Source organism: Alligator mississippiensis, chromosome 5, assembly GCF_030867095.1.
Source record: "Alligator mississippiensis isolate rAllMis1 chromosome 5, rAllMis1, whole genome shotgun sequence".
NCBI lineage: Eukaryota > Metazoa > Chordata > Crocodylia > Alligatoridae > Alligator > Alligator mississippiensis.
The window spans coordinates 9,346,209-9,416,046 of NC_081828.1; the positions used below are offsets into that span (position 1 = coordinate 9,346,209).

General features: G+C 45.0%; 3 protein-coding genes across 6 annotated transcripts in view; 2 read left to right on the plus strand and 1 right to left on the minus strand.

The window, feature by feature from the left end:
* Positions 1-6,140: 6,140 nt before the first annotated feature.
* Positions 6,141-9,410, minus strand: LOC102570096 (cytochrome c oxidase assembly factor 7). 2 transcript variants are annotated; one of them, XM_019479313.2, is made up of 3 exons: positions 9,247-9,410; positions 9,021-9,158; positions 6,141-7,352 (listed from the first exon to the last, which is right to left on the minus strand). In XM_019479313.2, the coding sequence occupies exons 1-3, from the start codon at positions 9,365-9,367 to the stop codon at positions 6,907-6,909; spliced, it is 705 nt and encodes a 234-aa protein (XP_019334858.1). In that variant the 5' UTR covers positions 9,368-9,410; the 3' UTR covers positions 6,141-6,906. The 2 variants fall into 2 exon arrangements, with proteins under 2 accessions (XP_019334858.1, XP_006267806.1); XM_006267744.4 differs by having other exon boundaries at positions 9,262-9,409.
* Positions 9,411-18,294: 8,884 nt separating this feature from the next.
* Positions 18,295-46,142, plus strand: LOC102571258 (protein zyg-11 homolog B). 2 transcript variants are annotated; one of them, XR_002087623.2, is made up of 15 exons: positions 18,295-18,418; positions 25,599-25,764; positions 28,715-29,469; positions 32,301-32,441; positions 32,887-33,063; positions 34,441-34,505; positions 35,402-35,501; positions 35,593-35,643; positions 37,391-37,552; positions 37,671-37,718; positions 38,685-38,882; positions 38,985-39,037; positions 40,276-40,373; positions 40,643-40,735; positions 44,730-44,818. XR_002087623.2 is itself a non-coding variant. In XM_006267745.4 (14 exons), the coding sequence occupies exons 1-14, from the start codon at positions 18,416-18,418 to the stop codon at positions 44,918-44,920; spliced, it is 2,208 nt and encodes a 735-aa protein (XP_006267807.2). In that variant the 5' UTR covers positions 18,295-18,415; the 3' UTR covers positions 44,921-46,142. The 2 variants fall into 2 exon arrangements, 1 of the variants encoding a protein (XP_006267807.2); XM_006267745.4 differs by lacking the exon at positions 40,643-40,735 and having other exon boundaries at positions 44,730-46,142.
* A 4,471-nt stretch (positions 46,143-50,613) lies between these two features.
* LOC106736842 (protein zyg-11 homolog B) overlaps positions 50,614-69,838 on the plus strand; it is a 19,536-nt gene continuing 311 nt past the window's right edge. The window contains exons 1-14 of one of the 2 annotated variants that reach the window (XM_006267749.4): positions 50,614-50,764; positions 51,737-51,902; positions 55,628-56,382; positions 59,364-59,504; positions 60,649-60,825; positions 62,867-62,931; positions 63,835-63,934; positions 64,030-64,083; positions 64,254-64,415; positions 64,496-64,543; positions 65,128-65,325; positions 65,418-65,479; positions 66,377-66,474; positions 68,761-69,838. The exon at positions 68,761-69,838 is cut by the window's right edge and continues 311 nt beyond it. In XM_006267749.4, the coding sequence (XP_006267811.2) occupies positions 50,690-50,764; positions 51,737-51,902; positions 55,628-56,382; positions 59,364-59,504; positions 60,649-60,825; positions 62,867-62,931; positions 63,835-63,934; positions 64,030-64,083; positions 64,254-64,415; positions 64,496-64,543; positions 65,128-65,325; positions 65,418-65,479; positions 66,377-66,474; positions 68,761-68,951 (2,292 nt within the window). In that variant the 5' untranslated portion in view covers positions 50,614-50,689 and the 3' untranslated portion in view covers positions 68,952-69,838. Of the gene's footprint in view, positions 50,765-51,736; positions 51,903-53,499; positions 53,688-55,627; positions 56,383-59,363; positions 59,505-60,648; positions 60,826-62,866; positions 62,932-63,834; positions 63,935-64,029; positions 64,084-64,253; positions 64,416-64,495; positions 64,544-65,127; positions 65,326-65,417; positions 65,480-66,376; positions 66,475-68,760 lie in introns of those variants that run through there. The other variant, XM_019479204.2, reaches the window with a different exon arrangement.

Genomic DNA, 69,838 nt, shown 5'->3' on the forward strand with positions numbered 1-69,838 from the left:
CCCATGCCCGTATTACCTGATTTTTTTTCTCTTGTAGTAGCCAAGAGTTTATGGCCTTTCATAACCTGATGTGCAGTGGCCTGTTTAATACTTGTGGTTGTATTTTGATTAAACAGTTATTGAGCATTCCTTTTTTATTTCAGTTCAAGTGCTTTGGAACCCTTTGGTATGAAAATCACTATATAAGTATAGAGTTTTCTTTTAATTTACTTTTTATTTTTACAGAAAGTCTTGGCAGTTGCTAAACAGAACATCTGGATATGTTTTCTGCACTATCCATCAGTTTTTCCCATGGATTAAATGTGATTATAATTTTCATATATATATATGGAAATATATATTTATTATATCTATATAACTTATTGTTAAATTGTTCGCAAATCCCCATCACCATTCCAGAATGCCCCTGATTTTCTAATGCCACATCTTACAAATTTCTTACTAGTATTAGCAAAATGCTTGCTTGCATAAGGAGAATAAAAGGTCATATTTTGAAGTGTTGTACACTTGGTAATTCTAATTAGCATTTTAATGGAAGGGGATAACAGCAGATCAGACATATAGGATATGCTCTGAATATTGGTGTAATTACTGGATGCTGTTGTTTCAAGAGCTGATACTGAAAAATTGAAGTACTGGAGGACTGACGATAAAGGATAAGAACTAAATTCTAATTCAGAGTTAGATCTTTATATCTTTAAAGTTTTTGATGAATCTATATTCTATTGACTTGGGGACACTATTAATGCGGTGCTAGAAGTTTTAAGACAAGTACAAGTATATTTACTGTATTTACTCAATTAGAAGACAAGGCTTCCCCCCCATTTAACATAGGGAAAGAAGCCCCTTGCCTTACAATCAAGTATGAGGCAGCAGGGGCCAGGCAGGGTTGGAGCTGGAGCTGGAGCTAAAGCCAGAGCCACGGCTGCTACCCACTGCCTCCCTACCTCTTCACTCCCCGTAAATACTTCTTCATCTATTTAAATGCTTCTGACAATTCATGGCTTCAGCTTTCCCTAAAACGTTCTCTGTCTCTGTTCTTCCAAGGCTATTAAACTTCATCATAAAAGTACTCAACATTGTGTACAGTTCTGGTCTCTGCATCTCAAAAAGGTACACAGAAGGGCAACCAAAATTATCAGGGATATGGAGTAGCTGCCAAACCAGGAAAGAGTAAAAGACTGGGAAAGGAGAAGGCTGAAAGGGGACTTGATAAAGGTCTATAAAATCATGACGAGCATGGACAAAATGAACAGGGAATTGTTATTTTTCAGGTCCCAGAATACTAGAACCAAGGGGCACCCTCTGAAATTAGCAGGAGACAGGTTTAAAACTAACAAGAGAAAGTACTTTTTTATGCAACATGTAGTTAACTTGTGGAATTCGTTGCCACAGGAAGTGATGGAGGCAGAGAGCACAGTCAGTTTTAAAAAAGGGACTAGACAAATTTATGGATGATAGATCTATCAATAGCTGTTGAACAGAACAGTTGGAGATGTTTCCTCTGGCATCTCTAAATCAATAATGGTGGATGCCAGAGAGGGTAATGAACAGGGTGATAGATCACTCTAGTTCTATCCAGTTCAGTGCTAAAGCATCCACTTCTTCCAGTCAGAGACCAGGTACTGGGCTAGATGGACCATTAGTCCAATCCAGTATGGCACTTTTTATGTTCTTATGTTCTAACCTAACATGTGGGAATGGCACATAAACCCACACATGCTTACATAGGACTTCATTCTTTGTTGCCTTTCTCATCATAGTCATTAAATGTGTGCCAAGGAGTAAAACACAGCAACCAGTACCCATGAGCAGCAAGCTCAGCTCTGGGAATGTTACAACCTCACTGAACAGATGAAATGGTCATGTAAATTGGAGGGCAGTGGAGAATCAAGCCTACCACTGTAGCCCAGAAAGAGATGTGTATTTCTGTCCACCCACGCTGATGACTTCTAATTCCTCATCATGCCAGTGGCTGTGTCATAAAGCGTGCGGATCCTTGACAAAGTCGGAAGATCATTGCACAAATGCCGGTGTCCTCACTGACACTACCACCACCAGTAGAGAAGTATTGATTATTCAACATCAGCTGTGGTGGACAGGGCACTGTGTGCACATGCCTGATATACATTTACCAAAATGACTTCTGTGCTCCCAACTCAAGGACAAATAACATGCAGGGACTGGAGGAAATGCTTCAAGGACGCCCTCAAAACAAGCATAAAGTATGGCACTGACATCACAAATTGGGAAAAACTAACCTGGGACAGGTCTACATGGTGAAGCCTTGTGAGAGAAGGTACATCTTACTTTGAGGAAAACCATCTTGCCCTGGAGGCAGAAAAATGACAGAAACAGAAGGAAAGGAAACCAGACTGAGAAATCCATGGTCTGCCCCTCCCTTTAATCATCACCTGTGGCATCTGCCAGTCTGTGGCACTAAGATCACCTCTTAGCCATCAAGGTAGATTCATCTACTACCCTTTACTTGGCCCATGGGAGTGATCATCCTCGACCATGAGGGATTGCCACCACTACCACCAAAAATCTGGGGAACCAGGACAGCTTCCTGCCCTCTGCCCCATGCAGATTGGGGCATGGAGCTGGGAGGCAGCTGCCCAGGAGATGGGACAGTTCCCCTGGCCCCTGCTGCCTGGGAGCAATTTGCTCCCGGTCAGTGTCTACACATGTGGGACTGCACAGTATCTAATGTGTAGTTAATCTAGAACCTGTACCTACAGGTACTAGCAAACGGCACGTTAAACTAATTTACCGCACAGTAATTGCTGTGCATGTGTCAATGGTAGCGCTTTACTGAGCATTAGATTAGCTTAATGTGCAGTAAAGCGTCTTGTGTAGACACACCCATTGGGACTTAGGCTCCTAATTAGCTAAAGAGAAAATGAGTTACTTACCAAGTGTTTTTGGACATATTCCTTTATTTATCCTCCAATCCACTAAATGGAGGGACAAATAGTGGCAAAGCAGAGCAGAACAGTTAGCATGTCTCCCCCTGGATCTAGAGCTGGGAGTTCAAGTCCTTCCTGCTCTGGACTCGTACTTAGGATTGCTCACAGCTGACCCAGATAGGTAAATGGGTACCTGGGCTGGGCTGGGCTGGGCTGGGGAGTCAAAGGTGGTTAGCTGTGATACTAGCCACATTGCTCCTTTGTGTGCTGTTAGCTATAGAGCTTGCTGTGACTTAGTCACCCTAGCCCAAAAGGCTTAGGATGACTCTCAAGTTTCCAAAACTTTCCAATTCTGCCTTATTACTGTGTACACTGCTCTATGTGTGCTGGTATGTCTGTCACACTAACTGTACAAAACCGTAGTGATTGTGGAAGCAGTAATTTTCCTCCCAGAAAAGCTAAATTACATGCCTTTGTAACATAAGTGTAGTAAAAGTACTGAAGAGCATGAAAGAGCATGCTGATGGCTGTAAATCATGTGCGTAGTATGGCTCTTTCACCGATCATGTTAGCAAATAGGATTCTTGATAATCAAAACAATGCTGACAGTCACTTCTTATGGTCTTATTAACCATACCACCCGTCCTGCGCTGAAACGAGGCAGACCGATGTGTTTCAGTGTTATCTCTGAATGCTCCATACAAGTCTGTCAGCCACAGATGTTTGGTTATGTTGCCTGTGAGCCTTAGGCACAGCTTCTGTAATCAGTTATCCTACTGGGACAAAGTGTATACCAGCAAGGCAGCTCTGATATTTGGTTGATGAGTCAAAGATCTGAGCAACCTGGTTTCCATGACCAGGGCCCGTCTGCTCAAAGAAATGAAGAGGATGATTTAAGGTTTAAGATTCTGTGTTGATGGGCCTAATTCTTCCCTGCCTTTGACCTTTTTTAAAGGGCTAAATGCTCCAGTCTGGCACCAAAAGTAGCATTTTACACCTACTTTGCCCTGGTATAAATGAACACACAAGATGAAAACCAAAATCTGGCCATTAATCTGTTGTTTTGCTTACCCTGAAATAACGCTTACTTTTATTTTCTTTATTTGGCTAAAGAAGTATTAGCTACAGTAAGACAAAAATCACTTGCTGCCATTGCTATATCACCAGTTCCTGTAAATAGTGGGGTTTCTGTACTCTAGTGTAAATCAGAATGTTTTACCCACACTGCCATCTATTGCCAGAGTGTACATTTTATCTTATTCCTTACTAATAAATGCCTCCTCAGTTTGTATTGCTTTATTAAATACTAGCCAATTGCCCATCAAGAATGACAGATTTCAAAGGAGTGTTTGCATGACCGACCCCGAAGGGTGAGCAGGGGGTGGCCATTTAAACACTCCCACCGCTGCCACCACTGCCTCTGGGCGCAGGGGCTTCCTCACACCTCCAGGCCTCTCCTCCGCTCCCCTCCCTGCCGGCTGTCGGTGTTGTAATAAAAGTTGTGGGGTGTATGCACACGTTGGGCACCCTGCCCCACTGAGTCACAGCCAGAGCCTGCCTTGGCTTCTGCTGGTATCTGCTCATGCAGGCAGGCTCGACTGAAGAAGAAAACAACAAAAGATCAGGCTCCTCACCATTTTTTTTTCTACAATAGAACCTGCCTGCACAAGCTGTCACCAGGTCACAACCCCTGAGTTGCATGGGGCCTTGGTGCTTCCATCCACGGTAGCAGTGCTCCTGGGACCACCTGGGTCGGGTGCTAGCAGGTGGATACTGCCCGGGGGGCGCCACCACTGTGGAGGGAAGCACCGGGGTCCCCCACAGCTCAGGGACCACTCAGCCCACTGGCAGCTTGTCCCCCCACCCCACCACAGGAGAGGCAGATAAGCTCTAGCACCCCATGCACCATCCCCGTCGCCTTCCCACTGCCTGGGAATGGTTGGCTTGCCCCTGGGGCAGAGCAGCAAGGCGGCGGGGGGGGCGGCGGAAGAAGGTGGAGGGGAGAGGGTGTTAGAAGCCTGCCAAGCACAAGCTTCCCCGAGCACATCAGCTTCCAGCGCCCCATGCACCGTCAAGCTTTGTTGGGTAGCAAACTAAAACACCTCGGATGGATTTTACCTTGCTACATTACAAAGTCATTTCAAGTAGAATATGCCGCCAAGTGTGTAAATACCAACTCCATTAAAGCAGAATACGCCAAGTGTGTAAATAGCAACGCTGTTAAAGTGGTGCAAAAGGGCAATTAAGTTGCTTTAAAGGCCAATTTTGTTGCATGTATAAAGGCCCCAAATTGGCAGAGATTAAGCAGCTTGCCATCCATTTGGCAGTTCAGCTCTGTTCCAACTGGAAGCTTGGTGGTGGTCAGATGTAGCATCACAGTAAGGAATATCTATAAGAGTGCTGAAGTGATGACATGGCCTCACTCAAATCCCATCTTAATCTCAAAGCGATCTGCGATGAGGCAGAATGGGCAGCTTTATCTACACTCAGATTTTGCTGGCAGAATTTAGGGGTGTGTTCATACTCAGCACACGCCTGCTTCCTGCCAGCAGTTACTTCTCCTCTGCCAAGTGGAAGAAGGCTCCCAGTGGAAGCAAGCTCTCTAAGCTTTCTGCTGGCCACTGTGGTCCCTTCTGGAGCTGATTTCTTTCTGGGGTGCACATCACACTCTGACACCATGACTGCAAAGTGAAACCATGTAGAACCACCGCAGTACTGTAGTGTGCAAGCACTTGGGCAGCTGAGGTGTGGTACCTGGGGTTTGCTGACAAAGAGCAGGGTAAGTACAGACAAAGCTAGGACTAGGAAACAGGGCAAGAGTGACAGGAAGCCTTTCAGCCCATTCTCTTTGGGTTGGGCCTAGATGACAGGTTTGAAAGTAGCCCCTAAAAGAAAAACAAGTTAACTGCAACTCCATCATATAAAATTATTCCAGCTTGATGCTGCTTGCTTTCAAGTGAAAAAATGTACTGTGTGGTTTTAAGAGCACAAGCACTCCTTAGTGGTAAGATATAGGAATATTTCACCCTAGTTCACTGACTTATTTTGTATAGGACAAGCCTATCAGTCACAGCTTGATGGTCTCACTCAGCACTCTCCCAGATGAAGATTGAAATTTTGTCTGAGAAGGAATTTCTTGCTTGGATCACACCCGTGCATGGGACACTAAAAATAAACATAACTCTCATTCTGTAACACAATACTTTGTCATTCGTAATCAATTAGAAACCATTTACACAAAGGGCATTTAATGACATTCAGACCAACGTGAGATTTAGCTGACTCAGGAAGCCAAGATTATTCTGTATATGGATTCCTAAATGTTAAGTCTTCACTCATCACCGTGCTAACTTGTTTTTATCCCTTTTGTTACAATTCTAAACAGCGACATTTCTTTTCTTATTGTATTATTCACTTTAGCAATAAATCATCTATCTGGGTCATTCAGCAGGTCTTAATACAGCTACGGAAATGAAATTCAAAAGACAGCAAATGCTACCTTCAGTTAAAGGCAGATACACTTCCGAATCAATGGAAGGAGTATGGCATAAGAAACCAAAACCCAAGTACCTAGTTTTGGCCAAAAGGAACATCCAAGAGTGCAAACATCTTACATTTCAAAGGAAGCATTAGTCAGAAAGCATGACTGATATTTTAGGCCATTTGCATGCCCATTTTAAATAATTTTGCACAAACAAAATATGGTGCATTCAAAATCTAATTTGGTCTAGCACAACTCTGCATGCGGAAGATTTCAGCTGGAAACGAGCACACAGAAGTGGACCTTTGACATTTGCTGAATCTTGTGTAAACCTGGCCCTAAATATTTGTCCTCTGAAGTTGTGCATGTATCTGTTGAAGCCACAGAACATGTACCTGCCAGTGCAAACAGGTACTTGTCTCTTGTGAGGGAATGAGTTATGTTTACATATTATTCACTGACAAAGTTTATGCTCCATTTAGAAATGCTGTCCTGAAAGATATGGTTTAATTTGATTTACTCCCCAAATACTAATGTTGAAGCTTCCTTCTGTTCTTTATGTAGGTCTTTTGCCCTCTTTTTCAGAGCCTCTGCCTTGTCATCATTTTTATCAACCCCATCCCCCAGCTTGTACATCCGACTGGCATTGGCACATGCCCACACATGTCCCAAGTCACATGCTTTCAGGGAGTATTTCAGAGCTAAGTTCATATCCTTTGGTAGCCCAGGGGCTCCTTGGAGGTAAATTGCACTAAGGTTGAAGCAGCTAGGGGCAAAGCTGCCATTACAGGCTTTATCATAGTAGTCTCTGGCAACGTCTAGGTCAGGTTTATCGTCATTTATTCGTCCGTCATGTGCCAGCAGTCCAACATTGTGACACGCATTTATGGATTTCTTCCCATCTTTCCCACAAGACTTCAGAAAGCAGTTGTAGGCAGCTTTCAAATCTATGGAGAGACCACCTGCAGCCCCCATCCCAAAAGAATAAAACAGAAGTCAAGTGTCAGCACATACTGGAATTGAGAGACAGAGAAAAAAATGTATAAAGCAGATGTCTCTATTTTTTGAAGACTAATCTTTCATCATAGGTTATGATCAAGATTTATGGTTCCAAAGAGACCAAGGTCTATTCTGCACTAAAGCTGGACCAGCAAATCCTGCTATCATAGACATAGCTTATAACATTACCTAAATAAATATGCCAGATAAAAAAAAAGTTCTCAACAGTATATACAAGTTAGTCTCCAATAGGGATGTATGGTATAGAGGTGTTATAAAGTATACCATTCCTTACCAACATCAGAAGTTTTGGAGATTCAATTGGTAGAAGCATTCACAGACCTATGGACAAGGTTTCCTGCCTTTAAACTACTAAGGTTTGCAGTTTCTTCTTTCCTTCTTTTTTTTAAAAAGCAGGAGAAACAGTAGGAGGAGATCTGCTTGGAAAAAGCCTGAGACTTTGGCTATACATGCTCATGGCAGTGTTACTGAATGCACAACATTGAAGCAGAGATTAAGTTTAACAAAATTTACTCGTTCAATACAGACACACACACATAGAGATAGACAGACAGATGGACAGATAGGAGTAAATTTTGTTAAACTTATATGTATATGTGTGTGCGTGTATACGTGCACACACATAGTAACCAAAAGATTTGGACAGATAGATAGATGTGTGTATATATCTATCTATCCAAAGACAAGGCAGTTTAGATAACTGGTTTCAGAACACTTTATGTATTTCATACAAGGAGAAAGTGACCACCTTTACTGACAGTCAAAGATATTAGTTTGTTGAAGAGCAGGTGTGTCCATCTCTTCCAGATCTTTCCTACTTCATAGACAATTGATATTTGACTAATAATTCCCATTATTATTTTAGGTTTGAACCTGTTCTACTTAAGTTGAAGGGAACAAAAGAAGTTTCTCAATACCTAAACAAATCCGTTTCAGGCACATCACCGAATACACAATGAGAACTACGCAATTTCTTTGATTGGCTTTTAGCTAACTATTCTTTCAGGGAAAGCAATTCACCAGCAATTGATCTGCAAGGAAAAGCTCCATCTCTTTACTACGAACTGCTAAGTAATTAAACGGTTTCTGATGCAGTGACAACTAGAGATTATTCACTTTCCATCCTATTGGTTGTGGAGACTTGCCACAGGTGATCAGAAGTGCGGTAGTGAAGCCCTCTAAAAGTCCTTATGCAATATGGAGGAGGCACCAGTGTTACCTTTTTAAAAAGGTAAATCCTACAAAAAGCGATGTAGTACCAATGTATAACCATTTAGCGCTGCACTGCTTACAGAGTTTTGCTAGTTTCTGATCCACGAACGACTACATTTTTCACCTTTCTTCATCCTCCAAAAGACGCTGTCCTCGGCTACCTGCAAAGGCCTGGGCTGGACTAATCTGTACACGTACTGTGCAAAGCTGTCCTGCTTAACGGGGTCTGCAACGCCACGAGCAGAACAAGGCTCACGTGTTCCCGACATGAACTGCCAGGACTGACCTGATGCAGGAAAAGGGCATTGGGGGCTGTTGCACAGGTGTACTGGCCCAGGGCCTTGCAGGCAGCAAACCCGTGGGGAAGGGGAGTGGTGATGGGGCAGGGCCCGGCTCACCCTTGCCGGTGATGTGGTAGGTGCCCAGCTTGTAGCAGCTGTCGCTGTGGCCCCGCTCGCAGTTGTCCCGCAGCACCGCGGCGGCGCCCGGGAAGTCCTTGCGGATGCTCTCCAGGTACTCGGCCAGGCGGTGGCAGCCTGCGGGGGGCAAGGTCACCGTCACGGTCACGGCCACAGTCACAGACCCCCCCCCGCTCCCGCCCACCCGCTCCGCACCGCACCGCACCGCACCGCACCGCACCGTCCGGGTCTTTCTCGCGGTGGCACTGGTAGCTGTACTCCGTGCCCAGGTCCTCCAGGTACTGCTTCACCTCCGCCTCGTCCGTCAGGTCCGGCCGCCCCGCCATTCCCGCGCGCGCCGGCCCGCCCGCCAGGCCGCCGAGCCGAGCGCCGAGGAGTCGATGCGGCGCCGGCCCGCCCGCCAGGCCGCCGAGCCGAGCGCCGAGGAGTCGATGCGGACTATCACCGCCCCCCACGTGCAGCAGCAGCAGCCCGGGCAATGGCGCGCGGAGCGGCCGCACTGCCCTGCAGCCGTGCGAGCAATGACGTCGGCCGCCGTCCTCAGCCCATTGACCAATAGCTAAAACGCAAAGGCAGCATAACAAATACCTATATCTACAACTTCAGTCAAGTTGATGCAGTTGAATTAAACTCTTGGTCCCGAAATGATACCTTGCATTGAACAACCACCAAAAATACATAAATAATAATAAAATAGATCCTTTTCTGCAAGCTTTCTAGGAAAAGTATAGCTGGTCCAAAGCTCCCGTGGGTAGGAAATAAACCTGGTTGTTTTCGAGGCAGGTGGCCTGTGCAGCAGATACAAAACCCAAGCATCTATCTTCAAGGAGTCTTCACCCATATTTGGGGTTTTTTAAGGAAAATGTTTCATGCTCCAAGACAAATCGGTTGCACATCCAAGAGTCATATGTGGCCCTGCTACCAGCGAGCATCCTCCACCCCGGTTTGAGGCTTCAAATGTTTCCAAATCATGTGCCAGGCGTCCCCGCATGCAAGCCCAAGCCCGGAGCCTCAGGGTTCGGATGCCCCGGGGTTTCACTCACCCTCAGCCGCTGCCAGCACTTTCTTATGAGCCTGCCTCAAAATAAAGAAATGCTTCCTTTGACCCTGTTCTTGCTTGTTCACTGGCATCTTACAGCCAGCAGCATAAAATAAATAAGAAGCCTTACTTACTCACATATTTTTTTCAGTGTACAATAGTTTTTCGGTAAATATAGTTTTGACCTTCCAATATAATACTTTCATATGTAAGACCTGGCAACGCTGCTGCCCAGCCTCAAGCCAGGGTCAGTGGCACCTCTTTGGTGCCTGTGGTTGCAAAAGTGCTGGAAAGCTCTGCCAGGTTGCCCCGGGGTCCCCCAACACTGCCAGGGGGGCAGGTGTATGATCCTCAGCCACACCTGGCCCCAGCGGGCTGCATACACCCAGCCCTGCCGGCAGGGCAAGGGGCAGCCTGGATGCAGTTACGGCCTGGGGTGGCTCCTCCTGCTCCTGCTCAGGGCAGCTTCCTCCCAGGGCTGTGGGAGCAAAGCCCTTGCCAGCAAATGCCCCAGCCCAGCCCATCACAAGTCAGGCCTGTTTGCTGTGCCTTAGCAGACAGAGAGCCCAAGTCCACCAGACACCATAAGCCTCCATGAGGGGGACGCTGCAGGCTCCACATCTTGTGTCTTGGTGCAGAAGAGGGAGGGAGTGGCACCGGTTAATACGGGGGCCAGAAGAGAGCACTGCCCAGCACCCATGGCCCCTGGAACAAGTCGAGGGAGCCTGCGGATGCCAGCTTGTGAAACTGCCCAGAGACGTGAGCGCAGGAGTGGCAGGAAAATGGCCACCTCCATAAGTCAGGCCTATGTGATGTGTCAAAAGATCATGGGCTTAGCCCAGGGGTGGGCAAAATACAGCCGTGGGCCGGGTGCAGCCTGCCAACTGTTTGGATCGAGCCCGCAGGCAGGTGCCCACCAATTGATTGGATCCAGCTGTTGGCTGCCCCCTGCGGCACTCTGCATGGGGCCGAGCCCTGTGAGCCTGCCAGCCCCAGGCCTGGGCCAGTGCACACAGGTTCCCGGCAGGGCTGCTCCTCTTGTGGCTGCAGCCACCCGGGTACTGCTCGACTGCCTCCAGCTCCAGCCGCTCCTCCTCCTCCTCCTGTCCCTGCTGCGCTGCTTCATACAGGGGTGGAAGCTACAGATGGGCAGCTGCTGCCCCAGGGCACAGGACTCCAGTTCCAGTTCCTGGCTCCCTTCCACCCACTTGGCCCACCGGGTGCAATGAGCCGCCACTTGTGGGCAGCCAAGTGGGTAGAGTCGGAGCTGCATGGGCTGGGACAGGAGCTGCCTGGCTACAGCTTCCCCCCCATCACACTGGGAGCAGCACAACAGAGGCAGGAGGAGCCACTGGAGGCAGAGGGAGCCAAGCAGTACCTGGGTGGCTGCAGCTGCACTGGCAGCAGCACCGCTGGGAAGCAGTGTGTGCTGGCTGGGGCCAGAGCCAGCAGGTGCAGGTGGGAGCGTGGCACAGGCTGCCCCAGGCAGGGCTTGGCTCCGTAAAGAGCGCTGCAGGGGCAGCCACCGATGGGATACAAGAGGGGCCGACCATACCTGCATCGCCCAGGTGAGTTCTGCTGCATGCCCCCCCTGCCCCCCCACCCCTGGCTGGCTCCCAGGACCTAGTGCCCCTGCATACACACATGCACACTCACCCCCTGACATTATTCCACCCCCTCTACATACCCACACCCCCCCACATACCCCCCCCACACACAATATACAAGAGTAAGACTTTATTTTGAGCTAATCACCTCTATATACAATACCCCCAAAAACCATCAATCAGGACAAAAAATTTTTTTTTAAATAAAATTAAAATATTATAGTGGATGTTTGAGTTTTAGTATATGATTTGTATTTTTATCTATAATTTGTTCAAATTCTGAAAGATTTTGTGTGTGCAGCCCTTGACAGACAGCTCACCAAAACTCATTAAATGGCCCTCCAGACGAAATAATTGCCCACCCTGGCTTAGGCCCATCATGGAATATTATAAGCCTTTTTTAATCAGGTAGGCTACTAATGACATATTAACAAATTCCAGGGGCTAGTGATGACATATTAATAAATTCTCTTCCAAATAAAGAGAAAATAGGAAGGGGAATGAAGTCACAGGTTAATAACAAGGGATCCAGAAGCGGGTACTGAGCAAAGCACGCCGGCCAGCACCCACCGCCTCCTGAATGAATCAAGGGAGCCTGTGGACGCGGACCAGCGAAGCTGCCTGGAGATGTGACTGAAAGATTAACAGGAAAACAGTCCCATCCATGAGTCAGGAGTCCAGTCTTAGCCCCTGCCCTGAGCTGAGAGTGGTTCAAAAATCACAAGATATAACAAACGATCAATAGACAGAGGAGCGGGGTGGTTTACTTTGCATTCATATGGGTTTTGGGTTCATATTTGCAAGGACTACAGGGTTCTTTAACACAAAGGATGAGGTGTTACAATTATTTCTATGCTGCCAGGGGCCAGAGTGCTAAGAAAAAGAGGGGAAAAATGCATTGTGTAATAAGATTGTGAGTTGTCATCACTGTGTTTTGTCCTTCTGCACCGGCAGCTAAACAGTTTTAATAGCATTCAGGACAAGGGCAGCGGGTGTGCGTAGCAATCAGCAGCAGCAACTGGTCCTTTTCCTTGAGTAGTTAACTCTTACAAACAGGTTTTGAACAACTAGCTCCTAAATCTGAGCCAGGAAGGGCTGTCTCCTTGGAAATACACAGAGCTTGCTACCAAATTAAAAATGAGCAATGATTGGAAAGGGTCTGCAGATACATTCCAGCACTTAATGAATTATGGCTTACTGATGGGGCAAAGGCGCAAAGAACAAACCAACTTCTAATAGTTTCTCAAGGTAACTGTGTTGCTAAAATATCAACTCTAAAATTTGCTACATTTCAAGGAGGGATTGAATTTAAACCACAGATGCAGAATATGGCACATCTTCCCCAACATTCCAGCGTGTCCTGAATTTTCTGACAATCTACAAGGAACATGTTAATTAATCTGACTGTTAATCCTTTAGGAAGTTTGACAATAATATAATAATGAGGAATTTTAAAACTTTCTGTATAATTAAAATTTACTACAATTAAATTCTGTGCAGAAGCTGCTTATGAAGATATGAGGTTATATATTAACAATTATCTAATTGTAATGACTATAATAAATAGGGCTGGTTGCACCACCTAGTGTTGCTTGCCAAAAGTCCCAGGGTTTCAGGGGCTTAGGTCGTAGCCATGTTGATCTAAGGACATAGGCAGACACAGTTCTTTGGGTAAATCCAATAAGACCAACTAAAATAGTTGGAAAAGTTCTTCTTTGCAAACTTTTGGGTACAAACTTTTGGGTCTGCTTCCTCAGCTTAACGAAGGTCTTTTGTACCCAGAAGCTTACAAAGAAGAATTTTTCCAACTATTTTAGTTGGTCTAATAAAAGATACCAGATTTACCCAAAGAACCTTGTCTACCAAAATTTCCAGGGTGAGATTTCTTAAATGCTTATTGCTTTGCAAACTTTAACCATTTGGTGTAAAATGTTCCTTGCTGGTTATGTTTAATTCTGTTTAGTAAATTTTAGGTACAAAGCTTCAGCCATTTCTGAGGATGAAACTAAGGGAAAATACATTTTGCCCAGCTTAAAAACCCTAGTGAGCTTTCCTTCGTGATGGTTTGGTGTGCTCCTGCTCTAAAGCAAAGACTTGAAATGTTAGATGGGGGCTTGACTTTACATTAGGGATGTGCCTTTTACTGTCACTATGAAGTTCTACCCAAATTAGCCAAATTATCAGCTTTTGAAAAATCTTAGTTTGCACATGCTCAATACCAACTTCTTTGACTTTAGTAAAAGGTTCTGTTTATGCAGGACTTTCCATATCTCCCCACAGCTCCTAGCATTGATCAGCCTGTGCACACCACAAAGTAACCAAGCATGTTCAACCTTAGGACTAATGGGGCCAAGCAAGACTTTGCTACAATACTTACACCTATGAACTTCTGTGGGTGCACTGGGGCCAGGTACCAAAACAGAGAGCAAGGAGTCTCTTTCTCCTATGTATCCCAGGCATGAGGACAAAGTAGCTGCCTTGAATGCAGAGGGAACAAGAACCAAGCTGGGGGAAAAAGAATGAAGGAGTTTGGGACAAGGGGTCAGGTGAAACTTGGACTGGAGTTGGGGATGGAAAGACAGAAACTGTGAGTGGGAATTGGGAGGGAGGAGACTGGAGCTGGGGGCTCTGACAGAGACTAGCAGGCAGAGGGGTGAGGTAAAGGCAAGACTGAAATTGGTTGGGCAAAGGAACTGGAACTTGAAGCTGGTGGGAGATCAGAACTGAAAATGAGTGATGATAACTGTGCGACTGGGAACCTGGTACAATGGGTAAGGAGGCACTAAGGTTAGATAAGGAGCTGTGGGAATGTGGGCACTGGTACAAGGATCCAGGGGCAACTGGTGACATGCTGGGGAAAGATTCAAGGCAGCAAAAAGAAAAAGACAGATCAGACGAGGATCTGGAAAAGAAAAGCTGAGACTGACTGAGCAGAGACACCAGGAGCAAGAAGTCAGGGTTCTGGGTGGGTGCACTGGGCAAGGAGACTAGGGCATGGGAGAGATTTTGAACTGGGGAGATATTGGGATTTGGAGGAGGAGTCCAAAAGGGGAGACTAGGATGGTCTGGGCAAAGAGATTGGCACTAGGACGAGAAGCTTGAGGATTAAAAACTGGGACAAGATAATCAAGAAAAATGGATGTAGAAAGAGGTGGCAAGGGTAGAGGACAGACAGGACTGGGACTGGGCATGCTGGAATGGATGGTGAGAGAGAGTCCAGCTTAGGAAGAATGAACAGAAGAGTCTGTGCCCACTTGAAAACACTCTGCCTTCAAGCCTGCAGTTTCCACTGGACAGCAAACAGACAAGACAAGTCTTTTGAGTCCTCTGCTGCCAGCAATACGTATAACTCATTGGCAAAGTGTATGTCTCATCTTTTTCTAGTGCTGGTCCTGAGAGAGGAGAGCAACCTACACCTCTGTCACTACCTTCATTAGCTCAGCTGGCAGGGATGTAAGACACATGTAAAGGCTCCAACCATGTTGGTGAACCATATTGGTATTAATACTACGCTACGCAAGTTTTCAGTTTGCATGCACACAAGCAAAATCCATGCACTTTCATAGCTGGAATTTTTGGATATATGCAATTATCTCACTCAACTATTTGTTTTTAATATTGCACATGGAATTACACAAACTCGGTTGCTAGGAACCTCTTCCTTAATTTGAACATTATGAAACTGATTAGTTAGTGGTCAGGAGTAGAGTCAATGAGGCAATAGATTATGAGGTCTGGACATCACATAAGACCCAGTGAGGAAGCTCTCATTTTTTGCTGCTTCTATAGAGGAAACAAGACCTGAAATCTGGGCTAGAAGAGTGGGTGTGTATCTGGAAGAGCAGAAGAAAACAGTGCTACACGTTTAAAATTACTAATGAATTTCTGATTCTTTATGAGAGAAGGAATGTGTACTGAAAAGTTGAATAAGTAACAAAACTAGAAATAAAATTAATATCTTATCTATAAAAAACAGTGAAACTAATTTAGAGAGCTGTTGGGACTTGACAGCACAACTCAATTGTTAGATCAGGAAAATGGGTTCTCCCCTGACTCTGCCATTGGTTCACTGTGAGTTTCTGTGCCTCCTTGCTCTCATCTTAAACATGGGGCTAATACTTATTTACTTATCAGTGATGCTGTTATGATTTGTCACAAATTAATGGGTCTTATAGCAGCAGGATATGTGAAAACCCTATTGCAGTCAGTTAGAATTTCACCTAAATAATGACTGCATGAAGGAGGCCAATAGCTGTAGATTGCTTTGTCCTCTTCTGGTAAAAGGAACAATCCATTCATTTAGAAATGTGGATCTTCCATTTTTTTATGGGTTTTTTTTTTTAGTTTGCAAATAAATACAGTTAAAGCAGCTGTACCTGGAGGCAACACCTCCTTCCAAGGCACAGAAAAGTTCAAACACAAGCTCTTTGTACTTGGATTTTATCTTCATAAAGTGTTAGTATTACACTTTGCATTTCATTCTGGATCTGAAATAATTGAGATTACCAAATCGCTTTAATTAAAAAAAAATAGTGTAAAATTATAGTTGGAAAGAAGTGTTCACCATTACTGTACTATCTGTAGCCTGAACCCGCTCCTCTTAAAATCAGTGACAAAGCTCCCATTGATTTCTTTGTAGGTGTAGGAGTGAAGCACTAGAAGAGATTTATTAGTATTTACTATTTTCTTACTGGAATCTGTAAGAACTAGTATGAATGGAAGAAAGTAACTCTGGAGCGCAGGGGTGGTGCTGTGACCCATCAGCATAAAAATGAGGGTTGTTTTGGAATGAAATTCCTTAAAGATAAAATGTGGCAGGGGTTGGAGGCCATGGACAGAGCTCTGTGAAACCCCCAGAGGAAGCTGGAAGGGGGAGGGAGACGATCTTCTGAAGGACCTGTTGAAAGAAAGTATGGAGAGATCAGAGGAAAATCAGGAGGGGACAGAACTGGGAAAGCCAAAGGTGGCCAATATCTTAAGCAGAGCATGTGACAAAGGCAGGTCACGGGTGACACAGCTGGAGGGCTGGGTCTGAGGCTTGTTTTAGAAAAAATATTAGAAACTTTTCCAGGTGAGCGGGCTCTGCAACATCACTCCTGCCCGTCACCTGGGCACCGCTGGTGACTGGAGCACAACGAGGCTGCAGGCTCAGACCGTGTCTACGTCTCACAAATTCTTCCCGCGCGCATCTCCGAGAGCCAGCGTTTCCTGTTGGCCGCATCGTGCTTACCCTGCGTGGAAGACTCCATGGCACGAACTTCTGCTCTGGATGGAGCGTGATCAGGGAAGGCCATCGACATCGATAGTGCCCAGCCTTCTCCCCCCCCGCCCGAGGCCGGATGGACAGTGCTCAGTTTGTCCGTGGGCCAGATTCGCTCCCTGGGCCTGGTCCCGCATGTGGGGGTGGGGTGAGGTGGGGCCCAATCCAGCTGTGTCAGTGGCCCAGCCCCAAATGGGGATGTTAGGCCCCAGCTCAAGTCTGGGATCCTGCCCGGTATGCAAAGGCCAATAAAGATACCAGGGGTGAAAGTACAAAGAAGGTTTATTGCTAGCAATAAAAGGTGCGAGCAGAATAATTTCACGTAACAAGCACACCAGATTACTATTTCTAAGCATCTTTTATACAGGAGTTTTTTGAGCCTTCATAAGCATCCTTGTTTGCTGATCGGTTATAAGCGAGTGACGCAAGGAGTTCTTTACTGAGCATGTCTCTATACCTGTGTTTTAGCCATGTATCTCATTTACATACATATGTGTTTCATTAGCATACCTCTTCCCCACCTAGGAGCGTAATTTTTAGTATTTTAATGAGCCCTTTAACCCAGGACCCTGCTTCTGCTTTTGTTTTCAAGCCCCCTTTATCTAAGACTGTCTCCTCCTTATCATTGCAGATGGGCGTTCGTCACATAACATTCTCTTCTGCTTAGTCTTTGAGTAGTGGTTTCTAGGTCACTCCTTACAGGGAGAGGGGCACGGTCAGTGGTGAGGGAGAAGGGGAGCGGCCTGGCCCCAGTGTAAGGGTGTGCGTGGGGAGAGGGGTAGGGTGCACGCCAGCCACATTGTGGGGTTAAGGTGGTGCGTCCTGGCCTGCAAATTTGGCAGTCGAGGAGGGGCGACAGTGTTATTCGGCACTGCTCCCCCGCCAACACATTTCCTGACCTATGGGGAGCCCCGCGGACCAGATGCCACGGCCCCGCGGGCCACGGGCCAGAGGTCGAGCAGCCCCTGATCTGAATCGTGCCAAGGACACATCCTTTGATTTTTGCCTTTTCCAAAAAAAAAACCCAACTCGAGGCGCGGCGGCGCTTTTCTGCTCCTCCCCGCGGGGACGACTGCGCTACCCCAGCCCACAGCGCTGCTGGCCCCCGGCCTACGCCCAGCCCCACTGGGATCCTACAAGCCTCCCTCAATACCACTAAACGCAGAGCATGCGGGAGGTGGCGGCAGAGGGGCCGCACCTTGGCACCCTCCAGGCCACCACTGCCCAGGGGGAGCAGGATGCGCTCCCCAAAGCCTAAGGCAGCCCACGGGGCACTGAGACTTGTCTGCGCTGGGGGGGTCCCTAAGGGCCCCTCACAGGCCCCGCCCCCCACAAACCACGCGGCCCCTTTAAGGGAGGCGGGGCTTGCGCGGGCCCCGCCTGCAGCCGGCTGAGGCTCATTCACTTCCGGGTCGCGCGGCTGCTGCGGCCCCGGCGCGCTGCTGACTGTCGGGGACCCTGCGCCGCGATGGTGAGTGATTCCCCCCCCAGCCTTGTAGTGGTGCGGTCCGGCTCGGCTCGGCTGAGGCGGGCGGAGCGGCCCAAGTCCAGGCCGGGGGGGGGAGGTATGTGTGTAGAGCTTTGCCTGCGGGGCTGCGGCGGGCGGCGAGGCCTGGCACCTGGCGGGGAGGGGGTTGACGTCCTGCCCTCCCCTCCCCTCCCTGTTGTGACGGAGCATCCTTCCCCCTCATGAGCGGGGCTGGGGGGTCGTGGCGCGTGACTGACCCGGCCTGGTGGAGCCAGTCTTCCCTCCCCCCCACCCCCCGGGGGTTGGGTGGTGTCAGCTGGATTCGCGGGACAAGGAAGAGCCGGGGATGAAGGTCGTGGTCCGGCGCTGGGGCAGGGCGTGCGGGACCGAGGTCCCCCTAGACACGGGCGTGGGGAGGGCGGGCGTTGCCCACCTAGCGAACATAAAAGCCCCCTCTTAATTTGGGGGCCGTGAAGTGGACGTGGAGTGCTAACGGGGGGGGCAGCTGATGAAGGGGGGGGCCGAGGGAAGGTCATCACTCGCAACAAGCGCCCCGAGAGTCGAGAATCGGAGGAAAGCAGCCCCGGGAGCGGGACGGCGCCGGGGAAGCGTGCGCCGAGGCCCGCTGAGTACGACGACGTCTTCCTTAAGGAGGCCGCTGAGGATGGAGCGGTTGACTCCTTGGGACAAATAAAAGATGCTCGGGGAGAGGAGCGAAGGTCATGGTCTCAAAACCCTCCGTGCCGGGGCGGGGACGCTGAGCAGAGCGCGCTAGACTGCTCGCTGGCCCTCGAACGAGTCCGCGGAGCCAGCGGGTGAAAGCCCACCCAGTACGAGTGACAGGATACCGGGCAGGACGGGCCAGCCGATGGCGGGTCGTACGGAGACGGAGGCAGGATCCGTGCAACCCATGGCTGCTCCTGATACAGTGAGGACCTGGCCAAAGTCTCCAATGTGCAACTGGAAAGAAGTCCTTCATTTTCTCATTAAGACTAGGCCTCAAATTTGGAATAAAAAATGTGGCCGCTGTTGTAGTTTAGAGTGTATTTTTAGGAGATGTTTAGACACATTTGCTTAAGGAAATAATGATAACAAGTCTTATGTTTGTGGCCACAAATGTATTCTTTATTTATGTAGTTCTGAAAAGAAAAAAAAAAAAAGCACTCATCAAATGCTCTTGCTGGTTAAAACCATAACCGACCTTACAAGCTGAATTAGTTGGGGACCCCTTTCCATGACAGCCCCTGGGAGTGATTGCATTGGCCCTCTGGGTGCTATTCTCTGCCCTACCTGCTTTCTAACTTCAGACTAACATGGCTAACCCCATCTCTGACCCATAATCTCCAGCACACCACGTTCAGTCTCTATCTTATCTCTGTCTCAGAAGCTTGGGAAAACAGATGAATATTGCAAAGGGTTCAGAAAGCTAGCAGCCTTTGGTACAAAGTCAGGAAAAATGAAAAGTCAGTGTTGAGGAGTATTCACTAAATGGAGTCTGCCAGTGTATCTTTTGCAGCTGTACAAGATGGCTGCTTGTTAAGCTTTCAGTTGTCTGCAAAGGATTTGGGGGGAGAGGAAGGTAACCCCCCAGTCATTTATGCCTTTAAAAACCTAAAACAAGCATCTTTTTAACATATAAAAAATACTCTTTAGCTAGTGGTCTAGGGAAATCTGGCTGGAAGTTCCCTAAAAAAAAAAGGTTAAGGATGTAATGCACTATTGGCACATCTTTAGGTTTAGGAATGAGTCAGTTTCCATTATAGTTGTAATAAATTTTCATGGGGGCTGTTTAGTTCCATTGTTAGACATAAATTGCTGTTCTGCAAAATGTGATTAGATTCCCTGTTCCATGTACTAAAAATGTACTGTAGTCTCAAACCTGACGTGCTGTTAATATGTAGCCCTAAGAGATCAAAGGAAGACACTCTAGTTGCAAGGACTTCTAAACCAAATGCGAAGTTACCATTGCTTTGAATTGGAGGGGAAAAGGAAATATCAAAGTCCTCTGCATATTGTTCTTACTGGAATTTAAAAAAAAAATCCATGCCTCTTACAGTGATTGTTGGCATTGCTTTATGCGTTTGACAATATGGCAGTTGAAAACTCAGAAGCTGGTGTTATGTTTCTGGTAGACCAATGTCCTTGGATCCAAGGTACAGAATTAAGGTGGTTCTGCTGCATTGGAGAAGTCGGCATTGTGCTTTTTATGATTGCAACATGACTCATTTGAAACATGTGCCCTTCCATAATGGAGACCAAAAAGTAGCAGCAGCAGCAGAAATAATAGGGTATTTAAGGACAAACCAACCAAATGTTACTGTCAGAGCTGAATGAAGTTGGCATCAGTTTCCCACAAAGTGCATAAAAGAAAACAAAGGTAGCAATATCATTCTGGGAAAAGCTCTGAAGATTTTACAAGTTGATTCAGGAGGAAGTCATAAGAGTCCTGTTTTGGGGGGTTTCTTACTTGGACTTTAAACAAAGTCCGAGATGCAAAGCTTGCAAAGGAGCCAGATGTCTTCACGACCGGGAGGGTAGGACCACAGTTGCCACAAATGGAAAAGACCTATAGCATAGTGAAATTAGTCTCCCTGGGAGGTGCGTCTGTAATTTGATAAATGTCAGATATATTACTTTGTACTTCAGTTTTTCTGGCAAAGAGATTGGGCTGGTGCCAAAAGCAATTAATAGCACCAGTGTTCTGACTCCTGTCAGAGTTTTAAGCAGCAAATTACAAGCTCTAGAGCTAACATGAGCAAGGGACACCTTTTATTTTGTGGGGTAACCTCCAGGAGGTTTTGAGGAGTTTGATCTCCTGATTGAGTTAGCAGCTCTCAAATGCATTAAGCTATTTTCAAATGTTTTGCCTCCACTTAAAAAATAATTAAATAAAGTGATTAGCCAAATTTCTCTCTTTATGACATAAGAAGACCTGAAGTATTCCTAAAGTGGCAAAAGAGCCTGGACATCCCTTGAAATTTTTTTTTTTTGGCTCCATGTCATCTTTAAGGGTACATAATATGCAGCTAAAACTGATGCTTACTGGTAACTCCCTTCTCGTCAGTGCAGAGGCAGAAAAGGATCTTGGAGTCATTGATGCCAAAATGAACATAGGCTGACTGTGGGGACGTGGTCAGGAAGGCCAATCGTACCTTGTCATGCATCCACAGATGCATCTCAAGCAGGTCCAGGGAGGTGATTCTCCCCCTCTATGCGACACTGGTCAGGCCGCAGTTGGAGTACTGCATCCAGTTCTGGGCGCTGCACTTTGGGAGGGATGTGGACAGCATGGAGAGGGTCCAGAGGGGGGCCACTCACATGATCAGGGGCAACACGGCAGGTCCTATGAGGAGAGGCTAAAGGATCTGAACCTGTTCAGCCTCCACAAGAGAAGGCTGAGGGGGGGATCTAGTGGCCGTTTACAAACTAGTCAGAGGGGACCAGCAGGCATTTGGAGAGCCCCTGTTCCCCCGAGCACTCCCAGGAGTGACAAGAAATAACAGTCACAAGCTGGCAGAGGGTAGATTCAAGTTAGATATCAGGAGGCGCTACTTCACTGTCAGGGCGCCTAGGATCTGGAACCAACTTCCAAGCGAAGTGGTGCTGGCTCCTACCCTGGGGGTCTTTAAAAGGAGGCTGGATGGACACCTTGCTGGGGTCGTTTGACCCCAGTACTCCTTCCTGCCATGGCAGGGGGTCGGACTTGATGATCTGCTCAGGTCCCTTCCGACCCTACCAACTATGAAACTATTTAATGGTATGGATCTTATAAGAGAATGTTGCAAATTAGAAATGTTAGAGTATAAAACCTCTGTGAGGCAAATAAAAACAATCTACTTTTTCTCTGGGGAAACTGAGGCAGAAAGGTTGAGTTGCGTCTCATGGGCCACAGGGCAAGTTTGTTGGAACAGGGATGATAACTTGGAGTTGCTTGGCTCCCACTCCTGGACTTGCACTTTAAGACTAATGTCTTTTAGGTAAAAACTGTGATTTGGTAAAAAAAAAATGGGATTAAGGTAAAATAAAGGTCCTTTAAAATGGGCATGGTCACCATTGCTTCTACCACCTCATTTGGAAAAAAAAAAAAAGACAGCATACTAATGAGTTTATGCCAAAGGATCACGAGGCAGATGAAGCAACAGTGGATGTGAAAGATGAATGCTTCAGAGCTCTCATTTTAAAGGCAAGATTACATTTCTGCTGTAGGGTCAGATGCATCAACAGTTGATACCATTATTTTCAAAATTGCATGAGGGATCATGTACCAGTTATTCTGCCTCCTTTTTTGTTAGTGTTGAGGATGATTCATAATGTGTGTGAGTCATTACTTGTGCTGATGGAATTAGTTGGATTGAAAACAGTAGGCAATTATTGGGCACTAGAATTTAATTAAAAGAAGTATGTTAAATTGCTACTGTTATGTATTGATCAAAGGAAATCTGGAGGTTTACTCCCTAGTTTGCTTGTAATGTTGTGCTGCCTACGTTCTGTAACAACTTGGCGCAGTGGTTCTCAGCCTTTTTTAGACTTGGGGCACCCCTGGATAGATTCAAAACACCCACTGGAAAATGCCAGTGTTTAGTTTTCACTTGTTTTTTGACTACAGAAAAATAGTAGAGCAATTCTTTTGCAAAGAACTCAAAGACCCGAAGAGGGTAAAATGGTTTTGAATGGTAGGGATTCCTTTTTTAAATCTTGGGGTTTATCTTATGAATGATGTTTGCACACCCAACAGTTCTAACATTGTGTGGCACCTTGTGACATCCTTGAAAGGATCTCAAGGCACTCCAGGGGGCTGCAGTGTCCTAGTTGAGAATTGCCACAATAAGGAAAAAGAATGATGGCCAGAATTGGAAGCAAGACTATAAGGACTGTAACTTTATTTCTGCACAAAACGCAAGAGACATTTGTTTCTTTAATCTTGTACCCTAACCCCCCCCCCCCCCCCCACACACACACACAAATGCGCACACACAGTAGCGAGCTACAAGAGTCGGGTATACCTATCCTACAGGCGCTGGAGTCTGCCATTGATGGCCAGTCGAGGCTTCTTCCAGCGTGGTGTTAACCTCCAGAAGGGGGTTGCCGGCTGGTCCTTCTGGCTGGACAGGTTGGGTGCCGGTCAAGTCGGAGATCAAGAGTGCGCCGCTGAGGGTCACTTTTCACTGTGTTTTATCTGTCCTTGGCAGACTTTGGTGACTCCCCAGTTTTCAGGTTTGCCCACTCCAGGGGTCGTTGACCCTCGTGGGACTTCCCCCTTGATGGCTACTGGATGGCATCTGTCAGCCCCAGGGGTCGTCCGCATGTATGTGCAGGTTTGGGAGTCTGTTGATCAATTTTGAATAGGGCTCTGGGAGCAGTCGATCTGGAGATATTCAGCCCAAAAGTTGGTCCCCGGTGTTGATTAACTCAGACCAAGGCTTCTAACCTTTGAACAGTGAGGTTTAGAGAATTCCCGGTTGCTACATCGTCTCCTATTGAGTTATTCCCTTGGTTGATCTGTGGTTTTCCTAGGTATTAATTGCTGCCTGCTGCTGTGTGACGCATTCAATCACTGGTTCACTCGCTCTTTCAGGGGCCCGCCTGATACAGGGAAGGGCAGTTTGATTCCTGCCCTTGTTAACATTGTTACAGTGTATAATTTACTTCTGAAACTAAACACATTTAGTTGAAAGGTGAGGAGCATAAAATATAAGCTACAAAAGTAATGCCATGGCACACAAATAGATAAAAATACCAAAATATAAGGGGAGATACAAAATGCACACATACAAATTTTAAAACACAAATTCCTTATCTTATACTGAAAGAAAGAGGAAGGAAGAAAAGGTAGAAGAGGAAAAACACATCCAAGGAGGGGAGAGCAACTGCAGGCAAGAGGAAAAAGGGGGCTTTCTGCTACAGTTTCTTAACTGAATGAATTGGTAAAAATGAGGAAACCTCCACATGTTAGCTAACCTAAAAAAATTAATTGAGGCAAACACCTTCCTGTGTAACAAACTGAAAGTACTTACCTTCTGGAAAGATGTAAACAGTAGCCTTTTCTCTATCATAAATGCAAACAAATGGATTGTAAAATACATGGATTGCAATCAATGTGGTTTGTGACATTTGTAGAGCTTGAGTTCCCTCTAGAGTGAAGGTTGTGGGTTCCCTAATTTGGTTTATATAACTAGATAAAGCATAGATTGATTCATAGATTGTAAGGCCAGAAGGGACCTTGGGAGAACAGTGGTTCCAGCCCCCTGAACCAAGCAGGAAAGATAACCGGGGCTCAGGTGACCCCAGCAAGGTGACCATCCAGTCTCCTCTTGAAGGTTTCCAGGGTAGGTGATTGCACCACCTCTGGAGGAAGCTTATCTTTCAGCTCATTAAAATGTGAGGGTGGTTTATTGATACAAAATCTTACATTTAGATCTTATTTAATAAAATCAGTTGGACTTACTGCGTAAGTTGTCATAATTTCATTTTTAATTTTAAATGAACCTTAAAAAAATCAAATGCATTTTAAATTTAATCTTATTCTATGCTGTTTCAAAGTGATCTTCACTTTAACCTTAACTTTCAGTTTACATTATAATCGTATCCAGCAACAACTAATTTTTGGACCAAACTGTTCATTGTTGGCACTCAGCACATTTATTTTGAGTAATACATTTTTAAATGTTCCACGTGTCCTTCCTCGTTCCATTCCCCTGTCACAGGGGTGTCAAACTTGCAGCCTGCAGACCAAACCCGGATTGTGTAGCACTATGTTGTATGGCTCAGGGGGCTCGTTGAGCAGCTGGTATTTTGGGCATGGAGCCCACTGTCAAAATGCGGGGCACGGTGCCCTGTTGACAATGCGTCAGTGGCAGGGGGTAAGTGGTGGCTGCATTAACTGTCATGGCCACTGCTCACCCTGCTGCCATGTCCAGATCGAGCCCAGGGGCAGGGCGAGTTTGACATCCCTTCCCTAACATGTTAATGCAATTCCTCTGTGGAGGCAAAGCAAGAGATTTCCTGATTTAAATTGAATCTGCTGTGATAAGGTGTCCCCTCAACATTTTGTAAGGCTTTCCTGTTGCGGTGACAATTGAGCTAGCACAGAATACTTGACAGGTTCAAGGACGGTTTGTAAGTAGGCTTAATGGTTCATGCCCTAAAACTGTTATTAAATTGATTGTATCTTTGCTTATGACAGGAGGAGGCATCTCCGCATTCTTTACTTGACATTTGCTTAAATTTCCTGACTGCCAACCTTGAGAAGTTCTGTGCAGAAAGACAAGATGGAACGTTATGCCTGCAGGAGCCTGGAATATTTCCTCAAGAAGTGGCTGATCGACTACTGCAGACTATGGCATTTAATGGTAAAGCAGTGATTTTGGGGCCAGCACTGGTAGCAGCAATATGATGCCGGGACCCTGCTGTGTGTGTTAGCAGTGTGTGGCCACTGGAACCATTTGAACTGTATTTTTTAACTTCCTAATAAAAGAGGGATTTCAGCTCTTCTTATTTTGTCACAACTTCTGCTTGCTGCTTCACAGACAGGAAGCTGCCCTCAGAGCAGGACCGAGTCCTTTGTCCCATAATAATGACCTTAACTTAGTGTTTCTTTAAATTGGACTTCAGCAATTTGTCCTTTGGCGTCTTATTTCTCCTAGTTTATCAGATTCATTTCATCCCATCGTTGGTGAAACTTGGTTACTTAATTATTAATGTCAGCAGCATCTTTCCCAGAGTAATAAACTGAATTCTATCAGCCTTACTTTGTCTCCATATTTCTGTAAAGTAAAATATTAAATCATCCCGTTATTTGTATGAAAGTAACTCCCTCATTCCTTTGTTTTTTGCCCAAGTAGCAGCGTGAATAAAATATAATTCCTTGCTAGAAAAAAAAAATCCAACCTAGGGAATATGTTATGAAAACCTGTCAAAACCATCTTGTTACATTTTAAGTGCAGTCAGTCAGCATAATATTTTGAGAGGGGCTTTCACCTGGTTTTGAATTTGCACTGGGTAGAATGAGGGAAAATTTTAGACTATAATGTCAAGAATAGCAGCTTGAATGTGAGAACTCTGAATGTATAATGTAACCTCCCTGGGAAGTAGGGGAAACTGTAGCTCATATAGAGATTTATAGACACTAGAAAACTTTAATTTACAGACCAAACTGCACTATTTATGAAATAGATTTGGCCTAATAGGTCATTTCCATCTCTATTCTGAATTAAGATTAAAAAAAATCAAGAAGTGTGTGTGCACGCTGGAGGAGAAATACTAAGTTCTTAATTTTGTCCCATTGTTATTGGATAGTAATAAAGCAGAGAGACCTGTTTGACATTAAGACTAGAAGCTCTTGGTAGCCAGGACATAGCAGGTGAACGTAGAAGACGGGCAGGGTCAGAATGAACAGGGAGCTTGAGATAACCTCAGAGTGAACATTTCAGCCAAAATGAGAAGTTGCAAAGTTGTTTCTTAACCAAAATATTCTTTATCTTTCTTCCTTTTTAGCCTCTAATCAGACCATTGTTTTCCCCTTTTTTGTCTTGTTAAATAAGCTTCTGTCTTCATAAAAAATCTGTAAACCTTGGGCCATGTCCAGATGAGTGTGGCTGTGCAGTATGTGGTGCTGCAGACATGTCTGTGGTGCCACACACTGCACATTCAGCTGTTCTCTGCACTGTAAGGTAGCGGGATCTGTGGGAGATCCTGGGGTCAAAAAAAATTTATGCAAAAAATGTGGAGTGGTGCATGTATGCATCGCCCCAAACTGGAGACTGGCCTGCTGGAGCCATGCTCCAGCTGCTGTCTAGGCTCCGAGCACTGCTGCTGCAGCCCCAGGACCATGGGTAAGGCTGCTGGGGCCAGCCCAGTACTGGCCCTAGCCTCCCCTACCCCACCTGGGGTACCCTGCCATGCACCAGAGGGTGTGTGGCACAGGTGTTCCTGGGGAAACAAATATCCACGCTCGTGTGGATGCAGCCATGGTGTCTATTTTTCCCCATTGCAGAGGGATTTGGTAGTTGATGACTGAAAACTACAAATGATGATTTCATAGATGGATGGAATTTTTTAAAAATCCAGATACCCTATGGTGCTGGCAAGATGTTTGTTTCACTGTTCAATACCACAAGTTTTTGTAGCTTCCTTTCTCCTTCTCTGGATGTTTGTGGATTGTGAATTCTGAGAGGCGGTTTGAGTGAATGGAGAGGTCAGGTCTCTGAAGGACTTTCTGTAAAGCAGCAGTCAGCTGCTGGAATTACAAAGATAAGAGATCTCAAAACAGCCTCCAGTCTGTCAGTGTGCTTCAGGTGATGTCCCTGGAAGTAAACTTGATAAGTCAGTTCCCTGCAATAGCTTGGCAAGATGAGGATTTTTACTCCCTGCTCTCTGATGTGGTGTCTGCATATACTAGCCAATGTCGGATGGTTCTCTTTTTCTGACTGCCATATTCTATGACACATTTGCTATACTCCCTCTCATCCCCCTCCACTACCTAGACTGCAGGCCTCTATAATGCTTTCTAGGTTTATTTCTCATATTTGATCTCTCTCTGGATGTAGAAAACAGCTTCATTAGTTTTGTTTAGTGTATTAATTCAGCCTAATGTTCACATTAGAATTCTGATTGATTTTTTTCAAACTAGTTAATGCAAGGTGTAAAGTAGTTCTGAATCTCTGATCTCCAACTCCAGACTTGTGTTTTAGCAAATAGAGTTATCCAAAACACAGGAAAGTCAGCAAAAAATGTGTGTTTAAAAAAAAAAAGGGGGGGGGGGGGAAGAAAAAAAGTTGTTTTGCCAACTTAATTTTTGTCAAATTTTCAGTTGGGTCCAGTCATAAATGAGCACAGTTAGTGTTAGGTTCTGTGAAGTGCAGAGTTTAGTCCAATCTTATTTCAAGTCCAGACTTTCAAGTTGAACTTTCCGGATTTGCACTGTGTTTAATTGGTTCTGTATGCATTGTATTATAACTCCACTGTGGGTGTGTCTACGTGAGATGCTTAATATGCAGTAGCCTAGTAACACTGCACAGTAGCATATTAGCATGGGTTTTGCCCGGCACACTACTGTGCAGAAAGCGTCACTAAAAACCCATGCGCTGTCACTACTGTGCAGTAACTCTAGTTGCTGTGCATTTTGTTAGTACTTCATTAAGCGCGTACTAAACTAGATGCTCAGTAACTGCTGCACACTAATGACTGTGTAGATGTACCCTGTCTGAACTGATTAATTAAACATTGGTTTGCAGCCTTCCTCTCCCCTCCCCTCAAATAAGATCTCTGTTCTACCATGAATTTGTTGCTGTCTTTCAACAGGGCTGCTAAACGATGGGACTGTTGGGATTTTTCGAGGCAACCAGATGCGCTTGAAACGAGCTTGTATCCGCAAAGCAAAAATCTCAGCGGTGGCTTTCCGGAAAGCATTCTGCCATCACAAGCTAGTAGAACTTGATGCCACGGGGGTAAATGCAGACATTACAATTACAGATATCATCAGAGGACTTGGCAACAATAAATGGATCCAGCAAAACCTTCAATGCCTTGTCTTGAACTCACTAACTCTCTCCTTGGAAGACCCATATGAAAGGTGCTTCAGTCAGTTGTCTGGGCTTCGTGCTTTGAGCATTACCAATGTTCTCTTCTACAATGAAGACTTAGCAGACGTTGCTTCACTTCCAAGGTTAGAAAGTCTAGATATATCTAATACCTCTGTCACAGACATAACTGCACTCCTCACCTGCAAAGATCGACTGAAATCTTTGACCATGCACCATCTGAAATGCTTGAAAATGATGACTACGCAAATTTTGGATGTCATAAGAGAACTGAAGTATCTGAATCACCTTGATATTTCAGATGATAAGCAGTTCACATCAGATATAGCACTCCGTTTACTAGAACAAAAAGATATTTTGCCTAACCTTGTGTCTTTGGACATTTCTGGAAGAAAGCATGTTACAGATAAAGCCGTAGAAGCATTTATTCAACAGCGGCCAACAATGCAGTTTGTGGGATTGCTAGCCACTGATGCTGGCTACTCTGAATTTCTTACAGGAGAAGGACACTTAAAGGTTTGATATATATTTTAATTCTACATATTGCTAAATAACTGGATTAGAACTGATTAATAACAGTTTGTAACAAGTGTGTGTGTATGTCAGTATAAATTTATGGATTTGCTTCCAACAGTAATATTTTTCATTTGTAAGTGGCATTTTTTAATAGTTATGTATGAGAGCCTTAATTCAGCTCCTCCTGTGCCAGAAATTGGGGTTTCATTTAGTGTGAAGAGCTAGGTGGTTTGTAAATAGGCATCTTGAGTGAGTGAGTTTTGTGCGCTAAGTGAAACAAAGGGCATACAGAGCCGAGGAAAGCAGACTGGGGAGGAAACAACATCTTATAATGTGATGAGGGCTGCTTTTGTCTAGGTGCATTCATTTATCCTCTCAAAACAGGTGAATTCTTCAGTAACACAAAAAGATTGTTTTGTTCTCCTTCACTTAAACTGCAAACATTCACTGACGCAACCAAAAGACTGCTGTACTTAATCCTACCACCTTGTGTGTAAAGGCTGGTAGAGGTGATGGAGAAGGTAGGGGTTTTCCCTGTGTTAATCCAAAGTTGTTTTATTAAATCTCTTGAGTTGTGATGCACAAAATCTAGCTTTTTGTTAATGAAAGGCAACTGACATCATTTGCTGTGTCTGTTGTTGTTGTGGCGGCACATCACTGGCCACGAACCAGGTAATTTTCTGATTGCCATTTGACAAGCAGTGCTCTCAATAACCCAACTCCTGAATAACCGGATGTATCAGTTGGACACGTGTGCATGTGAACACTGATATGAAGACTTACAGAAAGCCAATTCCCTGGACCTGCTTGGTGTGTAGCATCAGGAAGCAAATCCTTAACTGCGGTTAAGAAATAATGTAGTATTGTTTTTACCATTTGGCATATCCAAGCCCTAATGTCTCTTTAAAGGGTTACAAAGATTTGCCTCCTACAAGAGTTGCTCTTATCAGAGTATTGGTGTTATATAGTGTCCAGCAAGAAGCATTTAGCTATCATTTGAAAGGCTAAATTAGTTCAGGAGAAACACAAGGCTGGAATTATTTTATTTTGTGAAATTATTTGTGTGTTTTAATTGTTCATTGGTGTGAGCAGCTGGCTCTTGTCCAGATACATTTTATTCTTTAATGATATCACACTTGTAAATGTAGAGAGATAAGAGCTTTTCTGTAATAATCCAGAAAAAGTGACCTGTAGGAAGACCTTGGGAGGATAAATTGAATATCCTGGGACAGTGGAGGCCAGCCTTTTTGGCAAGCATGCCACAAATTAGCCCTGCACCCTCCATGAGTGCCACTTTGATCCCTTCCCCTGCCTCATCTGCTTCTGCTCTTTGTGCTCCCTTTCCAAACTGACACCATATTGATTGTCCCCTCCCTGATCTGCTGTGCCACGTGTGGCATGTCTGCCACGGACTGGCCGCCCACCCTAGGTGTTATGGCATGTAAGAGGATTAGCAGCAGCTGCTTAGCTTCCTTGTGTCCAGTAATGTAAGGTAGCTGTTTACTTGCAAGTTCGTTGCTTAATATTTATCAACGCTGTACTTTACCAAAAGCAAAGTATGACAGTGTTAGTTTTAAACGCGCTGTAGTTGGAAAGACGATTCCCTGCTCTCTTAGTAAAACCTGAGAGATTTGTTTGGCCTAAGAATACAGGATGCAGAATGCCTGGTAGATCGTGGACTTATTTGTTAGAAGTTATTTTTATATGAATGTGTCAAAGTCTCTAGGTGTCTTGGCAAGAAGTTGGTTGTGTGTGCTGTGAGCAAACTTCCTAATTTACTTCCACCGGTTTGGACTAAAAAAATCCAGCAGTGTGACATTGCACCACGTGTAGTTAATGAAATTTGATTTATTTTCATAGAGGCAGTTAAAGTAGAATTAGCCCAGCACATCTCCATCCTAATAAAGAAAATTTAAAACCAATGCCAGTAGCAGTAGTAGCTTTAGATCATTTATATGCTGACCAGCGTGTATATGTGTATGTGGCCTATTCATGTCTTATGCGTGGGTACTAAAGGGAGTGAAATGGGGCAAAAATACCAGGGAGAAAATGTAATTAGGGCTCCCTTCCAAAAGAATTTAGGTCTCGTCTCCACTTTAGAAAAAGGTATGTTCTTAAGTAACTCAGCTTAAAAAGCTTAAGGAAAATTCGAGTGAGAGTAGGGCAGCTGTTCTTTTCATATGAAGTAGCTGTGCATGTGTAGTGTGAAAATGAATTCAAGGCCTCTACTTTAAGAAGGTGTGCTCATAAATGAAAAAGAGTGAGTAAGAGCTAAGTCACCCCTCGTTGAGAGAATACTGGGAACCTATAACACCCGAGTGAGTGGATTTACCTGCAGTAAACGAAGAAAAGAGGTTGTTTCTCAGGTGAGGCTGGAACAAAACACCAACTACACTACCCAAAAAGAAAAGTTAGACACTGCTGAAGTCAGCATGCTGAATATTCCTGTGAGGAATAATGCAGCCGATCATGTTGCTTATCAGATGACAAAAGGATATAATCGACTTCTGTTGGCTTTGAAGTGACCCCCCTGCTTTGTATATTGGGGAATTCTGGCTTGAAGACTGGATTGAGTCTGGACAGACTGGTTTGGTATATGCCCTGTGAATGCTGTTGCCTCTCTTCCTTTGGGGGATGTTTCCAATGTGTGTAGTTCTTGTTTGATATAGGCAGATCATGTACCATGTAGATGAAATGGTCAAATCTTGGGGATTAGCCAAAAAAAAATTTTTTTTTAAAGGCTACCAACTCTGAAACAATCACTTTGTACAACTTAAAATAACGTTAACTCTGAAATGAAGCAGTGATGACTTTAAAACTTTTGTTTTTAGGTGTCTGGGGAAGCAAACGAAACTCAGATTTCAGAAGCGCTGAAGAGGTACAGCGAGCGGGCGTTCTTTGTGAGGGAAGCACTCTTCCATCTATTCAGTCTGACGCATGTGATGGAAAAAACAAAGCCTGAAATTTTAAAGGTAAAACAATTCACTTGTAAACTGGCGGGTTGGGGTGCCAGTAGATTAACGGTAGCCTCAGCTGCCTAGCAGCGAGCCAGTCCTAGGTTTCTTTTCCACTCTGGACTTTCTATCCTCTTGCTTCTGCTCTGGAAGGGGGTCTGTTTCTACTTGGGCATGTGCAGCAGGCTAGGGTTTTGGATCTGCCTAGAATATCGTGCAGTGCACGCAGCGTCCTTTCTGAGAGACTGCTGGAGCCAGTGCAGAAGGACTGAAAAATGTAAGTGTCGTGCTTCAGATGACAGCTGAAGGAGAGGGGTGCTCTCTGGAGACTGAGAAGGTTGCTGAGCTGAGCAAGAGGCAGGGAGAAGTTAGTCATAGCTTTACCTTTTCCCACTGGGCCCAGGCTTGCTCTTGTATGTGTAGTATATGATACAAATATATCTTCTTTTTTTTTGTATTTCAGCTTGTAGTCATTGGAATGAGAAATCACCCTCTGAACTTGCCAGTACAGTTAGCAGCAAGTGCATGCGTGTTTAACTTAACCAAGCAGGATTTAGCAGCGGGCATGCCTGTCCGATTACTGGCTGACGTCACTCATTTACTCCTCAAGGCCATGGAGCACTTTCCCAACCACCAGCAGGTAAAATATTTGGTTTCTTTTCTTCACTGGGTTTCTCATCGTATCTAGTGGGGAGGGCCTAATAATAGAAATGCCACCTGGGCACTTGAATGTGTCTCTGCTTTGAGAATACTTGAATATTGTGCAATGCTGTTTGCAAGCTAGTTAAATGGGAAACTTTGTCCTGTAAAAATCATTAGGCATCTAAGAACAAGCATTGTAGATAATCTAAAAACATGAGCTTGGGCCTTGTCCCTTCTCTACTACCTCTGTGTTGTTCAAACCCATTCTGCCAGTTATTTGGGGTATTTCTTTACCCAGGTTGATTTCTAAGGTCTTTCAAAGCTTTTTACATTGGAGTACTGGCACTGAGTTAGTTGTGTCCATACTTTAGATTTAAGAGATCACAAGTAATGGTTTTGTGAATTGTGTTGCGCTATCTAGCTTGGATTATTCTGTGTTTGGGATCTAGTTTAAAACTATCCATGTTTTCTTTGAAAACTGCTTCTCCTATTTCAGATGAGCACCAATTTGAAAATTTAAGAGGGAGAAGTGTTTAGATGTATGGTTATAGTATATAACTCTCTCTTCCTCTAGCCACATCTAGTCTTTTATTATATTTATTTGAAGCGTGATTATGAACAGCTGTATCATTTGATACCTTCAATAGAAAACCTTTGTATTTGGTAACCAGACTGTAGCTGTAAGTTGGTCTAGAGGCAAAAGGAATCAGAACTCATGGTAGAGATGATATATTTTATTAGACCAACTAGATTTTTGCAAAAAATCTTCCTTATTTGCAAGGTTTCGGGCACAAGCACCCTTCTTCAGGCATAGGAGAAAAGATTGTAAAAGTTCTCCTGGGCAGAAATGAAAGCTCATATTTCATAGGAGAGTTGAAGGTGTCATAAAATCTCCTGTTTGGAACAGTTAATTTTATGCAGAAATTTGCAAAAATCTACTTGGTGTAATAAAAGATATCGCCTCTACCACGAGTTCTGATTCCTTTTGTATTTGGTAAAGAAGTCGAGCACAACCTAATGGGTGTATATTAGATTCTATAGTGAAGAGAAATTTAATCCTTACTGTGAAGGCTTACATTTCTTGAAAAGGATTAATTTTTCTCAGTTTCACATTTTTCTTGTTTAGAAGTGTAACTACTTACAGTGAGTACATGATCCTAATGGGAAAAATATTTAATGATTTACCAAACTTGTTACGATTTCCCTTAAGTAAGGAGACAAGGTTCTTTGGGTGAATCTGATATCTTTTATTAGACCAACTTAAATAGTTGGAGAACAATTTTTAAGCAAGCTTTCAGGTTCAAAAACCCTTCGTCAGGCTAAGGAAGCACTCTTAGAAGCATATATTTCAATTTAACTTTTTTGTCTCATGCAGTTGCAAAAGAATTGCCTTCTTTCACTGTGCAGTGACAGGATCCTTCAAGACGTTCCATTTAACAGGCAAGTTTTATTCTGTTCAGTTGTAGCACTCAAGATCTCTTATTCACATTTTAGTGTTTAGTTTTGAAATATGCTATATGCTGTTCCGGTCTTGGGGTTCAAGGTCTATATTGCCATTCAGGAATCTAGAATTTGATTTATGGGGTTAAAGTCTAATTTCTGGTACAGTGCTATAAACCTGAGCTAATTCCTCTGATTTACCTGTTCACAAGGATTTGGAGGCTAATCATTCACAATTATTAATTGTAGATCTAAAGAATTTTTTTTTGTAGAAAGGGCTCTTGATATCAGTTAAATTACTTCATCTCTAAACAGAAATCAGACTTTAACCCACATGAGTTGGAGGAGGAGAGGGGCCAGTGCCCATTTGCAGCGATTTCTTTATTTAGAAATTGTGCTGGAAGACTTTGGAGAATGCTGCATCCTACATGCCAACACAAGAAGGCTGGGAAAATGCAGGTGTCTGTGTTCAGATTCTCTGGTGCTTTACAAAAGAGTGTCTTGTGCTTTGTGTTAAACCAGCAGTGAGAGATGCTAGGGGAGCAGATACTGAAGCCTGAATAATTTGCTGAGCCTCATTGAAGATCTTAATTCCTGTAGCAGACTGCTGGATCGTGAGCTTTTGTTCTTGCTTTCAGTAGGCAGACCTCTTGGTGCCTTCCCTTGATTTTCTTTAACTTGCAATGATAGCAGCCTTTTCCCAATAGTCTCTCTGCAAAATTTCACTTACTGCATGGGTCTGAGATAAGCTTTGCTTTCTTTTTATTTTACTGTTGTAGTCCACCTGCTTGAGGCAAAGCACGCTGCTTCCAGTTTCCATTGTGTTGGGGGCTTTTTGCTCTCATGTTACGTAGAGTTCCTTTTTCATTCTGAAAATAAATGCTATTTATTTTCAGGTTTGAAGCAGCAAAGCTTGTCATGCAGTGGCTGTGTAACCATGAAGATCAGAATATGCAGAGGATGGCAGTGGCTATAATCTCCATTCTAGCTGCAAAGGTACAAGACTTGAATCTGGAAGTGCTGAAATTATAATTTCCCAGGCCCTGATTTTTGTTTTGACTTTTCACTTTGTTTTCTTTGATTGCAGCTTTCAACTGAGCAAACAGCTCAACTTGGTGCAGAGCTTTTTATTGTTAGGGTAAGTCAAATAATCTCATGCATACTTCTTCTTTGGATCTCCTCCTTTCACTAAGTTTCAAATTTGCTGCTATTGACTGTATTCTAATAAAAGAAAAATTAGTAGCTTAAGTCTTAATTCCCCAACAATACTGTTTCTAGGAAAAACTGGAAAGATTGGTATTCCATGCTTAGGAAGCTGCTCAAATACTATGGTAATGAATGTAAAATATAGGCCCAGATAAAATAGGAGCTAAAAGGAATCCCTTGTTTGTGTTAGGGCTTAGATGACTGCAGGATAGAAGGAAAGCTCTTGACTCTTAGTTTTCCACTCTAAACTTTATCTTTGAAAAGAAGCTCCCAAGATCATATTTTATCCTGAAGTTTTCTTTCTCCCGTATTTGGAGCTTAACCTCTTCTCATAATGATACCACTAATCAAAGAGTCAAGATCTTTTGGTTTGTAATAGCTTAATGCAGCTCAAATGTGATGTAGAATGCCACTATAGTATCAACCAGCTGCAGCAATGCATGTTACACTAAGCATGTAAAATTGTAATACCTTTCTCTAAAATATAAGAATATCAGAAGTCATCGTCCATGGGACCTGATTTCAGGACCAGTCTGATGGTTTGAACGTCAGGACAAGGGAAATTTGTATTTCAGAAATGGCTCGCTCAATTTCTAGAGAGAGAACATGCTGCTAAACACATCTCAAGACCAGCCAGTACACCAAACAGACATCTCCTTAATGTCCATTCAGGACTTTATCATGTTCGGGTGAAAGCTGTTATAAGCCTTTATTTTTCTACAGAATAAATGAGGTGTCTTAGTAGAGTTCATTGCAGAACTCAATACTCAGCACTCTCATTCCAGCTTATTTCAGGCATGGCATGTAAACTAGTGGCAGTAGGTCACTGCACACCTAAGGCACTTCTACACATGCCCCTATGGTACTGTTGTTACTGCACTGTCATTCAATACTTCTCCTAGGGAGTACTAAATAACAGCACAGTAACAGCCATTGCTGCACTGTGCTGGCAGCACACAGTTATTTTTAGCCACTACATTGCTGTGGCAAAGCGCTATACGGGGGATCTTGTCGCTACAGCAATGTAGCTGCAGCGTCACGGTTTGTCTGCCAGTGCTACTTCACCGTAGCACACTGCTGTGGTGACATAGCATCTTGTGTAGATGTGCCCCTAGAACCTTAAATTATGTTTTTGATGTTCCTTCCTCTGACCTTAATATAAGATCTGGGGTAGAAAATTTAGAATAAATTGCCATCCTTGGCAACAATAAGATGGAAATAATGCAGTAGGTGGAAGAGTTCGTCTGGTACTCGTGAGGTATTAGGGGGCTGGACTTGATCTCCCGAGATCCCTTCCAACCCTAATAGACCCAGCACTCTTTCCTGTTTATGCAGGGGGTTGGACTCGATGATCTATTGAGGTCCCTTCCGACCCTAACATCTATGAATCTGTGAATGTCTATGAAATTATGAGGCGGCTCGTAGTAACTTTGAGACCTGAAATATGCCTAATTATGCAGCGGAATCCATCTAGTAGGGAAGTGTTGGCATTTAGGAAGATAATTTATGATTAAAATATATGGAAAAGCTGATACAGTCAGTATTAATATGTACATTGCTATTTTAATCAGAGATGTCCTTGGTCATTGCCCAGGTCTGTGCATAAGCAAACAGGCTGATAAAGGAGTAGAACTTTACAGTTTGCAAAGGTAACTGCCATTTGCTTCTCTTCTTTTCAGCAACTTTTACAAATAGTAAAGCAGAAAACAAATCAGAACCTTGTGGATACCACACTCAAATTTACATTGAGCGCGCTTTGGAATCTCACTGATGAATCTCCAACCACATGTCGACACTTTATTGAAAATCAAGGGCTAGAGCTCTTCATGAGAGTCCTGGAGGTGAGGACCATGTTTTTTGTGGCAGATTTGCCACATAGGTTTATAACCAACACATGCATCAAATGCAGTTTCAGTACTGATCTTATTTAAAACCTCTGTGTTGTGTTTCTTTTTACAGTCTTTTCCATCGGAGTCCTCTATCCAGCAGAAAGTTCTTGGCCTTCTGGTAAGATGAACATAAACTCTAAATTTCACAAATACTAGTGCCTGTTGTTTACTGACATTCCACATTCAGTTTTTATTTAGGAATTTCTTTAGATGCCACAGTGTTCATTATACTTCACTTAAACTTTAATCTTTTATTCTGTTTTCTTATGGGCCAGGTATTTTATGTTGTTTTAGATTTATATCGCCATTTTTCCAAAAGCATCAGTTCATTTAGGACTGTTCACTGACTGGATTACTTTGAAAAAGGTAGAGCACAAGTCTACAGATGAATACAAGTGCCAAAAGAAGGTCAAAAGTCAGTGCACTGGTACTCTTACCATCGGTCTGGATAAACTTTTCAAAGTACTTAAACTTGGAAACTTCATAAAACAGCTGTGTAATATGTCTTAACTAGCCAATTGCCTGTCAAGAATGATGGGGGTGGCAGGCAGGGATGGCCCCATGCACCGGAGCAGGAGGGCAAGGGTGCGGCACCAGCATCCCGTGCCACGACCTCCAAGGAGCCGGGGGAGGGGGAGGGAGGCCAGTCATGCTGGTCTCACCCTCTGCTCCATCCCCTGCTGTTCCCCTCTACCTCCAAGGAGCAGGACTGGGGGGGGCAAGGCCAGCATTGTGTGTCTGTCTGTGCAGAGCACTCTGGGTGGTTGTTTCAGTCAGCATTGTGCTTGGCTGCTGAGACAACCAATCAGTGCAACTTAAGCATTACGGAGAGACAGCCAGACAAACTAAGGCTTTTATTATATTAGAATATTATATCAGAATGGTCATGTAAGGAAATGTTTTGAGATCCTCTGCCTCTTAGGCAAATGCCTACAATAAAGGCAAAAATGTAGTTCAGTTCCTAGCTTTTATTGCAGTTGAAAATATCCCAAAATGTCCATGTGTGATTCAGTTCAGTCTAGACAGCCATCTGATTAAGGAACTAGAGTCTTGTCACTTACTTTTGAATTTTCTTTTCTTGCAGAACAACATAGCAGAAGTGAAGGAGCTCCATTCAGAACTAATGTGGAAGGACTTCATAGATCACATCAGCAAACTGTTGCACAGTGTGGAGGTGGAAGTCAGTTATTTTGCAGCTGGGATTATTGCTCACTTGATATCTAGAGGAGAGCAGGCTTGGACATTGAGTCGCAGCCAAAGGACATCTCTTCTTGAGCAGCTGGTACAGAAATGACTAAAAACTGTCCCTTCGTTTCCCTGCAACATTGTAAGCTTATCTATATCTAGTATTAAGTATTTTAGCTCTTGGTTCTGTGTCTTGCAGCATTCAGCTATTTTGAACTGGCCAACCCCAGAATGTGAGATGGTGGCTTACAGGTAACTGTTGCCTTGATTTCAAGTTTGAAGTACAGGTTTCCCTTGCTTTATGCTGTATATGCGTTCCTGGAAAACGGTGCATAACTCAAATTCGCATAAAGGGAACCCACTTTACAATGTAACAAATAGGGATCTATTCAAGACCTTGACTGTACTGACCTCCAGACCCATTTGTACCACTTTTTACAAGACAATTTTGGTACTCGTCAACAACAGTACACACAAGCATAGGGTGGTGGTGAATGCTACCATAATGGCGATGGCAACTACAGAAACACGTGTAGCAGACAGCGAGCGAGGAGCACAGATCCACACAGGAGACTATATTTTGGTGCTCGTCACTCCCAATGCAGCACACAAAGCAACTGACTGCGGGTTTCCACCACACCAATTGCATAAGAATGAATTTACCTCACAGATAATGAATTTTTTGTTATAAAAAGGGTCATTGCATAAGAGCAAATTCACACACATGGAACCCGCATAAAGTGAGGGAAACCTGTACGTGACAGTTAGTTGAAAAAATTCACTTTGTGTCTGGAACCATGCAGACTGTTGGCTAGCATTTTTCCTGTGGATAAAAACATACCTCTTGATTTAAAACATAACCCTTTCCTAAAAAATGGCAGGACTGAGGCAGCCACCCTGGCTGCCAAGTGTGTGTGTGTGGGGGGGGGTGGGGGGGGGAAAGCAGCTGCATTTCCAGCTGCATGACTGTGCTGGTGGCAGCACCCAGAAGTCACTGCTGCCCCTGTGTGTGGCAGCTGCCCTGCTAACTCAGCTATGTGGTTAAGCCTTTGATTCCTAGCAAGGCTTCTGGCTGAATGTTCAAAGGACCATGTGAAGAAGCTAACTGGGCAGGTAGGTTTTTAGCTACATTAATTTTGGCTAGGATGTCTCTGATTCAGAGACTTCCAAGCCAAAGGAGAGGAAGGGGGGAATATTGGCTCATCTATTCTGACTTACTTTGTAATGGGTCATACAACTACATCCATTTTACTTGTAAGCAAAAGTAATAAGGGACACCCGAAAACTATCATAGTCCATACACTACTTGTGAGTAAGTTATTGTTAGCAGCAGGAACCAAAGCCAACTCCTCCATCTAAGATCCAACATATCCCAGCTCTCTTGCCTAAACCCTTAGTGAAAATAGTCAGAGTATGATCTTTGAAGTACCAGTATTCAGCATTGAAATGAACTGCTGAGTATCTCTTTTGGTTTGTTTCTTTTCCTGTAGGTCTTTCAATCCTTTTTTCCCTCTGCTTGGCTGTTTCATGACACCCGGGGTTCAGTTATGGGCAGTATGGGCCATGCAGCACGTTTGCAGCAAGAACCGTACGTACCAAGATAAAACAATGCTTTGAGCTCCTATTTCAATATCCAGTCTGCCAGGATGACTAAAAAGCAGACAGTGCTGATGGTATTCATCCTTAACTCCAATGCAGAAATCATGCCAGTGCTTGAAGTGTTACAGTTAAGGCAGGGGAGGAGCAATCTTATGGTCAGAACAGGAGTTTTGGGGTAGTCCTGATTTTAGCCCCTTTACAGTTAATCGCTGTGACACAAAGGTGAGTTTCTTCATCTGTTTTCTCCATCTATAATAGGACAATACCATCTGTGTTTGTAAGATGCTTTGTGATCTTCTGCAGAAAGGGGCTATATATGAAAAGGATCAGTCCCCTTTAGAACACCTAAAGGTAACATGACTGAAACAAACCCTCTATGCTTTTTAATGCTCATTATGGCTTAATTGTTTTAGTACAGTGTAATTTAGGTAAACTCTGCACAATACATGCAGCATCTGTCCTTTAAAGGTTAGGGATTACTTAGAGAAGTTAGATGCTTTAAAGTTGGCAGATCCAGATGGGATATACCCTAAGGAAGTGGAGGAATTGGCTGAAGTAATTTCAGAGCCGTTGGCTATTTTTTGAGAACTTGTGGAGGTCAGTTGAGGTCCTGACTGATTGGAAAAGGGCAAATATAGTGACCATCTTTAAGGAAGGGGAAAAGGAGGAACTGGGGAATTGCAGACCAGTCAGTCTGACCTTGATAAATGGAAAGATTATGGAAAAGGTCCTCAAGAAATCTGTTGTGTAGCACCTTGAGGGAAATGATGATAAGGAACAGTCAGCATGGAGTAACTGAGAGCAAGTCATGCCTGACCAGGTTGATGTCCTTCTATGATAAAGTGACAAGTTCTGTGGATGGGGGTGAGTAGTGGATATGATATACCTTGACCTTTAGCAAGGCTTGTGACACAGTTCTTTATGGTATTCTGATTAACAAGCTAAGGAAATAGAGACTAGACAAAAGTACTGGCAGGTGGATACATAACTGATTGGGTTGCCAATGATCCAGTGCCTAGCTGGGAGCAGGTATCAAGGGGTCTGTCCTGGTCTTGTTATTGTTTAACTCTTTCATTGATGGATTTGGATGATAGAATTGAGTGCACACTCAACAAATCTGGGGAAGACATTAAGTTGGGTGGAGTTGCACTCTGGAGGGCAGGGCTAAGATCCAGAATGACCTGGATAGACTGGAGAAATAGACCATAATCAACCAGATAAGATTAAGCAAGGACAAGTGCAAAGGCCTGCACCTGGGACAGAATAATTGCACATGTGCATACAGGGAATGACTGGCTAGGCTCCAGTATTGCAAAGAAGGACCTGGGGGCTACCAGGGGGTTACTGTAGCCCCCAAGCTGAATATGAGCCAACAGCGTGCTCTTGTTGCTCAAAAGAAAAAAAAGCCAACAGCATACTAGGTTGTATTAAGAGGAGTATCACCTGTAAATCAAGGGAAGTGACTCTTCCACTCTTTGGCAATGGTGAAGCCTCACCTGGAGTACTGCGTCCATTTTTGGGGCCTGTGCTTCAAAAAAGATGTGGACAGATTGAAGAGAGTCTAGCAGAGTGTGACAAATATGATTAGGGGCCTTGGAAGCAAGACATATGAGGAAAGGCTGAAAGAAGTAGGGTTATTTAGTTTGGAGAAGAGACTTGGGGATGAGGGTTTTCATAATCTTCAAATACTTGTAGGGCTGTTATAGAGAGGATGGAGATGGACTATTCTTTGTAGCTGTAGGGGATAAGACTAGGAGCAATGGCCTCAAACTGCAGCAGAGGAAATTTAGGTTGGAGATTAGGAGGAACTTTTTTTAATCCTGCTGGGAGTAAAACTGGAGGTTCCTGGCTAGAGGATCTTGCCCCTCTGCTCAGGGTCCGACTGATTGCTATATTTGGGGTCAGGAAGGAATTTTACCCTATGGTCAGATTGGTGTGGACTGTGGGGAGTTTTGCCTTCCTCTGTAGCAGGGGGTGTTGCCCTCTACCTGGGACCTCTTGAGCATATATTGACCATATTTTACAGAAGCAGGACATTGGCTGCCACGGTTTCTCTGCCTTACTTCGGGTAGGTTAGGGTTTTAGGTCTGTGTTGTGTCAGAATTCATGGTAATCTTATGTAGAGTTTAGATGATCATTTGTATGGGATAGTTTGGATAGGAATGATCCAACCGTAGGTAGAGGGTTGGACTAGATGACCTCTAGAGGTCCTTTCCAGCCCTACTTCTCTAAGACTCTGAGGGTGTTCAAGAATTGGAACAGGCTACCTAAAGAATCTGTGCAGTCTTAATTCCTGGAAATGTTCAAGCACGGGTTAGACAGGCAGGCTGGGATAGTTTAGTCTGGGATTTTAGCAGGGAGTTGGACTAGATGATCTTGTAAGATCTGTTAGCCCTTATTTCCTATGATCAAAGGTAGTTTAAGTGGTGACACAATCCCACTGATAGGCAGTGCTTTGTGCCTGCATATAGTAGTCCCTCTGCCCTTCATTCTTTTCAAATAAGAATAGTGCTAGTTTCCTTTTTAATTTAAAGTATCTGTTTTGCTGTTCAGCTGTTGGCATGCCACAGATGGGGTTTAGACTGAGTATTGTAGAACTGTGAAGCTTGGGAAAGAGATTTTGCTGCTGGGTTACATGGAAATTGCTGTTCAGGTTGAGACCGGTTGTATCCTGTTACTCTGACTTTGAGAACTCAAAGATTAATCTCTGACAATGACCTGTGGCAAGCACTCCTAAAAGACGCTGTTGGGAAAACTAGCAGTAGGCAGGTATGAAATAATAGCATGCTGTTGGGGAAATCTTCCAAGCCCTTGGCTTTTTAGAAATTGCTTTAAAGAAAAAGGTATGAAGGTTGGGTTGGGAGTTCTTTGGCAAATATCCAGGAAGGTTTTTTTGTGCACTGAAGGACATAGCTCCTCCCTAAGTCTCTTTGGACAGAGAGAGAGAATTTAAGATGAGTCTATCTACGTTCTTTATTTCCCATGCAGGCAATTCTTTACAGCAGCTAGTGGTCTCCCATCAGCCTGCTCCATTATCCACAACAAGATCCTATTTTGACAGTGGAGTGTGTTAGTATTAGTTTCATTCTGCTAAATGTCATCACCTGGGAAAAATCTGAAGTCAGTACTTAAATTGTCAACCTCAGTACGGCTTCACTGAGATAGAAGGGGACAACTTACACCAGGACTGTCATTTGTAGGCAGAAACTGTTCCCCAAATTACATTAGACACCTGTTTTGAAAACTTTCTTTAAAAATTTGAAAGCTATAGAGCCTTGTTCTCTAAATGGTGCTGATTCCCAGCCAGACTCTGTCCCAGTGTAATTGAGCATACAGTGTAATATATACAGTGCACTCTTTGCCAGTGCCTGTTCTTGGGACTGAGAGAATCTGTATACCTACCCTAAGTCAATATGAACAATGCTAATTAACTGTAGGAACAGCCTGCACCAAGTTTTTTTCCAACTCATTAAGGCTTGTTTCTTAGAGCACCTTATGCCTCTGATAGCAGCGTGGAATTTGCCAGCACCTCATTGCTGTTACCAAATATGTAGTTAAACAGAGTGAAATTATGTTACGGTGAAGACAGTGGGCCAAGAGCTGTGCAGATAACTGATATGTAGATACCTGGAGCTTGTTGATATAGAAACAATAAAAAAAACCCATTGGGACCAGTGTCTTGTTATGCAGTTAGGTGAACTATGCACTTATCCAGTATGCTTATAAGTCAGGAGTGGGGGAAAAATACAGCCCGTGGGCTAGTTGCAGTAGTACAGATGAACAGAAATGTAGAACTGAATACTTGCAAGTGCATTTGTAGCATCTCGTGTCATTTTAACTGCAGGCATCAGTGGCTAGTACAATGATTTTGAAGATTTTTATTTCCTGTTTGTGGTATGAGGCAGTATAAGTGCTGCGGTGCCTCAGATTCCACTTCTGGTATCTGTTGCTTATGACAGGTGCTAATAACAGCAACTGCTTTCTACATACTTGGGAGTTTTCGATCACCTACGCCCCTGAGCATGGAAACATTAACAAATGTAACACCTGTGGGACAGGGTCAGTATCCACATTTTGCAGGTGGCTCAAAAAGACACTGATAAAGTTAGGAATGGACCATGAAGATGTGAGCCCCTGTCAGGTATTGTAACTAGAAAAGTCTCTCCCTCTCTATTGGTGGACAGTAAAATTCTGATATGGCTTTTTTCTTGGTATGTGCCCTTGCAAATGTCCTGAAGGGCTGAAATAGGTAGAAGCAGAATTGAATTAGAGCCTGCATGTAACTAGTGTCTAAAAAGAGCCAGAAGTAACTCTCTCTCCCTTCCTCCCACCCCTCTCACTTCAGCTGCCAGGTACTGCAGCATGTTAATTGAAGAAGGAGGATTGCAGCACTTGTACAACATCAAGGAAAACATTCAGACTGATCCAGATGTCCAGCGAATTGCCATTGCCATTTTAGATAGTTTAGAAAAACATATTATGCGCCATGGAAGGCCACCCCCATGTAGAAAGCAGCAGCAAGCCAAACCAAACTGAAGGCTGCTGGTGTCGGTGTGTAAACTATCCTCTCTGTAATAATCCTTTGACGTGTGTGTAGTTGGAGTAACTTGTACTATAGCGGTCACCATTAAAGTTATTTACCAGCAGTTGTGGTACTCAATACCACGTGTGGTAACCATTGGTGAATGTCAACTTTAATGGCAACTGCAGTATGCAACGTGTAAGAGGAGCTAGGATCACTGCTTGAGCTGGTCATACCTATAGGATTTCTGCAGGCTACAAAGAGGTGGAACATATACAGGTTGGAATGTACATCAGCACCAGACATTGAGGAATATCTTGTTGTGTGACTTGACTTCTGGGACAGACGGTCACTTCATCTCTGCGATTGCTGTTTATAGGACTGTTTACCAACATGGTGTTTGAATAGAACTGTTTGTGATTGTGGCATTCAACACTCTTGCAGCTTCATACAAAAATTCATGCATGCACACATTAAAATGATGCTATAACTAAGGCGACCAGAATGTCCTGCTAAGCTGTCTTCAATCCCAAGTCTTCAAAACTCCTTTTCCTGTTGCCAACAAGCTGTGCTCTTTGTCTCTAGAACCAGACTGTTTGTTTCTTGCAGCTGTTGGCCTCCCCTGACTCCTCCAGGCTGCATCAACAAAGTTAGGATCAACACTATCCCCCTCTTTGCATTGGGGAAAGAGGAGAAGTGGAACTAACTGCTAGAGCAGAGCAACGGAAGTAAGCAGGAAAGGGAAGAGATGGGAAACGTGAAGCAGATACGCTGAGTTTTTACATTTTGAAATCGAGGAAGTCTTCTTTGTTCTTTAAAGAAGTGGGGAAATGAGGGGTCTCCCCAGTTCCACTCAGCAAGAAAGATGAAACAAGACAGCCCTTCTCAGCACTTGGGACTGCAAGTCCTAACAGAAGGGCCCAGGTGTTTGGTCACCTTACTTATAACAGGCTGTTTTTCTTTGCCGTTTCCTGTAAATACTTGGTTAGTATTGTGCAATGACTTATTCCCAAGACATCACAGTGCAAACTGTTGGCCAACATTGTATGCAAGGCCCTGTGTCAATCGCATTGTGTGTGGAGTGTGAAATTTTACATAAAGCTGTTTAATTGTAAAAAAGATTCTCTTTTTTTCCCCCCTCCTTATGTTACTTCTGACTTTTAAAATTGTATTGAATGAAATAGGTTACGCAGCACACTGGCGCTTGACAAAATACAAGTGATGGAAGCAAACTGTTACAGTAGTTCAAATTTCCTTTATTTTGAGAATTGGTCCTTAGTTCTACTTTCCTAGCCAGGTGATGAAGTTTTCATATCTGTGTATTAAGTGACTAAAAAAGAGGCATGTCACTGGTTGGTACTGTTCATAAAGGGAATCTCTCTGCTGCCTACCCTGCTCTGGGGGGGTGGCTTTTGCAACGCCACTTACATTTTTCAGTGCCGTGAAGCTAACATACCCTCTACGTTCTCTAACCGTTCAGTTGTAGCTCAAATGAAATGTCTCTTGCTTTAGTGGTATTATTGTATTGTATAGTATGTGTGTTTTGTACTCCAAGTATCTAGATCGGGGCGGGCAATTATTTTGGGCAGAGGGCCACTTACTGAGTTTTGGAAAGCCATCGAGGGCTGCATGACAGGCAGCCCAGGGCAGATTAATATTAATTTTCTACACTTTTTAGGGGCCCCACGGGCCCAGATAGAATGGCCTGGCGGGCTGCATCTGGGCCCTGCGCTGCATTTTGCCCACCTCTGATCTAGATGGCTTCACTCTTCTCCACAAATCTGGATGTGGGCAGTTCTCGTGCTCCCAAAAGAAGTGAAATTTGGCAGCAGCTTAAAATGATGGAGTGTATTTAAACAAAAAATGTGATGCACACAATTTTACCTCTTGCACTAGTTAAGTTGACTCCAAGTGTTGAAAGTCTATTGTAGGAAATAGTGACAGAGTCTGTGCTTCTACCATGAAGTATAAGTTGCTCTCTGCTACGAACACACGTTTTTCCTCTTGACAGAAGGGCTGCATTACAATTTTGTTCTCTCTCCAGAGTAGTAACCTGGCTTCCAGAATACCCATAAATAACTCTAGTTGTTTGTGGAGAGCACTTGAGGGTTTGCCGTCTAAATTGATGCTTCAAGGAAATTGGTTCTAAAGTAATGTTTCCCTCCCTCCCCCCCATATATATTTAATATATTCCTTGTTTTCACAGGAATAACAAAGTATGCAACCTAAAGATTGACCTGTCCGATCAGTTATGGGAGGTGGAGGGACCTGGGAGGTGGGCAGGAGAGGTCCCAGAGATAAGGGGGAGAGAGAGCCGTATCTACTCCGAATTCTTTCCTCCTGCATACCTGTTGGTGGGGAGCTGCCCCTCTTGGAGGTACCCTGATTCCCCGTGTCGATCTGGATTGAAGGATGGCTCTGAAAGCGTTGCATATGGAATCTTGCATTTCCTGGTTTCAGAGGTTTAAAGTATGTTCCTCTCCTGCCTGGAGGAAATGAACAAGTGAAGGTGCGTTGGAAAGGGCCGGACTGTGTGTACCACGCCCAAGGACATGTGTGGGGAAACGGGTGGGAGGGTCAGGCACAATGTACAGTTTGACTGTACAACCAATGATGTGTTAGACACTAGTGAGGCAGAGGACCTGAGAGAAACATTTAAATCGGGGATGTCAAAAATGGTGTTTACGGGCCGGATCCAGCATACGGAACTGTCTCATCTGGGCCCGGGGGCTCTCCGCAGGGTCAGAAATTTGGTGGTGGGAGGAGCAGTGTTTACCACTGCCGCTACCACATGTCTGACCCCGTAGGGCAGATGTTACAGCTCTTCACTCCAGATCTGGCCTGCAGACCAGCCCCACTCAACTCATCCAGCCCATGGGGCCGAATGACTGACACCCCTGGTTTAATGGCTAGGAAGGGGGTGTTGAACCAGAAATAGTGGCACAGGAGACTAAGATTGTGAGGAATGGGGGAGGAGGGAGTTAGCAGTCTGCTTCTCTACCCTCACACATAGCCAACACTAGTAAGTGTTGAGATTTTGGGACATAAGATTTGTTTATTTGTTTCCTTCACTAAAAATACAAAATGAGATGGAAACCTGTGGGTGAGAGGGAAAAGATTGTAAAATTCAGTGGGAGTGGGGTTATTTCTGGGGACGAAGCTGTTTGCACCAAGCTGTTTTGAACAAGCTGTTTGAACAGCTTACCTAAACGTGTTTAGTCCTGGTAAAGAGGTCTTGCGCTATACTGCCATGACGCATCCTCCTGCCTGCGTGGCCTATGCTGTCTGCAAAACCACTGTGTTGGAGTGGGGTAAGACCGCTCAGGAGTGCACTGTTGAGTGTATTTAAATTGCCCGTGGCTTCCAGACATTCAAGTGTCATTGTCCTTCAACAGCATCAAGTTCATGAGAAACCAGAGTGCCATTAATTCTGTGTAAATGAAAAGTCGTATTGGTGTTGATGTGTGAAACCGCATAGGGCAAGAAAGAAGCAACTGATTATAGCTAAAGGAGTATTTACTTCGCAAATACTAATTTTAGCCCCTTCTCTCACTGCTGGCTTCACCGCCCAAGTGAAATACATTTTTGTAGTCTCGGGGCACAGATGGAGGAGCACACCATCCCAGTGTAACCTGCATCAGTTTTGTATACCAGTGTAAATCACCGAGGGATCAGGATCATGCAGCTGTCCTGGGGTATCACACAGTCGATGGTCTTCTTGCACCTTGCTGCTTGGTGGTGGGAGAGGCTGGTTTGCTTGTTTGCTAAAAGGAAACATATCCTAGCAGTAGAAGTGTCGGGGCAGCGCTACACCTGGGGCAGCTGTGCTTCACAGGGTAGTGCCGGTGTAGTATTACCCCTCCACCCGCAAAGCGGGTGGCTGGGACTGCTGCCCTGGTTTCCACCCCCAGCCAGTGCAGACCAGAGAAAATTTTGAACAATGTAATTCACACTTCCTCAGGCAAGGACTTCTTTGGTTCTTTGGTCTGTGTAGATGGAAGAGATGTCAGACAAGTTTTTGGGCACAGATTACCCACCCGAGGAAGGACTACTTGTGTCTGGAAACGTCTCTGATCTCGCTCCCATCTGCCTAGCTGGCCTAACTAGGGTCACCAACTCTGTTTGAATCTATGCCAGGAGGTTTCATCGCATGAAGTGATGACATTAATGACTTGACCTCAAGAAGGCAAATGCACATGACTATTACATTAAAAAAAACCCCCAAAAACTACTGGACTACTGTATAAATGGGATTCAACATTTCATATTTAATTTAATGAACGCCCTATCATTTATCTCCGAGGTCACTCTTGGCAGTCTACTGGAGATTTATATTTAAGTAGCCCATTGCCTGTCAAGAATGACCGGGGGGGGGGGGGGGGGGGAGCGGGCAGGGATGGAGCCCCGTGTCCCCTGCCCCATCCGGGCCCACTCCCCACTGCCCTCCTGCTGCTTGGGGTCCGGGCCTGCTCCCCACTGCAGTGGTGGGGGGCGGGGAGGAGCGGGCCCAGGCCTGATGCGGGAGAAGACTGGGCCCGAGGGTGGGGAGAAGCTGGGCCAGCGCGGGGAGGTGGAGAATCGGGCCTGGGCCGACCTGGTGGCTGCTGGGGGTGGGAGGAGCGGGCTCAGGGCTGACACGGGAGAGTGGGCTTGGGCCCGAGGAGGGGAGGAGACTCACTCCTTCCCTCCCCCAATCACTGCCACGTTGAACCAGGCCTGCTGCTCCCCACACTGTGGCAGCGGGCTGGCTTTTCTCCCCAGTTGGGGTCACTCCTCCCCTGACCCCCACCCCATGTTGGGCTGACTTCTCTCCCTCCCGTGGGGTTCAGGCCCACTCCTCCCCTCCCCCTGCCACCTCCACCTCCTCCCCCCACCACTGCCGAGTCCAGCCTGCAGACGGCAACACGGGAAGGGGGGAGGGGCAGGCTGAGGCCAGTGCCAGGGGCCTTGCTTCCCCCCTCCGCGGGGCCGCCATCATCGCCAAGGAGCAGTGCGGGGGGAGGGGAAGGCTACCTGCGTCCCCGTCATCCCGGCAGTGCGCTGCCACTTGTCGGAATGCTTCTTCGCACGCTGATTGGCTGTTTGCCGGCCAATCGGAGCGCAAGTAAAGTGTTACGGACAGACAGACAGACAAAGGCTGGTGCAGTATTCGACTTCCTGGATCGTTGGCAACCCCAGGCCTAACCAAAGCTCTCGCCAACCCCCCCTCACCCCTCCCCTCCGTTCTTGCGCCACATCCCCATGGCAACCGGCACTGTCCGCTGGACTGAGGGCGGCGATGCCAGGTGCGAGCGTGGCGAATCTGCTTTATTTGTACTTTTTTGTACATGCAGCAGAGGAACGTGTCCTGAAACGCTACCACACGCGTTCCCCTCCCAACGCCCCGGGGGCAGCCAGAAGGGTGAAGGGGAAGGAAGAGCGGGGGGGGCAGGGGTGGGTGCTTGGTGTGCACACAGGCAGCCCACTGCGCTTGGGGCGAGAGACGAGCCTGGTGTAGCGGGACGGAGGAGGGGTGGCTCTGGAGGCGAACTTGCCCCTCCCCCCGGCCCCGGCCGTTAACGGCCGTTGGGGACCGCCCCCGCGCCTGCGCGTCGGGCTCAGTGACGCAGCCTCCGCGGGGAGGGAGGTGGGGGGCGTGGAATTGAGGCCCATCCATGGCTCCGGGCTCGCCCCTGAGGCCTACTGACGTCACCCGCTGCCGGAAGTGGCCTGGGGGCGCCTGCGCAGTGGGCGCGCTGCGCCGGGGCCGCGGGCGGGAGGGAGGCGCAGTGCCGGGCCCCGCCATGGTTCGCTTCCTGCATGTCCAGAGCCGGCAGCGCGCGCCGCCGCCCATCTGCAGCGACTGCCCCGCCGTCCAGGTGCGCGGGGTGCGGGGCAAGGGGCGCGGGGCGGGCAGCTGCCGCCTACCGTAATCTCTCGCATAGACGCGCATCCCGCCCCGAGGGATCCTCCTCCTTTTGGGGGCTCGTGATGTTCCTCCCAGCGCGCCTTAGAGTCACTTTGCTGCCTGCCAGCTGCTCCTGGCCTCTCCCCTCCTATTTCACAGAGGGTTTAATGATTTTTTTTTTAATCCTAGCTCTGCCCGTGGAGACCCGTTGCTCGCAGCATTTAGGGTTTCAGCTTTTGTTAAGCAGGAAGGGGTGGGTGCGGCGGCTGAGGGTTTGTTTTGCTCCCGGCATAGCTGGAAAAGAGAGATGTCTCCATGTCCTCTTACCCCAAACGAGGCGCGTGGTATATTTGGGGACATCCTGGAGAAAATGCAGCGATGCCTGCTTTTCATTGGGCGCCCTGATGTTTTTCTCTTAAAACGCTGGGCGAGTCTGTTGGGAGTGCGGCTACCTCCAGTCGGCCTCTTTCCTTCGCCTTTCTCTTTTTTGTGCGAGTTCACGTGCTGACGTTAAACTGAGCTAGCTAATTTTGACAGCGGCGTTTAGAGCTGGAGCTCGGTGCCATACACCTGAGATTTAAAATCTGGAGAACCGTTGACCTGCGTTGATACAAATGGGCACCTCCCCAATTACAAGCTGCCTTCGGAAGAGGCCTTTGTCCACGCAGCAAAAGGATTTTCAATCTGTTGCATAAAATAGTTGTTGATTTTACTCGCCATGAACACCTTGCAGGTCTGGTTGCCTGTAACCGGAGGCCTGCCTGGTAGGGTGATGTCTCAAAAACATCTATATTGCTGTCTGGTGGCTGTCTTTCCCCCTGTGTCAAGGTATTGGTGAGGCTGGGATGAATTGTTTTAATCTCATTGAATTATCCTGTGTTCTGGTTCACTGTAGCTCTCTAATACCTTGTTAATGCATGAGTGTTGTATTTCCTAATAACAGGCTGAAGCATCTCCATACTCTTTACTTGACATCTGTCTGAGCGCTTTGACTGCCGACTTGGAGAAGTTTTGTACAGAAAGACGAGATGGGACGCTGTGCTTGAAAGAGTCTGAAAGGCTCCCTCAAGAAGTAGCTGATCGATTATTGCAGACCATGGCATTTCATGGTAAGACGGTTGTTTAGGCCCAGCAGTTGTAGATCTGGTGGCAAATCTGATGTTGGTATTTAAGTTGTTGCACTGTCACAACTAAGACTCCCCGGTATTAATTTAGGGGTGTACTGATATGTCGGTCCTATTTTGGATCGACACCAATATAAGGAAATGGCAATTGGCTTTTTTTGGTTGATGTGGCCGATTAATGCCACCAAAATATGCTGTGTGTATGCGTGCAGCCACAGCGCAGCACACAGGTGTCCAGGAGCGCAGCCTGGCGGTGTGGAGAGCAGCCAAGTCTGGCTGGTAAGTCTGTTGTTGGGGGGCAGACTGAGGCCCCTGTGGTGAGTGGGACAGGGACAGAGGCAAGGGCAGGCACTGCCCAGTGCGGGCTGGGGACAGGGCAGCGCCCAGCTCTTTCCCCCAGGGGTGTTGGGCCAGGCTATGCGTGAGGTGGGTGGCAGCAGTGCTGGGAGGGGATTTGGGGGGGTTACGGTGAATTTTGGAGTGGCTGCAGCCTCTTCCATAGCCCCCTTCCCAGTTCTGCTGCTGCCCGCCCACAGCACAGCCCGGCCTGGCCCAACCCCCCCAAGAAGAGTCCTGTCTGCCCCCCCATGCTCTTTCTCCGACCCCTCCTTTCCCCCCCAACAGACTTACCAGGTGGATGCTGCTCTCCAAGCTGCTCGGCTGCATATTGGCAATCAGATTGGTACTGACTGATATGGCTCGTTAAAAATCAGCCATTGGTATCGTCTCAAAAAAATCTCTATTGGTGCACCCTTAGTATTAATGCCCTGCAAGAAGTTCTTTGTCTAGATACTAAGTCTTTTGCTCTGTATTTCAGCACCTGTTCTAACTCTTCAGTTTGGATGTAAACTTTTTCTTTCAAGCCCCAAAACGTTTGATTAATCCCAATTCACTGCTCCTTTTCCATCCCAGATCTATTGCCATCACCTTCAGAAAGTAGTTCTCCTTGTTCATACCTTAAAAGTTGGGGGGGGTTCCTTTCAATTACATCCTGTTTTTACCATAATATTTCTAGTCTGGTGTTCTTATCCCTGTTTTCTAAACTCGAAGGAAACCAAAATGTTGTTTTATTGGTTTGGGTTGTTTTCCTCCCAAATTTTAATTGACTTATGTCAGCGTTGTCCTCTGTCACCCAAACAGGTGGGAAAAAGTCAGAAACTTTATTTAACTTGATAGCTTACAAAGTTTGCTTTGGTAGTATCTTGGACTCCAGTTTTGTTTTGGGCGAGGAAAGGAGTGGAGGACACCAGAAGAAAACGCTTGTCACTGCTACGACAATTTAGTTATCTCTAATCCAGGAATCATCTCTTGGACAGCTTTGAAGGCTACAAGATGCAATAGAGACAGGGAGGGCCCAACTCTCATGGCTTGGGTTCATTAAGGGTGACCTCAGGTGACTCTAAATATTGGTCTAGACCTATCCTAGTGCCTTGCTAACTTGACGTGTTCTTAAAACTGTATTGTGGTATGTTGTGGGATAGTTTGTCTATACTATCTTATGCTGTGCAGCAGTGCTGGCAGCCCACCAACATACTTAACTGATGCACTTTTGATTTTCTTCTGCTCCAGCTGGCATCAAGGCATGGAAAAAAATCCATGGTGCATCCTGTACAAAATGCTCAAGCTTGGCAGCCGGGAGTTGAGGGGATGGAGAAAATTCAAGTGGATAAGCAAGATGCTAAACAAAGATTCAGAGGCTGAATACTACCAGAACTAGGCCCTGCTTCCAACAAACTGGGAACAGAGAACACCAGGAGGCAAAGTATTGCTGTCAGTTAATGCAGCTACCGGGATTTATAATTCAGGCAGCCTGGAACAATTGTAGCTAGTTTGATAGACTTGTCTCAGTCGTTGGTGTGACAGTTACAAGGAGAGCAGTCTGCGGAGGCTTTATTCCTTGTCCTGATTCTTTTTTGTAATTGGTTCAAACTGAACGAGAATAAATTGCTAACTGCATGTTTAAACTGCCACAGCCCTATTTCCCCCCTTGCCTCAGTTGAATCTATCACAGTGCTGGATAAAGAGTGGGGGCAGTGGAAAAGGTACAGTTTTCATTCTCAACAAAAGCTGTAGTGATTCCATTGTATGTAATAATTACATTGGTAATAATACAGAAATCCCTGGGATTGAGGTTTTACTAGTGACAAAGATGATGGGGATCGCTTACCTGGCTTCTGCTCTGGCTCTGATCTTACTACACTTCCTCTCTGGGCTTTACTCCAGGCCTGGTCCTGAACAGGTCCTTGGAACTTGCTGTAGGTATCCATTAACGCATCCAGCAGTGGGGCCTGTGTTTGACTGAACAGGAACAGTTTGGTGCTGGAACACGTGGGCCCCTTCGTACTGTTGAGGTCCTCTGCCTCTGTCTAAACGTTTGTCTCCGAATCCTGTTTGACACGGCTGCTGGCTTCGTTCAGTGCAGTGGAAGCACCGAAGCAGACTGCTCATAGGGGGAGAGGTTGCTGGACTCGTAAACCTCAGTAGATGTTGTTTGGCTCCACCGTTTGGCTGGTAATATTTCAGTCAAGATGAGGGTTTATACAGCAAACTCATGCCTTAAAAAATCAACTCTTTCCCCCAAATTAATCCACAGAATTCAGTCTACTTCATCTTTGCTTTTTTTCAGGGTGGGCAGTTTTTTTTCTTGTTGTTGTGCAGTACTTCCTAATTTAGGGAAGAATTACTTTATTAAAACTGACTCTCTTAGCCGCCTACATATAACCAAGGCAGTTTTATTTTAAAATCAGGCTGCTTTCTATTTGGCATATTACAAATATGCAGTATGTGCCATAATCCTCAATTTTTCTCATGCAGTACTGATTCTGTATTCATCATCTGAAAAACTTCAGTTATAGCTTTCCGTGACTTTCTTTACAGAAGCACAGTTGGAAAGCTAACCACCAATGGATGCTTGAATTTAGGAGCGATTGAGGAGCACTTGGTTAATTTATTTTTGTGTTTTCTCTCTCAGGTTATGACCTATCACATGGCATTCTTGTGGTTGTGTTAACAGTCTAACGAAATAAAATATTATGTAGGAATATAGAAAGTCTGGGAGATTATATCTGTAGTTATGCTGTGGATTTTCAGTCATAAATATTTTCAGTGTATCATGATCAATACAAATCAAAATTGGGAGCTGCTTTTTCAAAACAGAATTTGTCCAAATATTATTTTTAACAATGGTGTTGCTCCTCGGTAAACAAGATGAAATGTCCCACATCCAGCTGAAAAGAATATTTTCTTAGGCTATATCCTAGATATATGGGGCATTCTCATGATAAATATCTTGCAACATTTGACCTCTTATTACTTATCACACCTTATTTGAAGATTATGCAAAACATGGAAGAGGAAAGGTTCTTTCTATGTTAGGGTTTTGAAATTAGTTCTCTAACAGGAAATATTGGTGGCAGCCCACAGATGCACATTCAGGAAGAAATGGGTTTGTTCGCAGTGGGGTCCTGGGAGGGGAAAAAGGAAATTGTTTTGTAATTTTAAATAGAGATTTGTACGTCTGTGGTAACACCAGAATTGTTTTATGACCTCCATTTTTTTTTTTTTTTTGGTTTGTCCTTCTTTTTATAATTTACCTGTGGCCATATCCCACGGTTGAAATGCACTGAGCTTGAGGAGTGAAATAATTTGCTTTTTCTTTGTACCAGTAAGTGTGTGCCTGCTCTGACAAACTCATTGCTGTTTCCCAACAGAGCTGTTGAATGACGGAACTGTCGGGATTTTCCGAGGGAACCAAATGCGCTTGAAACAAGCCTGCATCAGGAAAGCAAAAATTTCTGCATTGTCTTTCCGGAAAGCGTTCTGCCATCACAAGCTAGTGGAACTTGATGCTGCAGGGATGAATGCGGATGTTACTATTGCAGATATTGTAAGCGGACTTGGGAGTAATAAGTGGATCCGGCAAAACCTTCAGTGCCTTGTTTTGGACTCATTGACGCTTTCTCTGACAAATCCCTGTAAAGGGTGCTTCAAACAGTTGTCTGGTCTTCGTGTTTTGAGCATTACCAATGTTCTTTTCCACAACGAGGACTTGGTAGAGGTTGCTTCTCTTCCGAGGCTGGAAAGTTTGGATATATCCAATACCTCGGTCACTGACATAACTGCGCTCCTTGCTTGCAAGGATCGACTTAAGTCTCTTTCCATGCACTACTTGAAGTACTTATCGATGTCTACGCAACAAGTCTTGGATATCCTACGAGAACTCAAGTACTTGAACCACTTGGACATTTCAGATGATCAGCAGTTTACATCTGATATACCTGTTAGTTTGCTAGAGCAAAAAGACATCCTACCTCACCTTGAGTCATTGGACATTTCTGGCAGTAAATTCATTACTGATGAAGCTGTAGAAGCATTTGTCAAACAGCGACCTGCAATGCAGTTTGTGGGACTGCTGGCAACTGATGCTGGCTACTCTGAATTCCTTTCAGGAGAAGGAAGTTTGAAGGTTTGAATTTAAAAATAACCTGTTATAGCTACACAGGGATTGCAAACAAGGAGGTAGTGTGATCAGCTGGGTTGAGTATGTGGAGTAGGGCTAGGAACAAAGTCTGAATCCCAGTTCATCCATTGGCTTGCCTCACAGTTTTTGGCAAATCACTTAACCACTCCGAGTTTTTCTTCATAGACCAAGTGAAAACTCCTGCTTACCTCATTGTGCTGAAGACTAATTCATGTCTTTAGTTTTTTTTTTATATAGGCATAAAGTTTTATGTGAAGTGCTGTTTGATAGCAGCATGTCTCCCTGAATCTTGTATCCAGATGCAGTATGACTATGAAAGCAGATAACTTGGCATTAATTTAACTTCATTTTTTGAACAAGCAGTAATTTAAACAATAGATGATTGTTGCCTGAGAGCCATTTGGGTCCTGCCTGGCATGTTTCATCCTCTGCATAAGTGAGAGTGTTCTGCTTTATTTTGTCTGGTGTACTTGCCTAGACAACTTTGTTAGACACCTTCAGATAATCTGGGAGAATTCTCCCAGGTTTATTCTCCTGGTAAAGAAACCTACCCAGAGCCCTGTGTACAGACGTTTGAATGATGAAGCCCTGCAGAGTAGAGAGCTTGCAATGCCAACACTGTGCAGCGGGGCTACCGTGCACATCTCAGTGTGCTCTGCAAGTTCCCTTAATCTGCCTGGTGACACATGGTAGCGGTGCATAGGGCAGCCTTGATTGGCTACCCATGATCAGCCTGTGTTTCCCTGCAGCACATGTAGGGTTACGAAGTGGATGTGTTCTGCTCCTTGCTAGAATAGCAGAGTCCAGCAAGTGATACACTGTCTCTGAGTGGGAGGTGTGGGGAGGAGGGGATACTGGAGGACCATGTTCTCTTCTGAGAGAATCCACAGCATGTTAGGCATTTGCTTACTCTGGAGGAACTCTGCTGGGAGTGATTTAACCCTGGCTGTTCCCAGGTTATTTTTCTATTTCCCCCATGGCGCTGCGCTTGAGGCTGAGCCCCACCTGCTTCCACTGGGGCAGCCTGCATTGTGCTCCAGCCTCTGCCCACTGGCCCAGGCCCCAACTAGTGTGCGCAGCTTCTGGTGGGGCTGTTCCCTGTGCTGCTCTGCTCTCCTCGCTTCTAGTGGGAGCTGCCTAACTGAAGCTCCCCACCATCCGCCCACCTGGAGTGGCACAGCAGGGGCAGGAGTTGGGAGGAGGAGCCACTGCTGGAGGTGCGGGGAGCAGTGCAGCAGCCAGACCGTGAACACCCATGCTGGAAGCTGTGCGTGCTGCCTGGGCGGGAGGGGCTGTTCTGCTCCCCTCGCCTCCAACTGCAGCTCCTCCTCCTGCTCCTGGTGCACCATTCCAGGTGGGCAAGGGGGAGCTTCAGCTGGGCAGCTTCTGCCCCTGTATGCAGGCCTCTGGCTCCAGCTCCTGGTTGTCTTCCACCTGTTCCATTTGACTAGTGCCATGAGCAGCCACCTATGGGCAGGCTGAGCGAGTGGAAGGTGCGACCGGGAGCTGGAGCTGGAGACGGAGCCCTGCGCCCTGGGGCAGGAGCTGCCTGGGTGAAGTGTTCCCCCCCCCCCCCCGGCCTCCCAGAGCATTGCAGCAGGAGGAGGAGCTGCTGCTACAGGTGTAGGGAGCAAAACAGCCCTGCTGGCCCCGGCCCTAGCCAGCTCTCACGGCTTCCAGCGGGGCTGTGCCCAGTTTGGCTGCAGCTGATGTGCTCCCCTTGCCTCCAGCAGAAGCTTCTCTTCCTGCTTCTGCCCTTGTTGCACCGCTCTGGGCAGAGTTGGGGGAAGCTTCAGCTGGGTGGCTCCCACTGGAGGCAAGAGCAGCTGCACTGGGAACAACCCCATAAGAAGCTGTGAGCTGGCCAGGGTTGAGACCAGGTGAATGGGCATGGGTGGGATGGCTTGGGCAGGGCTCTGCCCCATGTGGAGCTCTGTGGGGCCTGCCATGGACTGCACTGACTGAGCAAGCTCTGCTGCATGTGCCCTCCCCCCCTGGCCACCTCCTCCCTCCCCATAGCCCCAGCTGGCTCCCTGGACCTAATGATCAGGCAGCCCCCTTCCTCACCCCCCACACATGTGCACATGCCTCCCTGCACCCTCCCCCCCACAGGGCAGGGCATGCAGGCTGCGGATTGACCTTGTCCATCCACCGTGCTCCTAAATGCTCTTCCCCACCTGTCCAAAGCCCAACAGTGTTTTGGTCAGTAGTGTGGGATGGGGAGAGGGTGGTCCCCCGGCTTGCGACAGCTCATCAAAACTCCCTATGTGGTTCTTGGGCCCAAATAATTGCCCACCCCTGCCTTACACAATGTCTCTGCTTTCTTGCAGCAGTAATGAATATGAAGCTTTATTACAGTTAAAGAAATTATTTTCTTGGGCTGTATTTTGCCAAATAAAGTCTGTCTGGTTCTTATTTTAGTGCCCTTCTTTGCCCCACTTCTCTCTGATTCTGTCCTCATGAAGTACCTTCTGGCACAAAAATTAAAGGCTGTGTCCGGTTCTAGTACTCTTGTCCTGAATCCATCTGTTGAACTTGCTGAATATAGAGGACAAGCAGAATCACTAAATAAAATAGTCACTGACAAATTATAACAGTTGTAGCATGGCTAACAGTGTAATGCCCAGCTCTTGTTGAATTGAGGTAGTCCTATTGCCATTTGGAGTATAATAAAACTGTAGTTCTTGAGTCTGAACTACCACTTGTGGGTCTAGGCCTGGATAGAGCTTGGGTTTGAAATACTAGAATGGGAGATGCTAACAGTTCAAAGTGTTGGGAGAACTTCTAGCATACAAATATTTTGGGGTTTTACACTAGTGTCATGAAATTGCTTGTAATTCCATATTTTGTAGGGTTTGGGTTCTTACTTTGCCTCTGACAACTTGGAGTGTTCTACAAGTGCATTGTACAAAGAAGCCAAACTTTAAAGCAACTAAACTAAATATGAACTAAATGTGTTTTCCAAGGTATCGGGAGGAGCGAATGAGATCCAGATTTCTGAAGCTTTGAAGCGTTACAGCGAACGATCGTACTTTGTGAAGGAGGCATTCTTCCGGCTCTTCACCCAAACTTGTTTTATGAAAGTAACGAAGCCTGAAATCTTAAAGGTAAAGATGGTTGAGAGATTTTTCAAAGACAGCCTTTAATATGTAGGTTTTAACAAGGTCACTTGAACTGACATTAAATATTACAAGAACAGACACTTAAAAGATATCTAAATCAGGCCCTTGGGTTTCTGCACTCACAAAATAGATATAGACTCTCCTCTTCTCTTCCCTCTTCTCTACTGCCTAAGGGTAATATCAGCAGTGCAGTTGCAGAAGTACCCCTCACAGAGAGAACATCATGGGCAAATCCAGTGTGGGGAGAAGAGGCTCTAGTCCAGGTTCAGAACATAACTAGGTGCTCGGGCTAAATTCTGGAGGTGCAGAATTCAACAGCAGGGGCCAGGGGTGTTGCTGAATGTACCTCCTTCTAAGAGGAGGGCTAGTAAGCTCTTCTGAGGGCTAGCAGTCTGTGTTTCTGTTGACTAGCTCACAGTAGGTAGCGAAGGGAGGGGTGAATCTATACAGACTTGGGCGTATCCCTTCCCAATCTCTAGAGATTCTGACCTGTACCCTTTGAAAGTAACTTAGATTTAGATGGAGAACAGGTGCAATGTGTCGAACAGAATGGGGAATGTACTTTCTTGGTATCTTCCAATTGCAAGTCTGACTACAGCATGATGGACTGGCTGCAGCCTTTGCAGCTGGTTCTGAGAAGAACGTATTCAATGGTCCTGCCTATTCTGGGAAGCATGGGAGGCTCTGATTTGTTCCCATTGGCTGAAAACATTAGGAATTAAAATAGGAACTAATCATTAAAGGATGAAAAGTTCTCAGATGTTGGCCAATGAGCAAGTGTTAGAAAGTGATGGCCATCATAAAATAAGCTAGGTTTATTTCTGAGCACTTGATCACATCATGGGAACACTTTGTGTGGATGACCTTTTTTTGTGCAACTGCAACTGAACGGGAGATGCTATAAACCCATTTCAAGACAGGAGGGTTACAAAATAAAGTCACTGGTTGTTGCACTGATTCTAGTGTGCCAGTAAGAGGCAATGTTATCTTTTGATGCTTTCTGTTTAAAAACTGTTTCTAAGATTCGGTAGTGACAGGGTCAGTTTAACTCATAGAAAGCAGCATTGCAACTAACTGGCAAAATAATAAATATAAAACTGTTCATGCAGTACATTCTCTTATATTTCAGCTTGTGATTATTGGAATGAGAAATCACCCCTTGGACTTGGCAGTGCAGCTAACTGCCAGCGCATGCTGTCTCAACTTAACTAGACAGGGCCTCGCAGCCGGCATGCCTGTTCGACTGCTCTCCGATGTGATCCATTTACTACTCAAGGCCGTGGAAAACTTTCCTGAGCAGCAACAGGTAAAGCTCGCTAGGGGCATAATTCTGATTCACTTTTCCTGACAGGGAGGGCCTTGACAGAAACAGGGATAGAGAGAGGTAGATAGGAACAGTCATTTAATGGGAACTTTGGTGACAGAGGGATTGGACAAATTCTTGGACAGATCTCTTAAAAAAGGGATGGGATATATTCTTGGAGGAAAGGGGCAACAGTAGCTGTTGAGCAGGGGAATTAGAGGCATGGTTTCTGAATTGGAACTTCTTTGACCTTAAATACTGGAGTCTGCAAGTGAAAGAGGAACAGTGGAAAAAACTCTGGTCAGACCCAGTTCACTCTGCCTTTTAGTATCCGCTCTCTGCCCCTGTGACTCACAAGACTGGGCAAGATGGACCTGCAGTCTGATCCAGTAAATGGCAGTTCTGGAGCAGGGAATGCTCAGCTTTTGGCCAGCTGGGCAAATGTAGCCTGAGCTGTGGGGCTCCCCCTGGGTTGGTAATTTGGCAGTATAAATATGGCCACCCTCCCCCCTGCTGTGTTCACAAGACCCACATGGCTGGTTGGAGCCAAGCTGTATCCTGGGGCGGGGTCACGCTCCTCCCCCTTGCAGTGCTGGGCCATGCTCCTCCCCCTTTTGGGGGCTGGGTCATGCCCCCCCCCAGGGTCAAGCCATGTCCCTTTCCCCTACAAGGCCATGTTGGGGCTGGGCTGCCCCTTACTCCCCTCCCCGTGGCTGGTTGGTGCCCACTGCGCCCGCCCTGGCTGCTGGATCAGGACCACTGACAAGATTCAGCCTGCACATGGATGGGGCATTGCCCGTCTGGCCTGTTGTGGGGAAAAGGTTGAGCACCACTGTTCTAGAGAGCTTCAACAGCCTTAATCATAGAATCATAGAAAATTAGCATTGGAATGAACCTCAGGAGGTCGCATCTAGTCCAACCTTTGGCTCAAATTAGGACCATTCCCAACTATATCATCCTAACTCAGGCTTTGTCTAGCCTGGTCTAAAAACCTCCAAGGATGCAGATTCCACAACCTCTCTGGGTAACCTGTTCCAGTGTTTTACTACCCCCTTAGTGAGAGGATTTTTTCTAATATGTAACCTCAACTTCCCTTGCTGCAACTTTAGCCCATTGCTCCTCATTCTGTCATCTGTCACCACTGAGAACAGTCCAGCTCCATTGTCTTTGGAACCACCCTTAATGTACTGATGAAAAGATCAACTGTTATCTCAGCCAGCAGAAGTCAGTTAGATTACAACTAAAATTGACAGATTCTCTACCACTCTCTCCTCCCCAGCTTTTATTAGTTGGGGATGATAGAGATAGCAGTTCTGACCTCAGTCAGATGAACTGTTTTGTAAAAATACAAATTGCTGGGCCTTGCCTGTTCTGATTGCATATTGAGTAGTTTAGTGCCGTCTCTCTGTAGGCAGTACCTATGGTCCCAGCTGGCTGAAGATCTTGGACTTGCCCTTCCGTCTTCGCCTTCATGTGAGCTGTCTCTGCAGAACTATTTTGTGGTGACAGTAGACATGTGCCTTCCTTTTAATCTAATCCCTATTTATAGCAAAGGCCGGGGAATATGTCCTTTCACTCCGAAGCTGAGAAAGAGAAACTGTTTCTTTGTAAGAGGGTCATAGTGCCCAAGGTGAGCCTTGAGAAGAGCACAGTGCTGGCATCAGCTCTCACTTGGACTGAGATCTCCTAAGGAGCCCAACTCTCTTGGCTTACTTGGAATGTGAATTACAAAATTAGATGCAATTTGACAGTTTCCCAATTTGAAAGACTCCTTTAAGTTATGAAGTCAAGTATAAAGACCTCATTTCATAAATAAAGTGTTCTGTAAGGTCGTTGCTTTATCTCCTACTGAAGCTTTATAGTGAGAGGAATTGTTCATGGTATCTCAGACCAACCATTCTTTATGTACATGAGTTGGATGTCATGGTCATACTTCCCAGATGTTGAGTGAACTGCAAAATTTTTGTATTTTTCTCTCTTGTAAGAGAAGCCTTCTGGAACTTTGTGCAAATGCTTTTTTTTTTTTCTCTTTTTCCACACACAGCTGCAGAAGAACTGCCTTCTTTTATTATCGAGTGTCAGGATCCTTCAAGATGTTCCATTTAACAGGCAAGTAGCAGCCAGTAAATTTGAAATGAGGTTTTGAGTAGCGGGGCAAAATGCAATACTTATCATCTTGGTCATATAACTTTGCTTTTAACTAGTTGACCCCAAAAGCCGGTTTAGACTTCTGTGCTGTCATAGAGAAATCTTACATGTGCTTTCTAGGGCCTGATTCTGATCTCATGGCTTCAGCATTGGAAAGCTGAATCTGTAAATGCTACAGTTGGTCAAAAATTGGTATGAGAACAGAACTAGGAATAAATCCTGGCCCTTTGAAGTAATTGGTAATTGCATTGGGTTCAACAGGGACTGGATCTCATGCTGGGGGTTGAGTTGCTAGCTTCCTAGCCATGCTCAGCTCCTGCATGAAGGGCACCCACTTACCTTATTTTATTTCAATGATCCTTTTTGATCTAAGATTGGTGTTGATGGGTGGTGGACAGCACTGGCAGTTGGCTGCCTGGTGGGAGGAGGTGATGAAGGAAGAAACAGCAGGACTAAGGGATGGAGTCCTTTGGCTCCAATAGGAACAAGGGGAAACACTATCAACCCCAGTCTCACTCTGTTTCAGTGGTGGGAGTGGGGTTGATTGTGGTCCTCCTGTTGCATTAAAGGCATTGCTCATATTCGCTAGAGAGTTATTTGCTGTTGCTCATTTTGTTAGTTGCAAGATTGATCCGAGGGTGTTGTAAAAGGTACTTCTTTAGTATCTTCCTTCTGGCCTGAACTAAGGGTTCCATTAATTATAATCAAATGACCATGTTGCACAGATGCTGAAAAAGGCATGTCCTTTTCTACCCTCTAGAAACCATAAGCACATTTCCTTTGGTTTCTAGTGATAGTTGGGATCTGAGATGTGAAGTGTAATTTAAGCCTTGTGTAAGTTGTTATCATGTTGTCGCACTTCAGGTTTGAAGCTGCCAAACTTGTTATGCAGTGGCTGTGTAACCATGAAAATCAAAATATGCAGAGAATGGCAGTGAATATAAGTTCAATTTTAGCCCTGAAGGTATGTGCCATGACTTTGGAAGTGTTGAAACTTTTTGTTTTCTGATTTCAAACAGATTTTTTTTCCAAATGCTCATGTAATATATTTGCTTGCAGCTTTCATCTGAGCAAACAGCCCAACTTAGTGCAGAACTTTACATCGTTGTTGGGGTGAGTTGCCTGTCTTGACATAGATTAATCCACGATGTTAAGTGAGATAGAAACCAGTGCACATAGCACCATGGGGCCTTGGGTGTTTGGGTGCTATTATAATACAGGTATTATTAATTTGGGTAGCTAATGTCAAAGCCGGAATTAATACTTTTCTTTTTCTTTTCCAGGAGCTTCTTGAAATAGTTGAACAAAAAACAAATCTGAACGAAGTGGATACGACTTTCATGTTTACGCTGAGTGCACTGTGGAATCTGACTGATGAATCCCCTACCACGTGTCGGCATTTCATTGACAATCAAGGGCTAGAACTCTTCATGAGGGTTTTAGAGGTGAGGATCACTATGTTTGTACCAGGTTGTTAGTGTATACTGAAACCATATCTAACTGGTATCTTTGTTTCTCTTAACAGTTTTTTCCGTCTGATTCCTCCATACAACATAAAGTTCTTGGCCTACTGGTAAGATCAGAATTGGGTTCTGCTTTAAAAAGAAAAAAGTTTTTCTTGGCTTTTTCAGTTAAATTTTCTGGATAATGTGTGAACTTTCTGTAAAAGAGCGATTCCTTCTTAGTTCTTACAAATATCTGCATGTGATGCAGATGCGTGTCAGCGTTTTTCTCTGAAAACAAATTAATGGTGTGTGGCTTCAAATAGAACTGGGCCTTCACCAGTGGGGAGGGATTTCCCTCATTACTTCAACAGAGGATAGAGCTGCAAGTTAAATGAGCAGAAGTCTCCAGAAGAAGTTGATGGGTACAAGTTTGCTACTGCTCAACTCCATGGTAAAGCTCTCAGTGAAGTCTGATAAGAATTTTGAACTATGTAATAAAACATGGCACAGCTCCAGCTCTTTGTTTCAGTTAGGGTTTTGGTTCTTGTAATGGGATATGGGAAAGTTTCAGAGATCTGTTGATTTGCATGTAAGAACATGGGACCCATTTATTCTTTATGAAAATGTATGAGCTTTTATTAATATCTGTAAGTTGTATTTATATGTGCTGTTAGTCTTAAATAAGGTATACACTTTGTGCATGTTTTTACAGAACAACGTAGCAGAAGTGAGAGAGCTGCATTCTAAGCTAATGTGGAAGGACTTCATAGACACCATTGGTGAATTGTTGTGCAGCACTGAGATAGAAGTCAGCTATTTTTCAGCTGGAATTATTGCTCATTTAATATCCAGAGGGGAGCAGGCCTGGACACTAAGTCCAACCCAGAGAAAATCTCTTATGGAACAGCTGGTATGCTAACTTCAATGGATACCCTTGTTTTACTGTAGTATAATTATGCTGTTTCCTGTAAGTACTACAATATTTGATTCTATATTTTGCAGCACTCAGCCGTTTTGAAGTGGCCGACTCCAAGATGTAAGATGGTGGCATTGGTAGCCTACAGGTAATGAATTCTGAATACCAGCATAAAAGTGTTAACATTAGCTTATTGTTTCTAGAGTTGTTCCTACTGCTGTTCTGCTGCCATCAGCCTCTTCACCCTAAATATCCTCCCTGATGTAAGGATATGCTTTTATGGCGCATGTATTTCCTTAACCAGGTTTGAGAATGGAGAAAAACCATTTCCAAGCCAGCTGAAATGCTGTTCTAAATGATAATAAAAGATTAAATCAGAAAACGATGTCCTCTGTGCTTATGACTATCTGAGTTTCCTCCTAACCACAACAGAATTTGAATTTCTTAAAGAGTAATACAGAACCCCACTGTGGGGTACAAATGTTCCTATTAAGCTTTGAGAGATCTAAAACTTTTTTTGTAATACTGTTCAGCTTTAATCAGGGAGTTCAGTTGGTTAATTGGTGTTGGTGGTGTTAAAAAAAAAAAAAAAAAGAAAAGAAAAGGATCACCATGAAACTTGCCACTCTTGTGTGTGCTCAAAATAGTCCCAGCGTTTTTAGTCTCTCTTCCTGTGAAAGACTTCCCAGGCCTCTAATCATTCATCATTACCTATTCATCAAACCCCTCTTTCTTCTGTTCTCAGAGTTACTAGACCTGGCCATGGTGTCCTAGAGGAGGAAGCACACTGCATATAATGGCATTGTGATTATGTTCAGCACTACTTATTCGATTATATAGCCTGGGTCTTGGCACTGCTAGCACACAGTGAATAATTACTTACTGATCTAGTCGCAGTTGTGCCTGTGGAGTTTCCTTAGAGTTTACACTTATAATCCAGCAATATTGTACGAGAATGCCTAAAGCTTATGTGTAGGGACTGCTTAGCTAATGATGGGATCCTATATTGGTACAACTTTACTGAACATCTTTCTCTAACCCATAGATCCTTCAGTCCTTTTTATCCATTACTTGATTGCTTCACGATACCTGGTGTTCAGCTCTGGGCAGTATGGGCTATTCAACATGTCTGCTGCAAAACACGTATGTATTGGACCAGTGCAGCTCAGCTTTGTAGAGTGGCAGGTCAGATGCTTGTGACATGGCTGCACTGTGAGCCACCAGCCCCCTCCAGTAGGGGAAGGGGGCAGGGAGAGAGGGAGGTGGCTGCCAGTGCTGGTGCAGAGGAAAAGAGTTTACCTCTGGGTGTGGAAGGGATCAGCAGTGTGGTGCAGGGCAGGGAAGGCGATGCACCAGGACAAGCCGCTTGCTGTTAATCCCCCGTGCTGCAAGCCAGATCCAGTCATTTCAGGGTCCAGATCCAGCCTGAGGTCCTTAAGTTTAGCACCACTATATTAGATTGTAGAGCTTAACCTTTTTATATGAGATTGGATGGTTCTTATGGTTGGTCATAAGCCTTCTGGAGAAGTGCACCTTAATTCTTCATTCTCTGCTGTAGTGGTTTGTTTAGGCCTTAATTTGAATATTAATCCTTAGTTTTATTGCAGGTACTGTGAGATGTTCCAAGCAATAGGCAGGGCTTTGCCGTGCCTTGGTGACTTCTTTTAAATGCTTGTCCTTGTATGCACTTTGCTGAGTCTGAGTGTGCCCCATGTATCTGAAAGCAGGCACTTGGTTAGGAGTGCCCATTGTGTCTGTTCATGTGCATTAACTAATCTTATGTGCACAAACAAATATGTAGGGTGGTGTAGGACCAGGTGCTGTTCCAGTTCCTTTTTGCTGCTTGTGCTTTGGGATGGAGCCTGAATGTCTCAATCTAGTCTGGCCTGCTTATTTATTCTTTTAGTGTCTGTAGTTAGACTATAGACGCAGTGATCCATTATCTGGAGGACTTGGGAAGACTTATTTTAGTTCCTCTCATACTCTTTTCACCCCCATCCTCAGCTACTAGACCTAAAAACTCCAGGATGCAAGAACTACATGATTTGTCTATGAACTTTCCTCCCGCAACAATGTCTGCCATTTGTTTAGAGAAGACTTATGTTCTCCTGAAATGCAGTATCTGCAGATCCTTCTCTTGAAGAAATCAAGTAACCTTGCCTCAGTATTCCTTACGGACATACTTGTGAGGCCCGAATCTGATCAGAGACCCCCAGACCTGGATTTGAGAGTCTAGGAGCTTTCCCTTGGCTTCAGCTCTGGGACCTTCCAGAAATAGTTCCCTGAAAACAGTCTCATAGGAAGAATGAGGAGGAAGGGGAAAGGGAGCATAAATTATCCCCCAAATTCTTCAAGAGGCTGATTTCATCCTCCTGTTATGAAAGCTAGGAGATCTCACGTCTCTGGCTACAGTTAGGGCTCCTATGCAGTGCAGTACCATCTGGATACTACATTGATCTTTTGTTCCTGCTCTGAACCATTATGTAGCCTAGTTGTGTGCTGTACCTCAGAGGCAGCTCTAACAGTAAAGTGGTCTCTCCCCATCTATAGTAGTCTGTCAATTTGCAAAGGTTTTATGAATTAAAAAAACCAGGCTTGTGTATATTATTCATTAGGATAATCAAGTAGTGTTAGACAGTGAAGCATGTAATCTTAACAACCTGCATAAACATGTGCCCTGAAGTCATTGTATGAGTTGTAGCAAGCTTGCAGTGTGGTTCTTAACAAGTGTGATTCAGAATGCAATTGCAGTCCATGAAATGTATATCTGAGAAATGCTCTCCTCCTTGCTATGTAAACTTTTGACATCGGGGTGAGGTTTACAGCAGCACTTGGTGTTTGCCTTATTTTTCCTGCATCAGTGTTGCTGCATTGAAGTTGCTGAAGGAACAAAACAGACAGCATCTGAACGTCATGCCCTAGAATAATAGGGGTCAGAGGCCAAAGAGTTAACTACAGAATAGGAGAGGCCAGAAATGACCTTAATCTCCCTTGAAATCGCAACAGAATTTGAAAATCTCACGCTGGGATGAGTGTGCAGCCTTCGGGAGCTTTGTGGAAAAATAAGACAGTTCTCTGTAAAATAATCAGTTGCTTGATGTTCACCTGAAACACAGGGTCAAGTCCTTGGCCTAAATCAGATAGACTGGGTCTTTCAGGCCCTGGTCTCTCACCTTCTAGCTGAATTCATGACTCCCAGCCTAATGTCAGTTCTGGATGGGAATTTTTGGGCTTTGACCCAAGTGCCATCATGACCTTGAGAAGTTTTCACAAAGAACTTGTTGGGAAAGTTTTCTTGGGATTTTGACCAATTGACATTTTCCAACAAAATGTTTTAATTTTCCATTTGTTTTTCTCCAGTACTTTACTCTACCTAGGTTCTCATGTAGTGAGGTTCATGACAATGAACATTCTTCTCTTTGGTTTCAGCTGCCAGGTACTGCAGCATGCTTATTGAAGAAGGTGGACTGCGGCATTTACGTGACATCAAGGAAAATGAGCAGACTGATCCGGATGTCCTACAAATCACTGCTGAGATACTAGATAGTGTAGATACCCACATAAGGTACTATGGGAAACCTAAATCTTTACAGAAACCAGAAGCCAAATCAAATGGATAGCTGCAGGTATAGCTTAACTATCCTTTGCATTTCTTCACAGCCTAATGGGAATGAAAATCGTGTATTGTGCTCTTTTAAGGGGTGTAGGATCACTTCTTAAGAGGATCATTCCTGTAAGATTACTGCTGACTGCATTGAGGGCCTGTAAAGTGTGCACAGCCTGAGTCCCGTAGGAATCCTCATGTCCTAAGGGAGGAAATGAAGCTTTGGACCAGATTTTTAGATGCATTAGATGCCTAGCACCTACATACCTCTAAAAATCTGTCCCATCACCTCTTCCATTACTGTCTGGAAACGGCTTCTATTGCTTAGGCAAGCAGGGCTGGAAACAGAGCTTTACATGCTTGCAAACCAGCATTTTTGCACTTGTATATGTGCGCTTACTTACCACTGTGACTGAAGTGTCAGTTGCAGGGCCATCCCCAGCCAAACCTGTAAAATCACTTGAGTTCCCTGTAAGCCAGGCTCCTGGTCTAATTTTTCTAATATTGGACCATTATCACATGCCACTTGCTAGCTTTTCTCCTTCCTGTGCTGCATCAACCATGTTGGAATTAGCCTTGTGTAAAAAGGAGTGATTGGATTGGCTCTACTGGAGTTGCAATAGGACAAGTCAGGAGAAATTTGTGAGAGCAAAAATCCAAAGGTGAGTGTAGAATTGTACCTAGAAACTCAGTGAACAACAGAACACCTGAGACTGTACCCACGTAGTACATGGAACATAAGTCGTCACCATATGTGGAAGCTACTTGTTGCTTTAGTGTTTCCAAGTTCTCCTTTAGCAGTGCGCACATGTTCCCCATTTGACACTAGTGGGCGTGAAATACATGTCCGTGGAAATGCGTGATACATGTTGTGCAGTGAATTATATTTCCAAAGACTTCTAG

Excerpts from the sequence above, each read along its gene's own strand:
- LOC102571258 (XM_006267745.4), top strand. Across the intron at positions 35,644-37,390 it reads CAGAGCTTTTTATTGTTAGG|CAACTTTTACAAATAGTAAA; the intron begins GTAAGTCAAATA and ends TCTTCTTTTCAG. Across the intron at positions 39,038-40,275 it reads TGTGAGATGGTGGCTTACAG|GTCTTTCAATCCTTTTTTCC; the intron begins GTAACTGTTGCC and ends CTTTTCCTGTAG.
- LOC102570096 (XM_019479313.2), bottom strand. The coding sequence starts at position 9,367 with ATGGCGGGGCGGCCGGACCTGACGGACGAGGCGGAGGTGAAGCAGTAC. Across the intron at positions 9,159-9,246 it reads GGACGGTGCGGTGCGGTGCG|GCTGCCACCGCCTGGCCGAG; the intron begins GTGCGGTGCGGT and ends TGCCCCCCGCAG. Across the intron at positions 7,353-9,020 it reads CTACCACATCACCGGCAAGG|GTGGTCTCTCCATAGATTTG; the intron begins GTGAGCCGGGCC and ends TGGGGGCTGCAG.